The following is a 72,089-nucleotide window of genomic DNA, read 5'->3' on the forward strand; positions in this document are numbered from 1 at the left end:
TGGTGGAATTCTTTAAGCACATTCTGTTTTATGCTCTGCTTTTTACGCCCCTGCCTTCATTTAAGTACAAATAACTGCGTCTGTGTGGTTTGCTGCCAATGAATATTTGATTCACATTAAAAGTATAAAGTCATTCCAGCAGAATAATGTGGGAGTTTAGGTACATGTAGGAAAAAAAATGCAGTTTTGTACTTTTGATTCTGTTACATCTTGTCAAAGCCCTCCATATTGTCAAAATATTTTATGTGCTGCTATCTAGTGCAACCAGATCTTTATTGTGACATTGAGGAAGGGAAAAGGAGCTCTGCGTGTGCATGTCGAGCCCTTACATCTTAACAAGTGCATATAATGGACGCTAGCTCAGAAATCTTTCCTCCCTGTGATTAGTCGTTGACGATGTTCGGAGGGAGAGCAATGAGCTTGCAATGACAACATCAACGATACAAAAGTGATTGTACTAACAGGAAAGAGCAACCCTTTCATGCAGACATGAATTCCTTTTGCACAAGAAAGTACAGTTGTGTAAAATGTTACCATAACAATAGATGTCCTTGCCTTCATTGCTGCAGTATTCTTAACATATGGAATTCCCTGCCATGGAAGCCCAATGTCCAGCCAGTCTACCAAAGACTGCTGTTGCTTTAAAGGCACACAGAACATCACCCAAACACTCCTTGCATAATGTAATGCATAAAGCCAATGTTCAGGCCTACCACAGTCAGAACTGATTTCCCCGGTAGGATCAACAGTCTAAGAAACCCAAGATGTAATCTGTAAATCCAGGAAGGTAAAGGACTAGGGGGAAGGAGGGAAGGAGTGAATACTACAGCAGAAAAGGCAAGGATATCTACCATTCATGTAAGATTTTATACAACTGTAACATACTTCTCAACCGTACTGAATTCCTCAGTATCAATTTTGAGGGCAAAATAATGGGGTGCTACAAATTCCCAAGTGGCTCCTTTATTTCCCGATTTTTTCCTATCTTTTTTTAATACAACTTTAAACTTATGGCTGATGTCACCGCACATTGCTAGCGTATCCCGCAACATCATCAACGTGCAGAAGAGTGCGTGATGACATCAGTGTCGTGAGGCAGACTGCAGCCTATCAGAGTCGGACTCTGTTGATTGAAAATTACAGCAGGCAGCCACAGCAACGAGTAGAGCAGAGCTGCTGTGAACATAAACAATGTAATTAGCTTGTGTTCAACTTCTGCTGCAGCAGAGTCTGGCAGCCCACCCAGCACCCACCAGTCTCATGTCCAACGCACTCTTCAGTATCAGGAGGATGAGAAAATTTACTTTCTCTAGCTCCTCCAGCGGCTCAACCTCCAGGTAACTTAAACTAAGTAAAAAACAATTTTAAAAAATCACGTAGCATATGTATGCCATGCCAACCTAAAAGAAACTGCAGCAATTCCCAGCAAAGTAATCTTTATCTGACACTTCTTTTATTGTTAAAATAAAAATAATTACAATGGCGCTTTCATGTGAATGATGTGATGTGTGTGAGTGAGTTTGTGCCAGCAATTCCCAGTGAAGGAATCTTCATTTGACTTGCCTTTTATTGTTAAAATAAAAATAGTTATAGCGGTGCTTTCGTGTGAGTGATGTGATGTGTGTGACTGCGTGTGATCGGTAGCTGGACTGACTGGACTGCTCCAAGTGATTCATAATCGGTTTCCTAGCTCGAAACTGTAGAGCAGCAACTGAAGAGGATCAATGCAAGGGAAAGAACAATGGAGGCAGCTAAAAAGAGACAGTTGAAGTTAGGCTTGGAAAAATAATACTTCACAGATAGAGTGATAGGGCATTTAAACTTAAAATGCCAGATGCAGAGCACCAGGACTCATCAGAGGGGCTCACACCTGCTTATGGCACAATACAGAATGAATGAAAGGGGGAAAGAAAGGGTTGTTTGTACAGGGTCTGGCACCAAACTGGCCATAATAAACAATTTATTTTATTTATTTGACATTTGTTAACCGGGAAGGTCCGACTTGGAACGAGCCAATTTTCAGTCGAGGCCCGGGGAGAAATTTTCCAGACGTATGTCTTTGTAATAGGATGAGTAAGTTGTCTGCTGTTGCTAAGCTCACTTATATTGATCAATGTGCTGTGACTACAAGGTTACCATAATTGTGATGTAACATCATGTAGTAGGGTATGCCTGTTCTGTGGTATTATAAGTACAGTAAACTGTACATTAGTGAGACAACAACGATTTTCTAATCATTTTCATATAAACACTGCAAAAACCTCAGAGAATTTCAAAAGAAAAAAAATAAGAAATGCAAAGTAGGTAATAGGCATGCCTTAGCTTAGTCATGCATTTCAAAGAGGCAGATGCATAATATGCCTTGGATTTGATCCCAGTAGGTTCTTCTGCTATGCTCCGTACATCAGGTACCAAAAACATTTCATTCATTCAAGTGCTTAGGGCTACTCATGCAGTATAGTTCCATTTATAATTGTAAAACTGAAACAATTGAATGCAGAAAGATCAAAACTGAGAGGTTTGTATTGTCATATTGACAAAATAATTAATTAATAATCTAAAGTCTATGTATACATTTATTTTGTTGCCATGCTCTTCTCCCTAATTTTGTTTTATAATGGTATATGTGGTACTAGGTGTGGGTTGGGGAGCAGACAACCCCCATCATAAAGCTACAAGGTGCAAGCTAGTTTGTTCTTCTCAACATTTGGACATGATTTCAAATTTCTTCCAATACAATCTTCTTGGTTTGTATATTTTTTATGTTTTGTCTTCTCTATGTTTTAGAACTTGTGTTCATGTATATCATCTTCCCTCTCTTCAGAAGTTATCTGCTAGGACTAGTGATATGACTGAGGTATTACCTAGAAACGATTACCTAGAAACGATCCGTTTCTTGGATGGTGATTCGGGTGGAGAACATGCTGGTGAATGGTGTGTGCGTGTGTGTGTGTGTGTGTGTGTGTGTGTGTGTGTGTGTGTGTAGGAGTTCAAAAGATAGATATTAAAATTGCAGCTGCTCAGTTACCACAGTTGTACAACTTGACTTGCTTTCTTAAAATATTACTAAACAACATACAACTTGTTACTGGAAGCATTTTGTACAAGTCAATCGTATATACTCTAGCTCTATTAAAAAAATCTACTAAATTATACTTGCACTGCAGTTACATTTGCAGACCCTTGTCTTGAGACTAAGATAGCTACAGCACAAAGTGAAATTTTCACTGGCATTCTGAATTTAACTTTGCACAGTAAAATGTAAACACCTCAGTGCCTCACCCAAAGCCATTTTCATTGATCTGATTATATTTTGTGTTTAATATTTTGTCTGGTTTTCAATTTGCGTTTCAGTGTTGGTATCCCACAATTCCATTGGAGCTGGCAGGGCTACATAATTATGTATGCAAATTTTATATTATTCAGCATACATATTTTTGGCCAGTTGTATCTACTTTTTATGGGCCTTTGTCCAGATTTTGGATGCTTCCCAGGTTGAGAGGTATGAACTGTACTATGTCCTTACATTCACTGCTGCAGTATTCTTAATGTATGGGAGTGCCAAAGCTCAAGAGGAAACTAGGGGGGGAAGGAGCAGAAGAGTCCCCTAAAAAGCTACGAAGAACGGGGCTAGCAAAACCAGCCCTACCTCTAGAGATACCATCCAACTTGTAGTGCTTGGTAAAGGTATGCACAGAAGCTCAGGTAGCTGCTTCAAGAATGGAATTAATATTTAAGCCCTTGAAAAAATCACCAGAAGAAGTCAGAGCTCTAGTAAAATGAGCCTTGATTGAAGAGAGAAAGCTCTTGCCATGAAAAGTGTAACAAAAAGAAATAACCTTAGACATCCAAGAAGAAATAGTTTGCTTGGATATAAGCATAAAAGAAGGGTTAGTGTGCAAAGACACTCTGTCCTCATGAAAGATCAAAAAAGAAGGACAAGCCATAAGGGCCTGCAACTCAGGCATCTGTCTGGCAGAAGTAAGCACTCACAAAAGAACAGTCTTCCAGGTACAATGTTGCAAGGAAGCTGAAGCAGCAGGCTCAAAAGGAGCCTGAGTCAATTTCTCCAAAACAAAATTAAGATCCCAGAGAGGAGGAACAGTCTTTCTGGAGGTCTAATATTAATGATGACTTTAAGAAATTATTTCACCTCAAATCTAGAAGCTAAAGAAGGAGAAAAAGGCAGACAAGCGGATATAGCTGATAAGTGGGCCTTAACAGAAGAATTGACCAAATCAGCATTGAGCAACTCACACAAATAAGAGAGAACCAAGGGAACATATACAATAAGTGGGTCCAGGTTTTGAGAAAGGCACCAAATAGAAAACCTCTTCCATTTGGATAAGTAGGATTTCCTAGTAGTAGGTTCCCTGGCCTCCTGCAGGACTTGCAGCATGTCCTCAGGAAAAAAAGGTATCTATGAAAAATTAAAATTCTATCACACACAGTGTCAGTTGAAGTGTGCATAGGTGGTGTTGGATAAGAAATCCCTTGTCTTGTGAGAGTAGAACCACTCTGATGTTCCTGGCTAAATGCAGAAGAAGAGGAAACCAGTGCTGTCGTGGCCAAAAGGGAGTCACCAACAAGATTTTGGGAGCATCATGTTGAATTTTGAACAGGACTTTCAGAATGAGAGGAATGGGAGGGAATGCATTAAGAAAAATCCCCTTCCAAGCAAGTGAGAGGGCACCCACCTTCCACACCAGAAGACCTGGGACTCTGGCAAAAAAGAGAAGAATTTCTCTGTTCAGAGGGGAGACAAAAAGATCCACTAGAGGAGTACCCCACTGGTGGATAATGTCCAGAAACACATCCCTGTGAAGCATCCATTCATGGGACTTAGTTAAGGACCTGCTCAGAGTGTCTCCCACAGTGTTCTGACTGGAAAGGATATAAACTGCCTGAAGAGTCACTTGATACTTGACAGCAAGATCCCACACAGAAGTGCCAAGCAGCAAAGAAGATAAGATCTCATTCCTCCCTGTTTGTTGATATACCACATCACTGTGTATTGTCTGTGAAGACCTTGAGAGGCCCTGGAGAGAAAAGAGGATGAAAAACCTGAAGAGCCAGCAGGCGAGCTCTCATCTCGTTGACATTGATGTGCTCCTTTTGCTGACAAGGTGACCACATCCCCTGAAATTTTAGGGAGCCAGATGTCACCCCCATCACATATCTGAAGCATCTGTGAACAATTCCTGAGAGGAAAGAGGGGCATCCCTGGATTCAGAGACAACTGCTAAATCCACCAGTAAAGTTCTTGTCTGAGACAAGGAAGAAGAGGAGCTACAAAGTCTAGAGGATGCACATATTAAAGCCACACTGGCTTCAGAAACCACTGGAACTTTCTCACGAGAAGTTTGGCCAGAGGGAGCATCAGAATTGTGGATGCCATGAAACCCAGAGCTCTCAGAAACTCCTTGGCAGTAATGGAAGCCAGAGGATGAAGAGAGTGAAAAAGAGAAATGTGAGTTAAGGTCTTTTGAGGGGCAGAGAAGCCAGTACTGGCACCATCTGAATCCTGCAACCCAGAAAAACATGATCCTGAGAAGGAGTCAGAGAAGACTTTTTGAAATTTATAGTGAACTCCAGACTCTGAAGAGAGGAAATGGCAAAATGAAGATTTTGCAAAATGGTCTCTGGAGAGGATGCCTGAATCAACAGGTCATCCAAGAAAGGAAATATTTGGATCCCTTGAAGCCTGCAAAAAGCAATCACAGGAGCAAGGCATTTGGTGAACACCCTTGGGGAAGTAGAAAGGCCAAAGGGCAAAGCAGAGAACTGAAAATACCAGGAAGCAACAGAGAAATGTAAAAACTTCCTGAAAAGAGGATGGATCAGAATATGGAGATAGGCATCCTTGAGATCCAGAGATACCATATAGGCCTGAGGAAGCAAGAGAGGAAACAGAATTTGAAGGGACAACATCTGAAAGGAAGGCACTTTTAGAAAAGTGTTTAGATGAGAGAAGTCTAGAATTGGTCTCCAAGCACCCTCTTTTCTGGGCATTAGAAACAGTCTGGAGTAGAACTCTTTCCCCCTTTGGGACACAGGCACCTCTTGAATAGTACCCTGAATCAAGATATTTTGAAGAACCTCTGGGGAAAAGGAAAGTTATTCCGGAGTAGGCTGAAGAATGCCCATAAAAGTATAATTGAATTTCCACACCATAAAGAACTCCTGATGAATAATCGACAGAACCCAACAATCCTGAGTGATATAAAGCCAAACAGAAAGAAAGAGAAATGTGGCTAGGGAGGGACGGATAGTCACATGGCTTTTAAATCCCTAAAAACTGAGAAGCCTTAGCAGGAGGAGCCCATTAGTCACTCTTCCTACCTTTAGTAAAAGGGCGGGATTGCCTATGAACAAAGGCATGCTTAGCAGTGTATTGTCTCTGAAATTTAGGCACAGAAGAAACAAATACATGTTTAAGCTCCTTAAGGCCTTATCCTTATCCTGAAGGGATGTAAACAAACCATCAGCAGGCTTCTCAAACAAAAGTTTAGAATCCAGGGGAGCATCCATCAACATAGCCTTAATATCATCAGGTAGAGGTTGAAGCCTAAGACAAGAATACCTCCTCATCACTGAACCAAAAACAGCAGCTCTAGAAGAGGCATCTGCCATATCATAACTGCATTTAATAGAATGATGAACAACTTTAGAGGAAGTCCCTAGCAAGGAAATAACAGAAGTTTTACCCTCAGAGTCTGGAAAATCAGAAATAAGCTGATAGGCCTGAGAAAGAAGAGGCAACACATACCTAGACATATGGGTCTGATAATTAATAGCCCTAAAAGCTAGGGAAGCAGACATATAAACCTTCTTACGCAGTCTTACCATAGCTCTTGTCAGAAGGTAATAACTTGGGTGAAGGAAGCAATTAAGACGGCTTATCAGAGGCGACATACACTACAGAGGGGGCAGCAGCAGGACATTTATATAAAAAATAACAATCCTCATGCACCCTATAAAACCTGTCAGGTTTCTTGTAGCAGGAGGCAGAGAATCAGGTGGACAAGAGGCATTGGGAAAAGCATCCATCAAAGCAGCCAAAACAGGAGGAATAGCCGCAGGTTTAGGAGACTCCAACTCATAGTACTTGTTATGGACATCAGAGACCTGAGCACAATCCTACTTAAAAGAATCCATCATCCTAGAGATTGTATCCCCAAAGGAAATTTCCTCAAAAGGATCATCAGGACTAATATATCCCTCCTCCTCTGACCCATAGTTCAGAGGAGAAAGAGTCTGAGTAGAATAAGTCAGGGATTCATCATCAGAATCCGACTCATCATCAGAAGAATCCTGTTCTCTGGGCCTTTTAAGGGCAGTAGAGGGCCAAGGAGAAACAGGAACTGAAACCCTTTGAGGAGGCTTTAAGGGCATTAAAGCAGTATATAGCCACTATGTAAATGCCTGCCAATCACTTTGTGGACCCCTCGGTGGAGAAGAACCATGTTTAAGTTTTTGTTTCTTTTTTAAAGGAATGTCTCCTCCAAAAAACTGAAAAGACTCAGGCCCAAGATGAAAGTATCTGCAGCTGCAAAGTAGTCAGCAAACAGGTGTGTATAGTTGATGGAGAACAAAAACACATTCAACTGTCAGAAAATGGATGCAGGCAATCAGATTGATGGTGAAAAGATACATTCAGACTGGTGGCAAAGAAGTTCTGACTATGGTAGGCTTGAACATTACCTTTATGCCCTATGTTATGCAAGGAGCATTTGGCTGACATTCTGCATTCTTTTAAAGCAACAGGAGTCTTTGATAGACTGACCAGACTTTGGGCTTCAACAGCAGGGAATCCCATATGTTATGATGCAGCAGTGAATGTAAGAACATGTAAAAGTGTCATCTGTTCATCTACCCTAACAACACTAATATTATTCCTATGCCTTTGATATTAAAACTAATGTGTAGGTGATTTGTAAATGCAGCGGCTCACGTATGACATCATGTTTGCTTCCCTGTTACCTCACCCTGTTCCACACCCAAAGACCTACATGTCATTATATTAGGGTTACTCAGTTTCCCAGACACAGTGTAGGTCAGTACAAATACTGGTTGCCATCAGTTCCAGCTCTGCATGTCCAGTCTTTAAAAAGTTTCTGCCTAGTAATAGAAATGCACATGGTAAATACATTTTTAGTGCTCAAGCAGTACAGCAAGTATATTTATTTCAGTGAGCCTAACTGTGTATAGTTAATGAGTTAAAACCTGCCGTTTGACCAATGCACAACTTGACTGAAGAGTTTGCTTCAGGGCATCTGGTGATTCTCTTCACATTAGTTACATTTAAGGATGGTGGCCAACTTAAAAGTACTAAGGTTCCATCTAAGTCTTGACAGGAGAAAACTGAATAATGAAAGTGTGCCTGCCCTTGTTGTTACCCAGAAAAATTCTGGTATTTATGCTGTGCACCAGGGGTAGACCAGCAACATAGTGATTAGAACCCCTGCCAGGTGTAGCCCAGCAACATAGTGATTAGAACTCCTGCCAGTGGTGGCCCAGCAGCATAGTGATTAGAACCCCTGCCAGTGGTGGCCCAGCAGAATAGTGATTAGAACCCATTTCAGGAGTGGCCCAGCAGCATATTGACTAGAACCCCTGCCTCCCAATGCCTGGTTTTATAATTCCTGATGGGGTACTTTCTGTGAAGAGTTTGCAGGTCTTCCTTGTGGTCATTTCATCTTCTGCTAGGTGCTCTGTTTTCTTCCTACCACATCCAATGCTGATAAACCTGTATTTTTATGTAAATCCAGCCTCCTCTTATTCAGAAGATACATGTAACTCTGAAAAATTCCTTTTATAGGGTGAGAAGGAAGAAACTTGTGGTTTCGAATAAAGTATAATGTTCCAGTCTTTGATTTGCCAGTGCTAAGTTTTCTAAGGTTTGGAAATTTCGATTTATTGCTTCTAATGGCACAAATTTGGCATTGATTTGGCTCTTGCATGTGTGTGTGTGTGTGTGTGTGTGTACACAGATTGTGTGTGTGTGTGTGTGTATTTGTGTGTTTGCCTGTATGTGTACATGAGTGCATGTGCACAAGTGCATGCATGTATGTGTGTGCGTGTGCATTCATGTGTTTTATGTTTGATCCCATAATGAGCTTTCACCTTGGTCGGAATTAGTTTCGCTGTCTTGCATCCACTGAGTGACGAGATAAGACCCTGCTACCGCAAGACTATGAATTTCTTCAAACAACACTCGTTTCTATTTCCCTAATATGTCGCTCCTCTACTTTAAGTAGTTTTAAGCATATTGACCGTGGTAGAGGTGCTGCGGTAGCGTTGTCGCCTCACAGCAAGACGTTGTCCCGTTCAATTCTCAGCTACAGCATCTTCTGTGTGGAGGCATGCGTGAATGGGCGTGCCTTCGTTGAAGGTTGTGCGTCAGGGCTGGTAACTCGGCATGTAAAAATCCACTACCAAACATTAGCGGACCGGAGTTCCGCTGTGGCGACCCCTAACCGGGATAAGCCGAAAGACACAACAACAACAACAACAAAAAATCAGACTACAGCAGTTTCATTTCCTACCTGCTGCCATTTCATAATATCAGAGGCACTACAGTTTATCTAACCTGACAGTTTCTTCTCTCTTTATTTTTAAGTTATATTTTTTATCAGTTGGAATATTTAAGGGTGAATAATGGCAGAAGTAAAAGGAGATGTTGGAAGAGCAGACAGCGAAAATTAAGCCCAAGTATATTATTTAATATCACCATTCACTGAATCAATTTGTAGCAAAAGTGACACATTTTAAGACTATTTCTGATTTTTGTTCATAGATGCCAAAACTGGATGTAGTAGGTTTGGTTAGAAATTACTTTATCTAACAGCACACCGTTGTGACCAAACTTAGTTTGTAAAAATGCTTTTTTCAAAGTGTTTTTATGTACAGTGCAAAGCTCTGTATAGCTCCCTTGAAAGCAGATACCCTCTGAAACCTGTTGTTATTACAACAAATTCTGACAGCCACTGAACCTTAAGAAAAGGAATACAGCAACCTCAGAAACACAGTTCTAGCATGGTGTCTCTGCAGATAGTTTTCAAAGAAGCAGATAGCAGCCAAAAGACTGCATCTCAAATGAATAAATGTTTCATTGCAAAGCTTTGCAGGGGTTAGGTATTTGTAGTGTGAGAACTGTAACAGCAAGTCCTGCTAATGTGGAAGACAAAATGTGATTGCCAATGAAATACAGCAAATAGTAAAACTGACTATAATTCCGTTAAAGAGTTTTAAACCCCCTGTAGCTCCATATGTCCTCCATAACCTGATGATAGTTGTTATATTTGTAAAAGCCTAATACTGTAACATCATATTTAATATACATTTACTGAAGATTTACTGTCAATAATCACATCTCATTAGATCTAATTATAATTATTTGATACCAAAACATCAGAAACTTGATAATGTCACTAGACAAAACAGCAATACTTCCATGGTCCCAAAACACAACAAACATTTATGTTTTGTAGGAGGAAAGTTACCCTACATCCCCAACCCTGCAATGTGGGGGCATGCCACTTCACTATGGGTCTACCGGATATGGTCAACATTTCACAATGACGAAATTCATATCGCTGAGACCATATGATCGACATTCACAAGTAGAACATAAAAAACAAAAAAAAAAACCTTATCTTAATGCTGCTAGCTCCTGAGGGGGGCTCCGCTCCCCACACCCTCCGGAATTTAAATATACCAACTCCGAGATCGCACTACAGTGCAGAAGTGGAAATCTGTCCATTCCACACTGTAGGGAGAAGCCTGTTCCCCACAGCCATATGAATGTCAACATTGTGAAATGTCGACTATTCATAGGGGAGCCATAGATATATATATATATATATATATATATATATATATATATATATATATATATATATATATACATATATATACATATATCCTGGGACCTCTCCTGTTTGGTATCTACTTCTCTGAAGTACAGGCTAACACAGAAGGCCTCTGGCTAACGAAGTTTGCAGATGACTGCAAACTAGGAGCCATAGTCAAGTCCCCAAATGATGTGAACATCCTACAGAAGGGCCTCGCTGAGACAGATGCCTGGTGTCAGAGCCATGGCCTCAAGCTCAATGCCAAAAAGTGCAGTGTCATCCCCTTTGGTAAAAACTCTGTACCCATGAACTACCACATAGGCAGCAATCTACTTAACACTGAATGTGTGATAAGAGACCTTGGGACCAAGGTGGACAGTAGTCTCTCCTTTGATAGTCACATCATCACAGTAGTCAGGAAGTCCTTCTACGTGGCACACCTCACCATAAAAGGGTTCTCATCCAGGAAAAAAGAGGTAATTGTTCCCCTCTACTCGACACTCATTAGACCCATTATAGAGTACAAAGCCCCTTCTGGAATGTACCTCACAAGACATCTGCAGCAGCTGTAAAGGCCACAGAAATACCTCACAAAGAGGATTACTGGCCTCAAACAAATGCCCTACACTGACCACCTCAAAAAACTCCAGCTTTACTCCGTAGCATATCGCCTACTCTGAGGTGATCTCTGCCTAACATATAAAGCTATGTCAAACCCAGAGCTGTTGGACATGCTACACCTAAAGAAATCCCAATCCCTCCGAGCTTCACGCTCTAGGGACCTAAACCTTGTCACCACAATAAACAGAACATGCTAGAGGGATAGATTCCTATCCCGGAGACTTCCCATACTCTGGAACAAGCTACCCATCTATGTCAAGCAAAGTTCTTCATTAGCACTCTTCAAGAAAAATCTTGATGAGTGGATGGGAAAGAAGAAATACACCCCGGGGATCACTTCTGTGTCTCTGCTCGACAGTGGCACAGGAAAATAACTTTCTTGGGTGGCGTAAGTCAGGGAACCTTGTTGGCTAGGCTTACGTAGGCCCTTGGGCCGATAGCCTAGTACCTACCTATGAACCTATATATATAGCTAGATAGATATATACACATATTTATATACTGATATTACAGAAACAGAGAAAAGAGGGAGAAAGTGAAAAAAATGCAATATTCATCTACTTTCTCTTCTCCAAGGCTATCAGCCATGATGGTACCCTGGAAATCAACTCAGACTAGCATTCCCAGTGTTCTGAGTGTCAGTGAAGTATGCATTGACAAAGAGGAGGGCTCCAATTTACCGAAGAGCTGCAGCCCCCAAACTTTTATTAATAATCTCTTTGCAGTAATGGGCATCCAAAACAAGAACTTTGCTTCATGCATTTATTAGGCTAACAAGAAGTAGGTGAGTTTATCCAGTTAGCCAATGCCCTTTTTCCTTTTTATCTGTTCAGGCAGTGGTGTTCAAGCAAACAATAAGAAATTTACTGGATAAAGCCAAAGAACGATAAGTCTTTTTTTCCTCTATGAAACAAATAAGTATGGCTTTATGTAAACTTCTTACTTTTTTTAGATAGATATCCCTAATAGACCAAACATTTGTCTTTCTTGACTAGACAGGGTAAATGTTGTACTTTTTAAATAATACATACACTGCAGAGGTCATCCATTCAACCATCCACCCAAACAGCCATCCATCCCCCCATCCTTTGTTCCATCCATCCTCCCATCCATCCATTCATCCATCCAACCTCCATCCATCCATCCATCCACCCACCATACCCATCCATCCACACATCCTTCCTTCCTTCCTTCAATCCATCCATCGATCTGTCCAGCCATTCATCCATTCCAACTCCCATCCATCCATCCATCCATCCATCCATCCATCCATCCATCCATCCATCCATCCGTCCATATATTCATCCACCCATTCATCCATCCCTCCCTCCACCCATTTGTTCTACTACTTGTATTAATGAGAATCACAGTGGAACAAATTGAGCAGACCAGAGCAAACATATATATCCCCCAGGCTTGTCCTGGGTGATCTCCATGCATTCCCAAGCAAGAAGAAAGCTGTAACCTCTTTATTATCTCCTGGGTCTGTATTGGGGCCTCTTCCCAGGGTGTCATACCTGCTGCATATCCTTTGGGTGGCACCCATTCTAAGTAGGTGTCTAAATCATGATAGCTAACTACTCTAAGCCCATGGATGTTATTTTAACTTTGTCATGGAGATTGAGCCCAGCAGCCTTGACAAAGAGCCCTTATTTGTTTCACTTGTATCTGTGATCTCATATAATACCCAAAGTTTATGAAGATGAGCACAAAGTTCAAATGAATATTTAGGAGTGTCATCTTATGGCTCATTTTTTACTTCACCACTGCACTTCAGTACAATACTTGCAATATGGACATTGTACACTCATCTGTTGCTCAGTCTCTGGCTTCCCCTGTACTTCCACTTATGAATACGTTCCAAAATTGTTATGCTCCTCCATTTATGATGGCTAGTTCCTTCCCATGCACTCAGAGTGCAATACAGAGAAAACCATGATTTGTCATTTCAAAGTGCATCTTTTCATCTTGTCTATCTCACATTCAGGACTTAACCCTTGTAGAGCACACCAAAGATCTCTGTAACTCGAATCCAAGAATATCATCATCTGCACTGTTCATGTCCCCAACTGACTGCAATCCAAAATTCAACTGCATCACATATATTGTTTGTGAAGAATGAACAGGTGGACAGTCACAAAAATGCTTGCTAGAGTGCTAGACCCATTTTGAACATATCTAAGTTAACATCAAGAATGCAGACAGAACTCCAGTAAGTCCAGTAACAATGCGCTGTGTAGGTTTATATAAGGCACATCATTCCTCCCAGTCCTCTTTCTGTAGGTATCTTCATCATTCACCATGTGACTAATGAATCCTCACAGTAGAACTGCAGAGTTAGTATATGGTAGCCTATCAAGGACCACTTCTGTATTTCCACAAGGTAGAGTACCCTGAGTGACCCATAGGTGCATATGCACAAACACTTGAGTTTTCCAACAAATCACAGTCCCAAGGAGAAGAACATTTCATCTGTAAAATTTATGTTACTACACTGAAAGGTAGTCTGTACCATTACTCAATGAAAACAATTGAGCCGGTTCAATCTGATGTGAACATTCCTTTACTGCATACGAGGTAACATCTAGTATAACAATGAAAGATACACAGTATAACAAAAACCGTACTTCAGCTTTACAGCCTCAGCTGTAAAGATCAATGTCTGACATACAAAGAAGTCCAAACTTTATAGTCTCTTTCTAGCTTACATCAGCAGTTTAGGGAATATGCCAGAATCCCATGAAGCTGGTCAGCTGACAGTTTGTTGACAGTTAGTTTCCCATGTTTTCTGTTCCTGAAGAATAACTCCTCAGCTTTGCTCTTATCTTGCATGTCCTGTTGATAGAGACACAGTTGCATCATCTTGACCTGCTTGTAGATAAACTCAGCTTTGCTCTTATCCTGCATGCCCTGTTGATGAGACACAGATGCATACAAGAATTCATCTTGACCTGCTTGTAGATAATAAATTTCACAAACTGCATAGTTTATAAAGATAAAATATTTTACTTCTAATTTCTAAAACAATAAATGCCAGGCCATATGCCTTCTTGCCAAGAGTATAAACTATGTGTACTTGTACTACACCAAAAGCATAGTATTTATTTTAGATTTTCAGACAAATTCACTGCAAACCATTTTTAACTTGTTCACCGCTGAAAGCACAATATATCAAATCTCACAATTCTCTCTTTTCAATTAAAAGGCGGAAAATGATTGTTCATTTTCGACTGCAGTTGCACACTGAAATCTTTTTCAATTTATCCAATCATGATCTGTTGGATTCTGTAAGTTTTTTTTGCAAATGACAACTTAAATAGCAATTCCAGATAGTTAATATGACTATAATGCCTAAAACTAGTACTACAGGATGTATTAACCAATTCAACAAATTCTTTCCTGATGTGGACCAACCCGTAAAGATATCCCACCATTTGTGAGCAGTGTCTTTTTTGGTCTTTTCAGCCAAATTAAGTAATTTATCTTTTGCAATGATGCTCAATGCTTCATAATACAGAATACTTTTATTTCTTTTTGCAAATACTCTCTGAAACTCTTAGCATTGTTCATTATTTTCCTTAAATTATCCAAAGATACAGATATATTGGAAAGCTGTATTAAATCATAACTCCAATTTATGGAAGTATTCACTTCTATGGTTTTAGTAAACACATAGCTCTGATTATTCCATTTAAGAAAATCAACATGTGATAAACATCCTACAAAAGGTAATTTTAAATTATCAGAGTGCTGCAATAAGCATGGTTCATAGACAGGCGAATGCTGCCCACAAATTAACCCATTTTGAGTCTGTGTACAATACTCAGTTTTATGTGTTTTTTCCTTTCATATCTATATAATTACCTTTAAATTGTGACAACCAATATTCATATCCTTCTGGAACTAGAAATATCATATGTAATACTGTAAATTGACACATAACAGTGGTATCAGTAACATTATAATGTGAAAACTGTCCTGTGAAGTATTGTGGAGTACAATATGTTACTTCAGTATATGATTTAATCCAATCTGTATCAGATATCCATTTATGAAACAATTGTCGCCAAACATTTTCATTCTGTAACATCAATTATGTTTGTATTTTATTCTTTTGAATATCCACATACAAATATTGCAAAGTGCATTTTGTCCAATTTACAAAAGTAGTCATGTTACCATCAAATTTTAACTGCTGCAACTGCATAACATCATAATTGTCTAAAAATTGGTACTGGTAGTTTGTATTATGCAGATGTGCTTTCCATATCTCTGGATTCTAAGATGCTTGTAAATATACAATCTGAGCGATATCTTCCTCCACTGTTTTAAATGATTAGCTAGAATTTCAGTATTAGCTGCATTAATAACTCTAATGACTGTGCCTAGGCCTCCTAGTAGAGTATTTGCCTGTGTCTGGGAATATACTACAACCTTTTTATATTGTCTGTCTACCTTTTTACAGGTAGAAGGGATTTTAACCAAATGGTCTGTATGAACAGAGTAGGTTTACCTGTTAATATTGATAGAACATATGCCTAATATATGCTGTCTTTAATGACTGTGTTATTAATATACTTGTACCCACCTTTAGCTGAGGGTAATGTCAGTTTGGATGGCATACCAAGGTCCATCCACTGGAGTTACCTTTAGTAACTGCGGCTTTTTTCAATTGAGCATTAACCTGCAAACATATTAAGCATTCAGCATGCACTAAATCACAGATTTTCTTTAACTGTGAATGCCAATACTTGTTCTTTACAATAGGCCATAACTTTTGTGTGCCCAAATGTCCCATTACCTGATGACGAAACTTCACTAACTGTCATGTCTGTTGGCACGGTATATAAGGAAGACTAGAACCGTCTTCAAAACATTTTGCATAATATTGCCCTGGACTGTCTCCTACAAGAGTACATTTCTCTAATTTTTCCTTTAGTCTGGATCTGCAGCAAATCATGTTGCAAATTCTGAGCTGAAAATGTTTGTATGGCATGTACTGCAGTGGTTTTATCTGGTACACCAGAAAGGTGTTCTGTAGAATACAATTGCATTCTTTGCCTGGCTGCCTTTTTTGCCATCTGATCTGCTTAGTTATTTAGCTGAAAAATCTCATTTGTAGCTTTTTGATGAGCTTTTACCAATTTTAAATAGTCTGTAGCACAGAAGCATGCTTGAGCGATTTGCCCATATTATCAACAAACCCTCTTCTTGCCCATGTAGACATATGCAGCTGCAGAGAATTAACTACGTATGCATTGTCTGTAAAAAAAGATTTCTTCATATTCCATGAAGTTAAATAAGTAATACTTATCTCCTGCCTTTACTGTAATTTGCTTGACACTAAATAATGCCAACCATTTTGCAAAATACTGCTTGTCTGACGTCATGAATCAGTTTATATAACTGAGTCTCATTTACCAAAGCCTGCATAGCATAATGTGGTGTCTGTACTATAATGTCCTTTGAGAAAGCTGTTAAATACTCATTTTGTTTCAAACCCCAGTAAAATGGCCAAAAGTTGCTGAATACATGGGTGATATCCCTTCTCAACATGTCATTTTTTTACTGAAGAATGTAAAGTCTTTTTCATTTTAGCATCAGAGCCATGAGGCCACTCCTGTAAAAGCACAACAGAGAGTGTGTTAGGTCCAGCTGCTGCCTGCAACACAAACGGACGTGTTAAACTTGGAGCTACTAATTCTGTAGCCTTGGCCAATGCTGCCTTTAAATCACAAAAAGCTGTATTTTTCTTTGGTCTCCACTCCAGAAAGGATAATTCTTTCTGGCTAGAAAGCATATCATGACATGAATTGTACCTTTTTTTACTTTTAACCTTAAACCCTGCCTCCTGCAGTGTTTGAAGGACCTGTATCACTTTAGCTAAATGCTGTTTTTGTTTTGCTTCAGACACAGTTAGTGTATATTTGCCCTTTGGCTGTTCCCTACCCTCCCTTTTTGCAAAGGGTCCTGCATATTTTAACTGTATACCGTCGCCCATGTACTGACTGTACTCATAGTAGTATCTACTTGCAAACAGATTATTAATAAACATTAACTTGCTTAACTACACATACTATAGCTTTTCAATACTGTTTATGCTATCATACGATTACAAAATATTGTAAGTAACAAGAGATACATTTGCTGTTGTCTGCCTTTTGCTGCACTTTGAAAAGAAAATACATATGTCAGTCTTGTGACGCCATATCTTTACTGCGTTTAACTACTGTAGTAAATTATTTTTTTATTAGCGTAGTTAACTACTGTTGCTTTAACTCTTTAATAGCCAGATTATATTTGTCAGTATTCTGTTCTGCTGACTATAAAGGTCTTAATGCACTTCTGAAAAAGTGTTTACCTATGCTGTCTGAACTTTTTAAACCTCACTCTGACTATGTCTTAAAAGTTTATTAAATCTGTTTGTCAGTTTACCATGAACCTCGTCTCTGTTAATGTGCAGTGCTTTTATGCCATTTTTGCTTTATATAAGCCATGAAACGCTGAGGAATAAAATTCCAGAAGCAACGCTTAAATTGCATAAATGTAATCATGTTATTAAAAATACCCTTCTGTTCATCCCACTTAGGGAGCGCTTTTCTCTAATTGAGCTTGTAATCTGTTAGTCTCCTCCCCTGCAACAATTACATCATGCTGTGTGTCAGCCAGTTGCCTGTCATATGTTTATTGTAAACGGACAATTTTATTTAACTCTTCTATTATACAAATATCTTTACTGCCTTGTTGAATAACAGTTTATGTCTTAATTTTAGTCTGTGAGACTTTCAAAAACTGAGAAAATTCTTTGTACATTTAGCAGTGTCAGCATGCATTTTACCAGACGCATTGCATTTATCACAGTAAATCTGAAAGTGACCATGATGTCAAGATAAACTCCTGGAAATCAGACTATAAAGTACAAACTTTGACATCTACATCACCTTCTAATAAATCTTTAGGAACCATTGTCTGTGCTTCAAGCATTACTTTATCCTGGTTGTGTTCCAGGTTTTGTACAATACGTACGATATGTTTATGACAAGGCATGCAAAAAGCAACATTTAAATAAAACATTTCTGTACTTTCTGTGACATTTCTGCCCAATGTAGTAAAGACTTACAGGTGCTAACATGCTGATTATGCTATGTATTTAAATAATTCCATACATCTACATATGACTCAGATACATTAACAGTAAAATATGTAGTATTTTCATGAATTGCATCCATTGTTAAAAGAAAAACAGAAGAAAATATTTACCACAAATGTTCAGGACAAGGTGGCCAGTCTTGACACGAAGATCAGTTGTGGAAGAATTCTCTGCTGTTAGTCACTAGATGCTGGTGAAGTTGGGACTGGCAGTGGGACCCACTCCTCGTATCTCACCAACTGTCTGAAGAAGAATTACTGTACTGCCCTGTACTGCACCACAGTGGTTCCGTCCGCCAGGCAACGGATAAAGTAGTAAGAAAAAAGAAGAGTCGACTCAAAAGAAGAACTTTGCAGGAATGTCACACTGTGAGAGGCACCTCTGCAGGTCACACCTCCCTGTTTTGTATAGAAGAGTCGACTCAAAAGAAGAACTGTGTAGGAATGTCACACTGTGAGAGGCACCTCTTCAGGTCACACCTCCTTGATTTGTTCAAACTGGCCTGGTCTCACCACTGTAAAATGTATGTCACTACACTGAAAGGTAGTCTGTACCATTACTCAATGAAAACAGTTGAGCCAGTTCAATCTGATGTGAACATTCCTTTACTGCATACGAGTAACATCTAGTTTAACAATGAAAAATACACAGTATAACAAAAACCGTACATCAGCTTTACAGCCTCAACTGTAAAGATCAATGTCTGACATACAAAGAAGAAGTCCAAACTTTATAGGCTCTTTCTAGCTTACATCAGCAGTTTAGGGAATATGCCAGAATCTCATGAAGCTGGTCTGCTGACAGTTTGTTGACAGTTAGTTTCCCATGTTTTCCGTTCCTGAAGAATAACTCCTCAGCCTTGCTCTTATCTTGCATGTCTTGTTGATAGAGACACAGTTGCATCATCTTGACCTGCTTGTAGATAAACTCGGCCTTGCTTTTATCTTGCATGTCCTGTTGATAGAGACACAGTTGCATCATCTTGACCTGCTTTTAACCTCTAGTTCAAGTTCCGAATCATTCCCTGAGAGTTAGATGACATTCTTTTTATTGCAAGCTACTTACTGCTGCCAGGTTCAATCCACTGCAGTTTGTGTTGTTCTTGCCACCCTCATGAATGTCATCACATTTAACAGTCTCCCTTTAACTAGAGAGTAGTGAACAAAAACAGCAATTCCATTCAAGTGGGTTATTTAAATCTATCAGCCACTAGGACTTTCCTGGTAAAAAACACCTCCAGGACTAATCACTGTTTCAGGCAGGGTTCCATTTTAATTTGAATAAATCATCATATTGGGTAAATCTTATGGATCATATCAATATCATATGTCAGTCTCCTCCTGTTAGGTGATTCTATCAAGTCCATAAAGCACTTTATGAACTATATATAAGATCTTTAATTATTATTATTATATCACAGGCATTCTAGACCTATACAGTAGTCACATAATGTTATGTGCAGAGTACATATTCTACTCCTTTCTGACATTCATTAAAAGTGATTTATTCATTATATTTCCATGAAATTTAAATTCAGAGACCCAAGTAACTAGGTTTGCATCATTACTAGAATGGCAAACCATCTGAAAATGCATACGTTGGAAGGGTTAAAGAAAAAAAAAATCTATGAAGCCATTTTTATGCTGACACCTTCTCTACTGGTGAAATGTTTATTCTGGTGTGGCCAGTTGCAGTCTCTTTCATAGATCCATAGATTAATTCATAAGACATTCTAAGACCACTGAGTCTCACGACCAGTCTTGCCTTTCCAGTACCTCCCTCAGGCTGCATATCTTTTGTCAGGAGGGCCATACTAGTCAGTCCTGGAGAAATTTGTGGATACCCATCCAGCCAACTAGCTTATGTTTAAAGAAAGCTAGTGAGTCACACTGATTAACATGCAGGGAAAGTTTATTGCAGAGATTTGGGAGGTGCTGGATTATAAACTCGTCCCTCTGTGTTTTTTTTTATGTGTTGGTGAAAATTTAGGTCGCTGGTTCTAGTAGACCCTGAATAAATGGACAGAGTTTCTTACCTGTCCTGGTAGTTCAGTGACTTTAGGCCCATGATCTTTTTTGGCTAGGAACCTTTGGGGTCTTTCTAATTGTTAGATATATTTAGTTTGATGCATGCTGAGAGAGGCATTGTTCTCAATCATTGGCATGATCAATGTTGAGTATAAGGGAGTCATTACTTCTTAAGACCTTAATGATATTCCTTTGGTAACTTGACTGGCTAAATAAAATGATTTATTCTCAACCATCATCACATGATTAGCAAAGGAGAAGGAGCTATCAACCCAATTACCTCGATCCCTAACTAAATTTTCATTTTATAAATGTCTATTGTCTAGACAGGAATTGTCTATCAAAAATGATGATACTACACTTTTTAGCATTTAGCATTTAATTTGAACCCATTTTAGTACACTAAGAGTTTATCTGGGAGATTTCATTCCTGAGGGTTGGGGTGTCATGCGTAACAACAATACACAGTTTGCACTCATCTGCAAACTTTGTTAGTTAGTGGACTTATCTCTCTGCTTGGAGATTTGAGAAGTAAATGCAAAAAAGGAGAAGTCCCAGCACCGAGCCCTGGGGGGCACTGCAGGTCATTGTCATACTTTCTGATGAGTTGCTTGCAACTCACACTTTGTGGGTGCTGTCTTTTAGTCAGTTTATTATCTTACCACATATGGGTCGATTTTTAAAGCATTTAGCTTTTGTATGATGCCAGCATGAGGAATGGTGCTAAAGACTTTGGCCAGGTCAGGATATGCTGCATGACCGTCATCTATAGCCTCTGTGACCCTTTTGAAGAAATTTACCAGACTAAATAGACTAGGATCTAGCCTTCACATAACCAAACTTTTGGAGGTCAACAGGATTATTGATACCGCAGTTTAGGAGATCCGGTATAACACATTCCATGGCTGTGCAAATGAGGCTTCTGAGGCTGATAGGTCTGTAGTTATAGAGGTCAGTTGTAAGGCCACCCTTTTGGAGGGGTACTCCTAATGTTCTATGCCACTTATCAGCAACAAACCCAGTAGCTAAACTTAAGTTAAACAGTTTGAGGTATGTGTCTGCTAAGGCACATTTAACAATATTAATTAAGCAACTAGGTATACAGTCAGGTCTCATGGAGGTTGTTAGCACTTTAAATAAATGATCCTTAGAAGTGCTTGGAGGAATACAGGTTCAGATATTTTTGGGCCTTGAATAGAAGTCTCAGAGTGAAGTTAGTACTAAATTTGTTAGTAAGGATTTTGGCAATGTCAATTGGTTCAGAATGGGAGGCTCCATTTTGAGTAAGTTCTGAGCAATGCAGTGCATTTTTTTTAAGTTTTCCATGTCCAATAAAAAATGTATTATCTTTGGCTTCAAACACCAACTTAAGTTTGTGAGCTCTTTTAGTGGACCGGATAGCATTCTTCAGTCCTTGAAAATATGTTTTTTTAATCAATTACACAATTTAAGTAGTTTCTGTCTTTTGTTGTATAATTTATTTATTTGAATTTCCCATGATACTTGTTTTTTTTAGGGACTGCTAGTTCTATGTATTTTCCTAAATGGTTGTAGGTTTCTTAAGTGACACTCACTGCTGCACTAAGGTCGGGGGAGGTGCAGTCATAGGTAATTTTTTGATATTTTGTCACATAGTAGATTGAGTTTGGCATCTTTGTTTAAAGAAGAAGGTCGCAAGGGTATGGCCTGACCTCATTGTGGAAGTAGATACCAGAGGAGAAGTAGTGTAAGAGATGGCCATATTTGTAAGAATTAGGTCAAAAATGCTATGCCTTCTAGTAAGTTTATTTACCGGCTGTTGAAAATAATTTTTGTTTACTAAGTCAAGGAACTTTGGGTCATCTCTCACACTGGAGTTATATGTCTCAGTTTATTACAGGATAGTTAAAGTCACAAATAAGGGAATTTGTGCTAATAAAAAGATAATTTAGAATGCTTAAAAATCTTACACAGTCATCAGGAGACAAAGAGGGTTTACCGTAACAAGTTATTTGATAATTATTTATTATTTATTTATTTATCTGTCTTTCTTTACCAGGAAAGTCCAACTGGGTAATATCCATTTTCTTCAGAGGCCCAGGGAGAAAAGCTCCATTTCTTTAAATTGCATTATACTTAGTTCCAGTAAAACACAGAGTAGTTGCATTTCTATTTACATCGATACACATACAGTATTTACATTTATACATTCTAAAACTTTACAGAGATAGAAGTTATGAAAGAGAATGCATCCATGCAACCTAGTGGATTGTATAGGTAGCAGTTATGTATAAAGATTGCTTTGTCATTTCAGTGAGAGGTTGAGAATATTCTATTTAAGGAGAGTATTTGGAGAGTATCATACGGTGAACACAAAGTCTCAGCCTTGAAATGAGCATGTGCAGGACCAGGACTGGTTAAGATGTGGTTTAAAACTACTGAGTTTGTCAGAGAGTTTTATTTGTGTGGGAAGACTATTACAGAGTTCAGCAATGTATCGGGAGTAGAGTGAGCCTCCTGCAACATTATTTGACTTACTTGTGACTAGTAGAAATTTGGTACTAGAACAGAGATCCCTTGCTGGACAGTAGGGTAGTAATAAGTTTTGTAGTGCAGTGCATTTGTCTGGATGATGAATGAGTTTGTGTGCTGTAGTTAGTTGTGAATGTGTTAGGTAGTTGTGTAGTTCAAGTCAGTTTAATTGCTTTAAGTTATGACAACAGTGGGTCCTATAAGGGAGCTCTGTGGTAAATTTAGCTATTTTATTGTAACAGGAGGCAAGTTTCTTTGAGTATTGTTTAAGTTTGTTAGGACAGGAGCAGTGTATAAGAGAGTTGGCAGTAAGAAGGTGGTGGCTAGGGTTTTTCTTGCTGGATCTGTAAGGAATCCATTGATCCTATAAAGGGAGCCTAGTTTCTGGTGTGTAGATTTAATGGTGTGTAGTATATGCTGGTCATATCTGAAACTGTCATCTATTATAATTCCTAGAAGTGTACTGTAAGTTACAGTTTCAATGACAGTATTATTTGCTGACTTTATGGTAAAAGATTGCTTACGATTTTGGCAACATTTTGAGGTAAAAAGCATTAACGTATTGTTCTTGGGGTTGAGTAAGAGGTTTGATTCTTTGAGACAAATTTCTACATAGGAAAACATTTTTTGATAACATTTTGGAGCTTATTTATTGTTGAGGTTGCACATATTGATGTTGAGTCATCTGCGTACTGAACTAATCTAGCATGGTGAGTAGAGGTGTGGAGGTCATTAATAAGTATATTACATAGGAGAATACCCAGGATGGAGTCCTGAGGGACACCTGTAGTAACTGGTTGAAAGGATAAGTAGGTTTGCTGCCATTTAATGGCTTATTGCCTTCCAGATAGGTAACTAAGTAACCACAACAAGTTTTATGAAAGCCCTGTTGAGGAGAGTCAAACAAGCAGTTGGAGGTGTGAGAAGGTGTTAAATGCCTTTGACAAGACTAAGAACATGGTCCACATAAGCAGGCCATTATTTTTATGTTGGGTTATTATACTGGTAAAATGCAGCAGAGCAGTAGTGGTGCTGTGCTGGGGCCTAAAGCCGTGTTGTGTTTCTGAGTGCAGATTATTTGAGGTTAGGTATTGTATCAGCTGCATATGGATGCATTTCTATAATATTTTGGAGAGGGGGAGAGAATTGCTATCAGTCTGTAGTTACTAATCTCTGTAGATGTGCAGCCTTTTTGCAGTGGTATGATGTAGGACTTATTCCACAATGATGGGGTGTATCTTTCTGCTAGTGACCTTTTAATTAGCATGGACACAGGAAAGGATATGCCTTCTGTGGTCATTTTTAGGTAGTCTGATGGTAGTTGGTCTACAGCTACAGAGGTATTTTTTAGTTTACGTACCAAATTCCTTATGAGTGAGGTAGGTACTGGACTAAAATTGAAGAGATGTGGGTGGTTTTGGTTGGACATGGGTAGAGAGAGGTGGCAGATGTATTAGTGTCTAAGAGAGATAATATTGATTATATAAAGTAGGAATTAAACTATCTGGGGATACAGTCTTCATTTTACCTAGAGTGATCTGGCGTTCAATGAACTCAATTTGTGAATCCCCAGGGATGTGCTTGGAGGTAATATCTTCCTTACCAAATATGGAGACACTGACACAGTTGTCATTGGCCTGAAGGTTTGAAAAATGAAAAACTCTGGTACAGAGGAGTGCTCTCTTTACATTCAGACTAAGTTTCAGTAATCGCACACACACGTGGATATTTTCCAAATGCAGGAGTACTTCAAGATCAGATAATTTATTATTTAGACTTCAGGCATTAAGGAGAGTCACATAAATTTGAGCTGAATTTGGGACTGCTGTGTTATTGGCTATGTTGGAATGTTCATCAACTGAGCTCTGCATAAGAAACATACAATGGGAGTAACAAAGGCTTTTGCCAGTATGCAAAAGTCTTTTTCTGTTTTGCTCATTTTTTTTTCATAAAATTATTACAATAATTCAATACATTTTAATAATAAGTAAGACAAATAATAACATTATCTGAACAAAGACATAAAATATGTACATCATTTACAAAGGCCTGAAAATTTTATATAACAATCATATTTCTAGTGAAGAAAGAAACAGATAATAAACAGTAAAATTATATGTATGTTACAATTCCTAAAGTCATTCAAATTCTGGATTTGTCTGGTAGATGTCAATGAGAGAAATCACTTTACTCCGAGGGTTATTAGTAAATAATTTAGAGTGAATCTTATATTCCTTAACTTTTGTTTCTTTATGAGCAGTTTCCTTCAGGAATGATATTAAGCTTGGTGCAGAGGAAGATTTTCATTTCCTGGTGATATTTTTCCTTACAACCACAGGAATAGGCCATAATAAGGGGAGATTAACATTGTTTAGAATAAAACTATCATTAATATTAAATAAAATTAAGGATTTTGATAACAAGAATGAGTCAGTAAACAAAGCTTGTAAAACGTTACTTAGTTGACACCAGAACCCAGTCAGCATTACATTTCTGCAAACATCTTTTTTTGTTCTTTCCACACTTAGCTAACTTGTTTGGGGTTAGGAATGCTCTCTCTATATATACATTTCTATGTAAATATGCACCAATATTGTAACCAGGATGTGCTTTTAACAGAAGATAAAATTTGTGATTTACCTTCTAGGGATAAATGAGGGATATGACCCATGGTAATATGATTCCAATATTCGTCATACAATTGTGGCTTATTTCTTAGAATTACATATAATTTTGAAATTAACTTGTCAAAATTTAACTTACAATAAATAATTCATAGAGATAAAACAATAATGTGGAAATGTCTTTGCAAAAGGAGTTACTGAGGATTACAGAAAGATATTTAGAATATGATAATGTACTTTGCAGCAGTAGCCAATCATGTGGTCTTAAATCAAGTTCTAAAAGTTGATGAGCTTTTTTAACTTTGAGTTCTTGGAAGCATTGCCACCAATAAAAAAGTTTTTCAATTCCCATAAAGTAATAATGTTGTTATGGACTTTATATAAAATCTAATACTAAAAAGAGTTAAAGTTTCAAACCAAATTTTGTTATCCAGATTTGAAAGAATACATTTTTTTGATGTTTACTGAATATAGAATTTATAAAACTAGAATTTGTAGGCAAAGAAATGTTATATTGTATGATGAAACAAAGAAAGCACCAAAAATGTTAGTATGATTATTTAAAGATAAATATCTTGGAAGGTTATCATTTTGTATAATTGCTAGATGTAAAGATTTTCAATTAGAAGTGTAATTTGTATCAGCCCAATTCAAGATCATTTTAAAGACTGAGGCTTTAATGTATGTATCACTATCAGGAAAACTGATTCCTTCTTGATCCGAAGGTCTGATATGATGTTGATAAGCTATTCTATTTTTATTGGGGAAACCATATGCATTTTAATAGAAATTTATTTCTATTACTAATTATATTATTTTCTGGTAGAAAAGATAAAGCTTGAATTATATATAAAATTTTGGGAAGAAGAATAATTTTTTATTAACTGAAGCTTATCTTTAAAGGAAATAAATAATTTATTCCATTTATTGGTAAGATTTGAAATTATTTTTAAAATGCTATTATAATTAGCTGATATTGCTTATTTTGTAGAGTTATATAGTACACAACCTAAGTAATCAAGAGATGTGGATAATTTCCAATAATATGATCTTTATGAATTTGAACTTTCTTTTTTGTTTAATATTAAATATTTAGATTTTGATTGGTTAAAGTGAAGACCAGATACAATTTGGAATTAATTTATAGTAAATTAAAATTCTGTGAGAGTTGCTCTTGAGTTAGGTAAGGGTAGTAAAATATTGTTAGCAAATAACAATATTGATTATATACATCAAGATCACTGATATTTGGGTTGTTTCAGATTAGAATAGCAAATATTTCAATAGCAAGAGCAAATAGTATTGGGGACAGAGGACAGCCTTGTTTAGTGCCTCTAGTTAAAGGAATGGATTCTGAGATAAAAGGGCATAGTTCATATAAGCTAAGTTATTATTATAAATGCTCATTAAGATAGAGAAAAAAGAAGAGAGGGAATCAAATAGGTTTAAAACTGTAAATAAATAAATAATGGCAATCTAATGAGTCAAAAGCTTTTTCAATATCTAAACTTATTATCAGAGCTTTTTCATTTACTTTATTTAAAAAATCTACGAGGGATACACTACATATAATGTTATGTTGAGTACATCTTTTATATACAAATTCTGCTTGATCATAGTTAATTAAGTTAACTAAAGATTTTTTAATTCAATCAGTAATAATAGACCTAAAAATCTTATAATCATTATTTAACAGGGAGATAGGTCTATAAGAGGAACAAAGTAAATGGTTTTTATTCTCTTTTAGAATAGGATTGATTAATGAATATTTCTAAGAAGGAGAAATCATATTTTGGTAATGTATTTCATTCAAAGTTTTATGTAAAAAAGTAATAGTTGAGAGTGGGAAAAGCTTATATATCTCGGCTATTATGTCATACATGCCTGGGGTTTTATTGGTTTTTATTTTTTAATTTTATCAGTAATTTCTTTAAGAGAGATGCCAGATTGTAATTTAGATTTTAATTCTTCTGAAATGTTATTAACATTTAGCGGTTCTAAATCTAAATGTATGGTTTTAGTGTCTATATTATCTATCTTATTAAGAATTGAGAAATTATATCTAAAAGCATCCAGAAAATAACCAATATCAGAGAATTTTTTTAGAACCGTCATGTTTTATTTTAACAATATTATTTATTTTGAATGGATTTTAATTTTCATAGAAAGATTATGCATATGTTTAGGAGCTAAAGAATAGGAATTTATTCTCAGCCTTTCTATTGTTGAATTAATTTTATGAGATAAGATATCACAATACTTATTATTTAACTCTTCTATGACTTTTGTATTAGCATTAACTTCTTTATTACATTTTGATTTAGCTATTGATAATTGAGATTAGATGCTTTGTAGTTCCAAATCCCATTATTTCACTTTGTTCTTACACCAAGTTAAGATCTTACCATAGACATATGCTTTAAGAGAATCCCAAATCATAAGGATGTTAACATCTGAAGATAAATTCACTTCAAGAAAAAAGTTTAATTCAGAAATCAACCATGGTTTAAAGTCATTGATTTAGTTATATAATCTGGAATTCTGGTTAAAAAGAGAGATTTTTTAAAGTTGGATTGGTTCTTTGTAATAAGGGCTTCATGGACAGAGATGGAACATGGGGTTATATTAAAATTTGAGATGTTGAAACTTAAATCTTGAGAAATCAAAACTCTAGCAATTCTAGTTTGCATACCATATTTGTAGTTTTAATGATAATATAATAAGGATTTAGAGTCTTTATATAAATATAGCAATTAAATTAAGAGTAGATCCATTTATAAAAAAGTTTTGCAGTTGAAGAAAGTCTTAAGGTTCTACTGCTAGTAGTGTCAGACTTTTCCAAAATACATTTGAAATCTCCTCCTAAGATTAAATTACCTTTGTAATTATTCAAAATAAAATGTAAATGTTTTTTAGCAATATTTTTCCCCATGCCAGAAAACCAATAAAGATTAACCAGAGTCCATATGCTATTATTAAACTTTAGAATGGCAGGAGTAAAAAGGTCATCCTAATCTTCATGTTTAGAAATTATTTGTGGAATAATAGTATTTTTTTTCCATAAAATCTTAACCCCTCTTCTTTTAGATTTGTAAGAAGAATATGAAAGGACTGGAAAATTACCAGGATTCCAGATGTTCATAGTTTAGTACTAAGCTAACTGCCCTTGCGAGCCATTTTAAGCTTAGCCAATCATCCCTTGTGAGACTCAAACCCTGCACCTTGTGTTTGTAAGGCAAACAACTTAGCCATTAAGCCACCCTCCCAACACCCGAATATTCCTCTCAGTTGATTTCAAGTCGAATCTTGAAGGAAGACTACCTGAATTTTATTATTATTCAGGTATTTTATTAAAATTGAACTCTTCCTTGGATGATTTAAACCATTAGCATTTAAGGATAACAACGTTATATCCCTTTATATGTATATAAGATTTTAACAATCTGCATATTATTATTGACATCCCATGGCTCTTTTTTTGGAAGTTTAGAAATAATTATTCAGGCCTACTAAAGAAAAAATAACAAGAATAAAAGTGAATAAGATATTATTATAAACAAAAATTAAATATTTAACATCAATCATGGAATTAGCAAAATTCCTAACTCAATAGATAAACAAAAGATCCATCAGACTAGCCCACTTAACTAACAAACCATGTGGAGTTAAGCTCTATAGACCAGATTGTAATTAATGGAGACTATATTATATGCATAAATTAAATTTATAATAATTTTTCCTCTATAAAACAGAAATTATTTTTATCAATTATTAATGAGAGACTATAAAATTATTTAAATATAAAAAACTAAAGTTGTTAAGATAAATATAATTAAAAAGCACAGAAAAAGAGTCTATTCAAAATAGGTATATAGAAGGTAAATCAAGAAAAATAGCGATAAGTAAGATTGCCAAAACCTTCTTAATTTATTGGTATGCCTCCTGACCTTCATTATCCCAAAGCAGAGGGTACATTAAAATCTCCAAGAATGAAAAATACATTAGTCTATAAATTATTATTAATTCATTATTTTATCATATTAAAACCATGAATCTCTTAAGGTTAGTAAACAAAGATGTAGAGATGTGGTACTTATTTATTTATTTAAGTATGAAGTTGTAATGATGTAATTGTGATTACAAATAGTCTTTTTGGTTGTATAATAGGCTGAAGGTTGTTATGTTTTACTGTACCACAATGGAGTCCAAGATTAGTTTAAATGTAAAACCATTTTCCAGACCAGTCAGTGTATTTATTTAGATATATCCCATCAACAAGAATCAACCAAACAAAACAGAAAAACAAGATCTTTATCTTAAGATTTTGGAAAGAGAAGCAAAAGGAACAATACATGATAGTATTTCCAAAACATGTCTTTTCTTGCTAAACAGGAAATGATTTCCACAACAATACCTATAAAAGGCAAGATATTTCAAATGACAGGGTCTGCTATATGTTTCTAAATGGGATGCTACAGAAAGAAATTCTGCGTGCCCAACAGTAAAACATGTGTTACTTCTGTAACAATGAAAAAGCAAGACTATGTCAATACATTGTGATTGAGATTACTGTCATGAAGGGGACTCGGATGCTATGCAAATCTCTCATCTCACATCATTTGCAATGTATCACAGCAACCATGTCATTTATTACTTTAAATGCAACAACACTTGTCTTTAGGGGAAAGGAAGTGACTCAATCCATTCAAACAGGAAGAAACAAGCAGTCAAGAGCACAAAAGCTGGCACTGAAGTGCCATCGAATAAAACAGCCCATGCAAATGTGCACTGAAAACAGACGTTCACTGAGGCAGATAAAGCTCACAGAGACATCATGAGGTAAATTATTTGAATCTTCTCTGGGTAACAGAATTCTAAACAAGCATTTTTCATCAATAATAAATATTAACTGACAAGTGCGAAAAAAATGAAGCAGCATAAATCTACATGTTATTTACATGTATCTTTCCTGTTTAGTGGACAATTAAGTTCATCGCTAGTCACAAGAGAAAATAAGTAACACATAGGTCATACTTATCATCTCAAAGCCCAGTTATACCATTTAACATAACCAAAGCAAACATTATGAAACCAGGATCCCAGATCATAAATCATCACAGAGTGAATAGTGACCACAAAAAACACATTCATAACATCCATCATTAGTCCAACATAAGTTTACTTGTTAGTAATAAGTTAGCTCATTGTAAAGAAGAGTTTATAACCGAATTTCTAAGTAAATAATTATATTATTCATTAAAGACAGTAGTAGAAAAAGTTACCTGTATGTTCAATAAGAATCTATTGAGGTAAATTATCTGCTTTTTGAATTTAAATAAATACAAGATGAATAATTTATAGGCTATAAAGGGAAGATATTTGTTGCATCTTGTTTTACTCATGATGGATTTTGATGAGTGATGCTTGAGGTCAATGAAATTATTGAATATTATAGAAGCAAAACAGGAAAATGTCACTTAGAAGTTGAAGCTTTTGCACTTTTACTGTTACTTATAGAACAGAGATCTGTCTTTTGTTTCTTTTTCTTTAAATCGGTCCAGGTACTTTTTTTCTTAGGTTATTTTCAAGAAAGGAGCTAACCAGTCCATATCTTCTCAATTAGGAATAATAATAATATTATTACTGGTGAATGACAGAGCTTCTTCTACGTTATTGAAGGTTTTAATTTCATTCTGAAGATGGATTTTGATTTTAGTTGGGTATATTATTTGAGACTTTATATTATTTTGTTTAAGAGTTTTGACAAGAGGCCAGCATTTTCTCCTCATATCCATCACTTTGGCTGAATAATCATTATCAGATCTGAGCATGTTATGCTTATACATTAAAGGGGCTTTCCTCCAGGCAGTTTTAAGAGCTAAATCTTTATCCATGAATGGTGGAGAAGAAGCAGATGGAATAGGTTAACCGACTGCTATGTGGGCTTTTTGAATGCCAAATGATAGTCCCCCTTGTAAATTTAAGATCTCAGGAATCCAGGAGTTTAAAAAAGAAAGTATATCATCGCCTTCAGATTTTTCAGGAGTCCAAAGATTCTGATGTTATTTCTTCTTTCTCTATTCTCTAGATCATTCAGCTTCTTAAGAAAATATGCATTTTGCTTGAGTAGAAAGTCTGTTTAGGTTTCCTCTTCCTTTAATCTGCCATCCATATCACTCAGGGCAGTTTTCATATCAGAACTTTTAAGTTGTTAAATAAGTTCCTTAAGAATGTCTGTTTGCTTATACGAAGTCTCTCTTTGATTTTCTAAATTTTGTTGGAATCCATCCATTTTCAGAGATAATTCTTGTAATGTAGAAGTCACTTGTTGCAGGTCTTTCCTCGGGACAGTATCAAAGTGTGAGTGTTTAGAGATATTCATTTTCTTTTGCTAGAATTATCTCCAGTTAAAATGACAAGAACTTTTTTGACTATTTCTTCCAAAGTTGAAGGTAATGAATAGAGTAGTAGTATTATTTATAACTTATGAAAAACATTACTAGAAAAAGTACAAATTTCCTGATTTTTTTATATATTTCTACAGAGCTCTGAAAATGTGCTGCCTTCTCTTGGCCATCGTGGCTCTGTCCCCAGTATGTAAAAGTCCTGAAACGAGAGGGGTAGACCATCCTTACAGAAGAAACATGGACTGTCAGGCATCTTGTTTCGCATAGTGGATCTCTGGAATGACAGCAGCTACTTAATCAATGATTGAATTATTATTTCCTATGTCCAGTTTATATCTGGTACTTCAAATGATTGATTTTATTTCATTTTATTTGTTTGTTTGTCTGTCTGTTTATTTGTTTGAGTTCTACAACATGTAATGTTTGCAATGACGTTGAGTCAGTGCTTTACAGACATGACTTAGAAGATGCTTGAGATGACGCTGCAAAAAAGTCAGTCCTGTTGTTTGGGCTACTCGAAGGAATCATCATTCAATGTTATCTCTACATGATGACTGCATAATTAAAATTTTAACATAATCATATAAGCAAGTGATCATGTGATAACTCATAAGTTGCATATAAGTCTCAAAATAAATAGCTCACTGTTTGGAATACAGTAGGACAAAAAGGTCATTTTATCTTTGGATCAAACTAAAAAGTCCTTGTCACTTTTTTTAACTAAAATTTAATTAAGCTTTTCAATTACCATAAGCATTGTAATATGGAAGGAAAGGACATAACAAAAACACAAAGCATGAGATGCAAACAAAAAAAGCATTTCCCATGAAAATCATCCTTAATTATTATAATAAGACTATTAAGACAGACAGTACTTCATTATTATTTAGATATTAAAATATTTGGTAGCAGAGAAGGATGGGTGACAGACAGTGACAAAAAGTGAAAACCTGGCAGGGATTCATAGAGATGTGCTGCTTTGTGAAGGTTTGTAAAACTTGATGGCACTATGTGGCAATGATGACACTAATTACATACTCAAAGTGAAAAAGACAGCACTTCTGTGAAGGTGTCTGTGCTCCACGCTCCATAAATAAGCAGCACAGTAAATACACAACTGTACATATCTGTGTACTGAAACACATGTACAGAAGCACAGGGGAGAGACCATGGAAGATCTGTACCACTCCTTGTGTGAATCTTGTGAGAAATGAAAATATGAATTCAGAGATTTCTGCATCTCAGAATAAAGCAGTACATATAGAGGTTATATTGCCATATTATCACATCCATCAGTGGAATGGCACAAGTGAATCATAAAGGTATATAGTGATCCAATATTTGCAACTGCAGCACTATAATATCCACATATGTGGATACCTGTCAGATGCATGAACGGGAAAGAAAGAGATGTATAGAAAAGTAAGAAAATGGTGAAGTAGCGAGTGAAGAGACATGGTGAGGGATCACATGTAGAACTGGGAGAAGGTTGGACTTTGCTTTTTTTGGTGATAGGCCCCTATGGAAGAGGGAAGGTATGAAAGGGAGAAAGGAGGAGGGGAAATGGTCAGGACAGAGGGCATATACTGACACATATACATCGGCACAGGAAGGAACCAGATGTACGTACACACACTAGGCAGCAGAGACATGGGATGAACATAGAAATGGTGATAGGGAGGTTAGCAGACTGCACAAGGTATGGGGAATGATGCAAGAGGAAGGGCTCACACCAGGATGGGAATAGGCTGAGGTATGAGCAACAATGTTCCATCTGCCACTCCATCTCATAGAGACATTATTATGTTACTGATCAGGGTGACCAGTGGTAAAGGCCACATCATCCCCTGGTAGCCCAATGTTGAGGGTAGGCCTCTTGAAAATATTGACAATCCACTCCATTAGTTTTCTGTCTGTCTGTGCTATGTATTTCCCAGTGTTCTGTCTGCTTCAACCTCCACCACTTCCTCCAGTTGCAGCTGGGTCACTTGGTCAAAGGTACTGGCCTACCAATGGTAATAGGCTGGTACTCTACTTCAGCAAGGCACTTCCACCCCCATTGCCATCAGTCTCCTCAGCTATGGCCTTAGCAGGAATTGGGCAGCAATGGATCTGTCAGCTGAGCATGCATATCATGGGGAACTGCAGGTAGGAGACACATGAAGTTTGTCACAAGTGAATCTGTCTTGCCAATAGACTGAACATATTTAAAAAAACAAACCAGTATTAGTTAATAGATCTAATTCTACCTGGCCAGTAATCTCTACTGCCTCCTGCGGGAGGAACCATGATTCATACCTTGTTCTGTTCATGCTGAAAGAGAAAGGGCTAAATCAGAGAACTCTGACAGGTGTAAAAACAGGATGATAAAATAACAAAGACAACTTACATTTCTTTATGTATGTTACACTGGCTGCATTCCAGGTATCTGGTAGGTGCCTGTCTCCTGTCCATATGTTAAGGTATTCACACAAAAACATGGTCTTGGCAGAAACAGGTAACACAAGCTACAGTGCAGACACCCTAACATGTTATAGCATAACCCCATCATGTAACAGATCCCAATAGAAATGACAACAAATTTAATTGGCAGTTTACACTACATCACAACAATACCTCCACCCAGAGACATACCTAGGGTAGTGCAACTTGAGTGGCTGCCACAGGCACAAGGTGCTAGGAAGTACAATCATCAGATGTCATTCAGTCAGCATTGCACTACCAGCATTCAAAATTAATGCCGAAAGTGCATTTGTGGTCAAGGCTGAAGCATTTCAGAACATTTTGTATGGTATAAGAAGTAGCATGGCTTTTGCTACATTTTGCATAATGGGGAACTTTTCCCTCTGTCCTCATATACAAGGACTTTATTATTTATTTGTTCCATGGCTTAGATTTGAAGGGCACCAGATTAGAGAACAGCACTAAGAGTTACATCAGCAGGCTATGGATCTGACGCCACACTGTAGCCAACACACTTGTAGTATGGTGAATGAGGCAAAGACTTGCCTGTGTGAAGAACAGTTCACCACACTTACCTAAAACAAAACAAAAGAATCCAGTCCAATTATATTAACATTTGGGGCATAATTGCCTAACCTTCACCTCCCCAATATGGAGACCATCAGGGTGATGGCATTGCAGGCCATCATATTGATGCCTGCACTGTTCCTCTATCCTAATTATTCCCATAGTTGAGGTCATACCAGGCATCAGCTTTGTAGAATGGACCATCAAAAGGGTACAGCAACTGTTTCCTTAAACAGCATGTTGTGCCATGCAAGCACTGTTCATTGGGCACTTGCAGAGGTAGCCATTGTGCAAATGTTTATAAAAAATGGTGGTACGTTTGAGAGGAGTAACATGGTAGCTGTAAATCAAACATACAGTGTGCTTTTTGAGCAGCATGCAGCACTGCTTGAAACTGCTCAAAAGCATGATGCACATGTTTGTACAAGCCTCCTTCATGAATGCATGGCCCTATTCTATCTCAGGTAGAGGTATTTGTGTAATGTAGTGTCAGAGGCAAGCCCAAGCACCAAGCAACACTTCATGCCAAGTGCAGAGTAACAACATAAAGTGAGTCAGCAGCATTTATCACACATGGCTTCATTTGCATATATTCTGTGCAGACGGGAATAAAACTGCATAGTTAGAAAATGTGTTTCCATTTTCTCTACTAACTTGTGCACATCTTGAAAACAGTTTGAGAAAAGCAGGCAGTGGTGTTTGAGGAACAGAAACACTTTTATCATTTATAGGCAGCTCTGAGAAGAGACAGTGCTCTGCAAATGCATGGTAAATCTGTCTTTGTCTGCCTTCTGAAGGATAAGCATTCTTTTAAAAGTAGTCATAGATTCATAGGTTCATAGGTAGGTACAAGGCTATCAGCCCAAGGGTCTATGTAAGCCTAGCCAACAAGGTTCCCTGGCTTACGCCATCCAAGAAAGTTATTTTCCTGTGCCACTGTCGAGCAGAGACACAGAAGTGTTTATTTCCTATTTCCCATCCACTCATCAAGATTTTTCTTGAAGAGTGCTAATGAAGAACTTTACTTGACATAGATGGGTAGCGTGTTCCAGAGTATGAGAAGTCTCTGGGGCAGGAATCTATCCCTCCAGCATGTCCTGTTTATTGTGGTGACAAGGTTTAGGCCCTTAGAGCGTGTAGCTTGGAGGGATTGGGATTTCTTTAGGTGTAGCATGTCCAACAACTCTGGGTTTGACATAGCTTTATATGTTAGGCAGAGATCACCTCGGAGTAGGCAATATGCTACTGAGTAAAGCTGGAGTTTTTTGAGGCGGTCAGTTTAGGGCATTTGTTTGAGGCCAGTAATCCTCTTTGTGAGGTACTTCTGTGGCCTTTCCAGCTGCTGCAGATGTCTTGTGAGGTGCATTCCAAAAGGGGCGTTGTACTCTATAATGGGTCTAATGAGTATCGAGCAGAGGGGAACAATGACCTCTTTTTTCCTGGATGAGAACCCTTTTATGATGAGGTGTGCCACGTAGAAGGACTTCCTGACTACTGTGGTGATGTGACTATCAAAGGAGAGACTACTGTCCACCTGAGTCCCAAAGTCAGTTTACATAATCCTGGTAATAAGATTTCTACCTGTTTGTGTCATGTGTGCTGACATTGTTCTGGCAATAAGGTGATTCCAGTTTAAGTTCAAGGTTAACGGTGGTATTCATAGCCATTGCAATTAGGTATAATGAGTTTTTGGGATGGCTGCACTTTACACAGCTCAGGCACAATTCATAGCCATTGGCTGTACTTAGGTGCAACAAATTAAGTATTTTTAGGAAGAACTTACACAAATGAGATTGTAATAATATGTAAATGAGGACTGACTGAAAATTCTGTGACTATCTTAAGTTAGTAAGGCAACTTTCTTGCCTCTCTGTGATTCATAGTCACTCTTTATGCACAGTGACGCCATGTACAGAAGCCTTATGAAAGGAAAGTCACACTTTTCCTATCTACTTTGCAACCCATGAAGATGGTGCAGTTACTGCTACCTTGGCTATTTCTTATTGTGAGCTGTGAGTCTCAGTGTCTCAGCTGTGCGTGGGCCACTGTTGCTGAGTGGTGCCCACTGGCTGAGAATGGACAGATATAGGAAAAGAATGAGTCATTTTAACTTTGCTGATCCAGAAATGTTTGGATAAATTTACAGTGGACAGGGATATAGTATGAGATTTAGTGAGCATGTATGGCCCGTCAAAAGGACTGGGGGGGTATGTGGTCATTCTATACCTGTAAATATCTGGGTATGTATAGCCCTCACTATGCTTGCCAAAGTAGTCTTTCAGAAACAAATTGGAGATACATTGAATGTTTCACAGGCTTTTGCCTCAAGGACACTTCAGCAGTTCCTCAACATACTCTTGGCTTATGTAGATCAGTACAATTATCTGCCACTATTACCTCAGGAACAAGCCAGAACCATGACTGCCTCTATGGAATAGCAAGATTTCCTGAGGTGCTTAGTGTTATACATTGCACCCATGTTACCATTTCAACTCTTATCTGGACCACAGGAAGCACAGTATCAGTACAGGAATGGCTTCCATGCCATCAGTTGCTATGTAGTGTGTGATGCATAGGGGTGCATCATTAATTTGTTAGACCAGAATCATGGCAGTGCCCATGATTCTCACATCTAGCACAACCCCCCCCCCCCCTTACTGCCACTTCGTGGTGGTCACCCATGGTCATATTATTGGTAAGTGTAAACTGTTCCTACTTTTATTTGTAGGCAGTATTTTACAAAATGCATTGCTTATTAGTGAATCTCCTTTTACTCTTATGTGCCCCCTCCCTTATAGGTTCATAGGTTGGTACTAGGCTATTGGCCCTAGAGCAGATACAAGCCTAGCCATAACAATTCCCTGGCTATTTCTTCCCAAAATATTTACTTCCCTGGACCCCTGTCTAGCAGGGTGACTGATGTGATCACCGGGGTGAATTTTTTATCTCCCATTCAATCGTCAAGGTTCCTTTTGAAGAGGGCCAAAGAGGCGCTCTGCTTGACATGTATAGGCAGTCTATTCCAGAGTCTTGGGAGTCTCTGGGTCAGGAGCTTATCCCTCCAGCATGTTTTGTTCATTGTGATGACAAGGTTTAGATCCCTGGAGCGTGTGGCTCTGAAAGATTTGGATTTCTTTAAGTAGCATGTCCAACAGCTCTGGGTTTGACATGGCCTTGTATGTTAAGCAGCGATCACCTCTGAGTAGACAATATGTGACAGAGTATAGCTGGAGTTTTTTTAGATGGTCAGCATAGGGCATCTGCTTTAGGCCTGTGATTCTTTTAGTGAGGTATTTCTGTGGCTTTTCCAGTTGTTGCAGATGTCTTGAGAGGTACATACCAAACGGGCCATTGTATTCTATAATGGGTCTAATGAGGGATGAATACAGTGGGACAATGACCTCCTTTTTTCTGGATGAAAAGCCCTTAGTGATGAGGTGTGGCACATTGAAGGATTTCCTGACTGTTGTGGTGATGTGGTTATCGAAGGTGAGACCACTGTCCACCTGTGTCCCTAAGCCTCTTATCACACTTTCGGTGTTTAGTGTACTGCCACCTATGTGGTAATTCCTGGGTACATGTTTTTTTCCCAAAGGGGATAACTATGCATTTCTTGGCATTGAGCTTGAGCCCATGGCTCTGGCACCAAGAATCTGTTTCTGTAAGGCCCTTTTGTAGAATATCCACATCATTTGGAGATTCAATAATGGCTCCCAGTTTGCAGTCATCTGCAAACTTTGTTAGCCAGAGTTCTTTAGTGCTGGCCTGTACTTCAGAGAAGTAGATGCCAAACAAGAGTGGTCCCAGGATTGAACCCTGAGGTACTCCACCTGTCACTTGTCTGGAGCTGGATTTGGAGTTGGCTACTTTTTCAGTGTGGGTTCTGTCAGTAAGCCAGTTGGCAACCCATCGGGTGATGTAGGGATTAATGCCCAGCTTAGTAAGTTTATCTATGATTCCAGCATGGGGTATGGTGCCAAAGGCCTTGGCGAGGTCCAGATAGGCTGTGTGGACTGCCTTACCCTTGTCCACAGTTGTAGAGACTGAGTGATAGAAGTCAATCAGGTTCAGGAGACAAGATCGGCCCTTCACGAACCCAAACTGGGTGGGGTCCAGTGTTTGAAGGTTGCCAATGTCTTTGTTTATAAGTTCCATGATAATACATTCCATGGCCTTGCAGAGCACTTCTTTGTTTTGCAGGTGATGCAGACTAACAACTTGAACTGTAGCTAATGATGTCAGTCTGTAATCCTAGGGGAGTTGCTGAGGAGGACTTCAGCACCACCCTGTTCCGGACACAGATTTTCACTGAGTGACTAATTGTCCTGATGAAATCCCATTGCCATTGCCTGGATAAGTCTGGGAGGTCCCTTCAGTATGACCCAGCCATTGCACCACATGTACCATTCTGGTGAACAACTGCCCTATGGCAATGAAGCTTTTGCTGTTATTCCTAACACCAGTGTAAATAGTGATGGTGGCCAGTGGGCAGCAGTAGTACAGGACCACATGGCTGTCCTACCTGTCTTCTGACTAGGCAGTGTTGAAGGATGGTGACTGTGGAATTCCCAGAGGGAGTGAGCTACTGAATCTGTGAGGGCATGTCATTGTAAGAATGAGTTACGATGTCTTGAATTTGCAGTGAAATGGTTAGTGTGTTGCATAGCTGAGTTGGCATATTGCAGGAAGACACAGCTATTTCTCAAATGATTTTGTCACGCTCAGTTAAAACACAAGTTACAATTTGAATTAGTTTGCACAGATATTTGTACATTGTTAATGCTCTTTTGGTCTTTATTATAATGTTCTTCTGAGTTTTGTATAATTTGTTTTTGCATGCAAGTTCTTTAAGCTTATATTTATCTCATATGCTACTTCTTACTTGTTCATAAGATTGCTGGGGCATGCTGTGTATGTGTGAAGTGCCCAATCTGTTTACATTCTGTAACTGAAGGGCCCAAGAATAATTGGTCAGAGGAGTAAAACCTGGATGCTGACTACCAGTTACATGGCTGGGGGGACTTCATAAGGATGTGTTAGGGGTCAAATGGCAACGGGTGCTAAATTGGGACCATTTTGCAAATTATTAATTTATCTAGTTACATCTTTTACCTGATGTTTGGCTTGCTAGCATTATATTTTAAACTTCTTACAATACATTTTTTCATAATTTTTACTTTCTTCCTGCCAGTCATCAAAAGCTGCCCATGAGACACATCCCTTGTTTCCATTTTTTTAGTTGTTTTTTTAAGCTGATCCAAGACATCCTTGATAAATGATCCTCCTGCATGAAATGTAAGTGCACTATCATTTTTAGTGAGCTCAGACCAAAGTGCGCAGACATGTCTTGCTGGAGTTCCTTTCTCTAGTTCTTTTATACTTCACACATTCACACTCTTACTTCATGTTCATTCACTAGACACATTTCACATTAAGACTGAATCTACAATTATAAGGTGTCAGTATAATCTCACTACCACACTTTAAAGAAAAAGGGAAAATAAATATATCTTTAATGTAAAACTCACTTTCAAAAAAAAAACATAGTAATCTGATACTTACATGGAGAAATTCCAAATTTCGCACTGTGTTGAAACTGAGGGTTGGTGCCTGCAGGACATACTGACGCAGGGAAAAACACCAGACAAAAGTCTATCCTTTGGGCCCAAAAGGTAGCTCCTACTGCAGCAATTCATCATGTTGCAGAATCCAAGTACAAGGCAATAGATGACAAGGAAAAAGACAAAATTTAGATTTCAGCCAATCAATAAATATTTTATATAAGAACACAGTCTTGGGAGACCAAGAGAAATAATCCTGTGTCTTCCACACTAAGGGAGGGCTCTTATTTTGTAGTAAAATCCACACAGCATAAATGAAACAATTATTATTTAATTTTAGTTGACTGACCAGAAAGAACAATGCATGTTTCTGCACGATCCTCCTGATGGTAGATCCTTGTGATTGCTTGCTTGAAGATAGTAGCTCTAGTACATTTTCACTGCCGTCCTAAATAATTGCCTGTATACTTCTCCAATTTCTACTTTCCTTTATCCATGTCTGTGACCATTTCTATTATTAACATTTCACATTGTGGCCTCTGGTGACTCCCTATATAGTGTCCATTTGGCAAAGATTTGGAACACTATTCCTCTACCCATTAGAAATGAATTCTTTGAACAAACAAAAGGACATCTCTTCTCTAAATGGACATGCCGATGTATCTCCTAACTCCAATTATGTAACACTTCGCACCGATAACTACTTTTCCCACTCCAAAACCATACCTCTATTCTATATATATATATATATATATATATATATATATATATATATATATATATATATATATATATATATAGATATATATATATATAGAGGGTCCCCTTGGAAGGACTGAAATTTCACATCAAACACCTCTGATCATCAAAGACCAGAGGATCGAAGTTGTAAAATATCGAACCGTAAAAAAAAAAAAAAAAAAAAATCTAACAAGTGAAAACTTATTTCACATTTTTGCAGGAGAGCAAGCCCTCCAGCACCCCCTACACCCCCTGCTACTTAAATATACCAACTCCAAGATCATTCCACAGTGAAGAGAATGGAAAATTTGCAGTGATCTCCATTCACAAGGTTCGATATTTCACAACTTCGATCATCTGGTCTTCATAGATCAGTGATTCGATGTTATGAAATTTCAATCCTTTGAAGGGGACCCATACATATATATATATATATATATATATATATATATATATATATATATATATATATATATAAAGAGAGAGAGAAAGAGAGAGTGAGTGAGAGAGAGGGAGAGAGCGAGATACATAGATACAGTATATATGTGTATGTATATATCTATACCTATATATATATATATATATATATATATATATATATATATATATATATATATAGGTCCACTTCTAAATCTTGAATGCTCATAATTTTGAAATTCAAAATACTGAAGCCAAAATCTTGAAAGTTCAAAATACTGATAACTCAGAATAATGAATTTCATAATATTGAAAATAACTACAGGATACTAACACTTACTATACTCCAGCAGAAATACATAGAGAAACAAATAAAAGACAAGGCATATTAGTTTACTCCAACTATTAGCAGGAGGGAACCCCCCCCTGCACCCCCTACTACTTGAATATATCAGCTCAGAGATCGCACTTTACTACACTAAGATGAGTTATGTTGTAGTATAGCACATTAAGAGAGAACATGAGAACATGGCTAAGGTTACAACAGGCAGTCATGAAGCACGGTACGGTATCTTTGCCATTCTCTTCTGTGGAATGCGATCTCGGAGTTGATATACTTAAGTAGCAGTGGGTGTGGGAGGCACAGCCCCCCTGCTTATAGTTGGAGAAGAGTAATATGTTTTGTTATGTCGTTGTGTTGGAATATTGTAAGTGGTGGTGTACTCTGTTTTTTCAATATTATGAAATTCAGTATTTTGAGTTTTCAGTATTTTGAACTTTCTGGATTTTGGCTTCAGTATTTTGAATTTCAAGATTATGAGTGTTCAAGATTTAGAAGTGGACCCACACACATATATATATATATATATATATATATATATATATACACACATATCCCTGTACTGCATTGTATCTCTTCCCTTTTCCCCTCCTTATACCATTTAATCTATAACAGCTCCAGTCCATCTCTTTTTTAGACTAAGCTTACTTCTACTTTGACTTTTCTTACATTTCACTCCTTCTAATGCCCTTTCTACCCCCTTACTTTTTCTCTCTTCACTTCAGCTCCATTTTACTAACTCTTCTCTAATTATTTGTGCAATTATTCATGAAACCCTGCTATCTGAACTTAATGGATTAATGAACCTAATGCTACACTTGCCTCAGGATTCAATAAAAGCAGTGTAGGCTCCGTGTAGAGCCTACACGGAATGTATTCATATACATGGCCACGGTTCCTCCTCGGCAGTGCACCATACATATTAATTATGGCACACTGCCGAGGGAGATCATGGTAACACAGATATTAAATCCATGTAAGCAAGAGTGTACAGGCTGTCCTGTACTTGTCATCTGTCCAGAAAACTCCTGGACAGATGGTAAGCCATCAGACAATAATCTGTCTAATGTACTGTGCTGTGGTTGAAATATTTATATTTATTCTTTTTTTTTGTTTGTTTTACTGTGCCTGCTTGTGCAGATTGGTGTTTAGTGATGCTGAGCTGACTTATACATGCATACCAGACACCTGCCATCATTCTAAAAATAGAAACCAGATGTAATCAATTGTTGTGTGTGTTTTATATATATATATATATATATATATATATATATATATATATATATATATATATATATATATATATATATATATATATATATATATATATATATATATATATATATATATATATATATATATATATATATATATTTCTGCCTGTTTGCATGGCATGGTGTTAATAATGCCCACAGGCACCTTAGTAGTATATGTTAAGATAGGCCAGCGGTCTGTACTATCCAAGTGGCTATATAGGTTGAGTCATGGCCTAGAGTGGAGTAGGTCTAGGGTTTGAGTCTGGCAGTCGTATCTTTTACATTTAGTGATGTGAAAATCTGGGGTGACTGAAACGTCAGTTTAACTCAAAATACAAAAATTGTTACAGTTAATTAAGCTGAGCCACGCTAAGCACTGCTTAAACATGGTCAATGTTTTTTCTGTTTGTGTGTTGCTAAGCTCTACTTAAACATGGTTGTGCGAGCTTGTGCAATGCTAAGCAAAGCGGTACTTTTTTTCAAAGTTACAGCATGACATGTAAGGGAGGGAATGCAGCCTATATTAAGGCCAATAAGCATGACTTTCACACCATTCATTGGACTTCTCCCTTGGCTGCTGATATGCCTGGTGGTGTTAGTGAGGGAGCATGCTTTCTGGTGCAGAAGTAGGGTGTGTAGGAGTCTAGAGTGTTTGTTGGACTCCAGGTCAGACACTATGAACCCTGGCTGCTGCAGGGCAAGTACCAGTGCTCAGAATGTAAGTCTGAGGCCTGGGATCGATTGGCCAGGGAACTTACCAGTGCTACTGGTATCCCCCACACTGGTGACCAGCGTCATCACCACTATGACAACCTGAAGCGTAGAAAGAGGGGGACCTTGAACACCTGGGTCCAAGAAGCTCGGGCTGGATATACCCCACAGATATGTAAGTATATTTGGCTTCACTGTGGAAATGTTCAAGCTGAATCTGTGCAGAACTAGTATGCATAATGGTTTGTTTCTCTTACAACAGCTGCAGAAAAGTGAACTTGCAATGTCCAGTCCTATGGAAGGTGGCTGGCCAGGATGAGACATGAGTGTGGTAAGTAAGAAAATTTGGAAGTAATAACCTAAGGCATAATATACTGTCAAAATAAATTATTTATAGAGTTTGCAGTCGTAACGGTCAAGTATGACATACCTGGGAAATGTAATATGTGTAGGAATGAGTCACAGTTTAGCTGAAATGCTAAAGCAAGATAAATAAACAAAATATGCAGTACTGTGTAGTATAGTATCTAAACAACAGTTGATCATGGGGTATACACAGATTAACAGTTGGCCACTATTCTGCTCTGCTCATTGTGTGACATATGCTGTAGGTTGCACTCAAGTAATGACAAGGTATACGGGTTATTTCTTATAGGTCTGACACAGCTATCCATGTTGTACATGCCAGACTTGGAGCAACAGTAATCAATACATTTTAAAGGTGGATGGTGCTTTAAAATTTACATTTTTCAGACAAATAGGTGCACACAACTCTGTTATTCACTGCATGTGCGTTCTAACCTGCTTCCAGTCAATTGTAGAAGGGACATAAATAAAGAATGCAGAAAAACTGCCTGAAAAATGTAGTGCACTACCTACAGTAAGGTTCAAGACTGTGTTCTGGCCATTTTGTGAAAAATAATGCTCTGTATTCCACCCACTCAAGGAACAAGGTATATGGGGAAGGTTGCTGCAGTTCAGTCAGATATCCATTTGTATAAATGCTAGATTTGAAGGTATATTAGCAATAAAGTTTAAAGCAGGACTGTGCTTTGATAAGGATTCTTTCAAATAACTGTGCAGTATGCCTTTAGTCACTAGATGTGCATTCTAATCTGACAGTAGTCAATTGTGAAATTCAATACACATTTTCCCTGGAGTCATAGCTTGTGGGTTCTAATCCCTTAGCAGACAACTAAGTATTCAACGGCTGTCTACTCTACATAGGGTACACGAAGATACCTCTCAACTGTCACAATTTCAGAATGTAATGAGTAATGCCCCATATGTCTGGTCCTTGGTTAGCAGACAAATGACATTTCCTGGAAAGCAATTCAGTGGCAAATGTGTTATCAGAACACCTTGCTACTATTCTATGAGCACACTATGTTCAACTGTACCCAGTAGGAGTGCCTCCACCCCACCATGTGTTACAGCTTGGCCCATACTGTCCTATGCTAACAGGTTGAGAGCTATGTACATGCAGCATCATCTATACAGTAGTTGCATTCACTGTACTCCCAACTGACATTGTACATATGTAGAGGTATGTAATAGTAGCCTGTGTAGCAATATTACCTGCAAAGTTACTAATGCTATTTTTCTCTTTCTAATCCCAACCCTTCTCTTCTTTAATTTATTAATGTTATTTATTATTATGATTTCATATTAATATACATTTTTGTAACAACCTGTAATGTTGGCCTTATGTATAATTTCATATTGGTTTGCCATTAAAATAATTGTACTAATGTTACTTACTGTTGTTATCCTTATTATAATCCTGTATATTTCATTTGATTACTCATTATTATGTTCTATAATGTTAATACTAACATCTGTTTGGTTACATTTATTCTAACCATATGTTTATATTTATTTTCTACAGCATGACAAGGTATGCTGGTTCATGGTGATCCCCCTACCTTGGTTCCTCTGGCTGTGGCACCAGGGCCCAGCACATCTGGGCCACAGTTTGACAGTGCCCCCTCTGCTGCCCCTGCACTACCTGCAACATCAGGTAGATCTGCCCCACAGGCTGGGGTTGGGCCCCCCTCTGAAGGTGGAGTGGTTGATTTTGTCACCTGTAAAGAACTGCCAGGTATGGTGCATGGGTTGCTGTGCCAAACTCTTGGTGCATGCCTACATTGGATAGAGAGCATGCTGTCCATCCTGGAGGCGAAGCCCTGCCTCAGACGCTGGTGTTCACCACTGCCACCACAGGGGAAATGAAGTAGCAGTGCTGACAGTCCCATGGGTGAGGACTTGAGTTGCACTGCTGCAGTGTGTGATGCTCAAGGGACTGGGATTCACAACACCCTCCCCAACCAAGGTGTTTATCCCTCTCTTGTGTCCCACACTGACCCTATCTGCTGTCTTGTCTGTCTTGTCTATCTGCAAATGCTTCCTCAACCTCCCAACGTACATCCACCACACATACATATGTCCTGTCACCAACATTCCACTCTCATCTTAAAAAAAGAAATGGGCACCTGTCCCAAAAAAAAATATTGTCCCATACATAGCTCTCCATTTCACACATGTCCACTAGACACACTGAGTTTGGTCCAATTGGCTTGGTAATGCACTTATGTTGTCCTCACCCCTCTGTGAGTGACAGTCCAAAATCATCTACAAATTCTGTTAAAATGAGCAGTTGCTGCTGTACAAGAAATGGATAGCTATGGTTCTTTCCTACACCCTTCCTGCCTTTTACTATGATTTCCCCTGCTAGCACCCCATTTCACCACTGTCCTATTTGTCCATTTTTTTCTTTTCTTTAAAGATATTTTGCACAATGTGGCACATTGTGCAGTGTCACTAAGATCAGTTAAATGGTGCTAAATTGACATATGTCTGTGAAATAATAGTAATCACATGCAAAATGTGCACCTGCACCCTGTCTCAAACCCAGGACCATTCCACCTGCAGACCAGTGCATCAACCCACCAAGCTATACAGCTGTTATTTAAAAGCAGTGGTTTAAGTAAAACATAGCAATTGACAAGTAAACATAATTTGCCGCACATCACACCACATTGCTCAAATTTCCTTAAGGAGTAATGGAAAAACTGGGAGTGTAACTTGGAGTCTGGTACAGGAATACAATACTAGAAAGCCTCTAACAGCAAGTAAATGTGCACTTCTATCAGCAACATATAAAAATACACCTGCTAATACAGTAATGGCAAATATATGTTTAACTTAGACTCTGGTGGAGAAATGTATCCTATCAGACCCATGCACATAATAATGGATGTAAATGAGGTATGTCACAGCTTGTAAGTGTGCACTCATATCTTGAAAAATAGACTTGCTTTAATGGTGACTCAGTAGCTCAGTCTGTTAAATGCTTTGTAAACAGTACTTTTTGGCACATGCGGTCCTGGGTTCAAATCCAGAGGGGTGTAGCATTTAAAATACATTTATTTATTTCAGTTTGGTTACCGGGGAAGTCCACTGGGCCCAAGTGTGCCCGTTTTCAGTGGAGACCTGGGGAGAAAAGCTCCATAAAACATAAAACAGTAAGGTTACAAAAATATAAAAGTTACAGAATAAAGTACAGTTTACAGATATGTACATTCAGTATCAGGCTTGATCAGCAAAGTTAATTGTGATATATCTGATGGCTGTACTGTACAGATTCATTTGAAATATACATTCATTACATTTGAAGTGTATGCTATTTACAATATTTATAAAGTTGAAATTGTGTATTGAGTAGCTATGGGAGTTGCAAAGAGTTTGAGTCAACTCTAGGAAATAGTTATTGGAGTAATAAAGAGATTATTATGAATCCAGCAATGACTGTCTGTGTCATCAACTATTTATCCACCCAATGGATTTCAAGTGGAATGTCTGCTGTTAAATGATGGATGGTAAAGGCCTGCAGATAGGAACACAGGTGACATAGCCCTATAGCAACACTACAAAGTGCATAGAGTGTGAGGTTATACATTAATATGCATTCAAATGAATTTTTAACTTAGGTAATGCAAAGGATGACCTCTAATATTAGACTGCAGCACACCATTTGCTAATGATATTACAGATTAGCACAGCTGTACACCTAACATACACATATGGAGGTCCTGCTAGCAACAAGGACTGCCAGAACACATGTTCCAAATGACTACCATAATGCACCACATGACCTGGCAGTTGCCCAAATGGCTGACATAATTGTATTTTTGCCCCCTATGTTGTTCAAGCACACAACAAACATTTTGCCTATTACTCTGTTACTGATACCTTTGGTTAACATACTTACCTTAAACACATACCTCAATAACCTGTGGGATGGGTTCCCCAATCAGCCTCTGGCTGTACACCAGAGCTGCCAGTGGTCACACCTTTATTCATAGGTGTTGTCCTCCACATTCTGTGGCCTCTCTCCCTATGCTTCATGCCTGCAGCAGTAGCATCAGCTGCAGCCTGTAGCACACACATAACTGTATGTAAGAAATATGTACTACAAACATTCACTCTGTGCTGATGTAGTATTTATACCCAGAATTTCCAGCCCATCATATGAGAAGGGGGTGGATTCTACACTGAGGCCTTAAATCACCTGCAATAGTTGCCAGAGATTGGCTGATTACACTGAAAATCTCCTGTGTATACTTCACTTAGCAGTACTCAACTACAGATTGGTTCTGAGGTAATCTCCTGCTAATGAGGACCAACTTGAAATGGAAAACTGCTAACTAGGGAAACCATTGAGTATGACAGTTACTTTCTATGAACTCATTGGCACAAGACATATATATCAATTTTTTTCAAAACAGGTATATTGTACTCCATCAAGTATGTAATTCTTTTGTCTCTAACATGATGCATATGGTAGAATATAGTTATGGGGAATGGGATTAGTCAGTAAGCCTGTCATAGAACTGGTAACATGTCATTGAGCCCCAGATGTGTTTCAACTACAGAGGAACTAGAGTACAGCGAGGGTAGGATGCATTTGTGTTACATAGGACTTCTGAGTCTGTACAGAGCACTGCCAAACACTGGAGGGGAAACTAATGTGTACACCATGTACAGTTAAGGATGGAGTATATAGGCAGTTATTTTGAAGTTAGACACTAATCAAGCAGTGCCTACTGAAAACAAAAACTTACCTCATGCCGACTGATGAAAAGTGGGGCGTCACCAGAGCTGCTGATGCCTGGCTACTACTAATACTGCTCTCATCGCAGCCACACACTGCTGGGGTACAAATCTCCCGTTCGCTTTCTCTCACATGAAACAAAACATTAGCACCAAGCTCAAGATATGAAGCAGGCCACACAATGTTTGTTGATCCACACACTTGTCCCAGATGATGCAAGACTGTGTAAGCATCTTGTAGCCTTTTCTGGTAGATGCCTTGATTAATAGCTAGATCAGGCAATTGACATATGTCTTATGCCGTGGGTTCTGAGGCCCAGAGGGCTTCACTAGGGTGCTGATCTGATGGTGATAAGGAGCACAGCTGCTGCATGACAATATAATGGTGAATGGCAGGTGACATAGATGCCCAAGTTTGCTGTTGCAAACTCCACAGAGCCAGTGATCCATGTTAGGTACGAGTTTCACAGCAAATCATGCAGCTTGCCCTTAAGGAGCATTATGGTGGTGATTTGGGTGACATGGCTGTGAGGCCTACTGCAAAGGAGTGGCCACCGTTGGGCAATGTTGCTGTTCTTTCCACATGCCCTAGTACTGTCATACTGTACATTTATGTTCCCGGAACACAACACTGTGTTCCCACATCATGTCGCACATCATCCAGTTGCTGTCTGGTTGTTTGACAGGCATTTTAGATGTGCAAGTGCAAAATAATGACTGCAAAGTTGTACACATTCCCAGTGTATACAAGGACATCCACATCTTCACTGCAAACATATGATACATCAAACAATGACCAGGTTGCCAACATGCACACCTAACCTCCCACTTCCTCCAAAACCACAGCACACATACTTACATATGAAGAGCTCCTTTCCATTAACATACACGCACACCAGACACCTTATAAACAAAAACATAAGCATGCTACATATAACACTACCTCTGTAGAATAGTACACATAATAGTTCACACACCACTGTCTTACCCCTCAAGCCCTTAAGGCAAAAAACGATATCAAACTTAGCCATAGGTGACTACATCATGACACACACTGATGTCCCTCCCAACAGGCTACATAAGTGAAAGGTCATAGTCAGCTGTCTGTGACGTGCCCTGATACTGCATATCACACATGCACTCAAGTCTGTGAACAACAGATACTGTTATGACTACATCATAGTTATTGTTGTGTTGTATGATGTGAGACATACCTCTCCGGACTGTATGAAGAGAGACATGACAGAGCTCTTAAGACTAAGTGTCTCAAGCAGGGATGCCCTTGGCCTTCGTCTTGTTATTACCTTCACCTGGGATGATGCATCAGTACAAAATGAAAATGATTGACTTCAATACTTGACTTAGCACCTGGTGTCATTTGAAGGGGATCCACTATCTGTCGGCTGGGTCTGACATCCTCAACACACCTCAATGCCTTCACTTAGATGGTCATCATCTGTCACCCATGGGATTTTGACTACTGGCCAAGGCTCTTGGCACCCCCATAGTGCCCTTTTTAGGTGATGTCCCAGATACAAAATACCAATGTAAAAAACCTGTCTATAAACAACCTCAAGATTAATCTGCTACATGCTAGGAGTGTCAACACGAAACTCCACATAATGGAAGTTGACCTCACCTTGGATGACACAGACATTTGTGCAGTCACAGACACCTGGGTCAAGGGTGTGGAGAGCAACCCAGTCATACCAGTGTACAACTCCTTACACATGTGCAAACCTCAAACTGATGGCATGCAAGGTAACAGAGGCAATGTATAAATATTCATTAAGGATACATGCACATCCAGATTGTTATACAGTATGATGCCTTGCAGACAATTTGGGTAGTTTTGACTGTTTGTAGGCACCTATTCAAGTAATTGCCTGATACAGGAGTCCCTCCATGAATCAGGACACCTACTCTGCTTATTTGCATCTACTTGAGTCTATCACGATACAGCCTAACATCACTGTGTTGTATGACTGTGACTACCCACCGACTGTGTATATTAGTCATGCTCAGAGTCACTTGCATAAAGATATCTCAACCTCATTAACTACAATACCCTGGACCAGCTGGTTGACACCCCCATAAGGGGACCCTACATACTGGATGGTGTGCTTACCTATGTGGGGACCACTGTAGCACCCCCACTGTGTGCTCCTCCCTGGTAAGCTCTGACAGCTAATTGGTCTCATTCAGTGTAAGTATCAGGCCTGACACCTCCCTGCAAAGGATAAAGTCATAAACACCAACAAAGCAGATTATAACCTCTTATAGAATGGTATCAATAGTTTCACTGCACCTCCCCCCTCACAAGAAACTACAACTATGCTGAGCTCTACAGCAATGCCTTATGCAAACAGCTGTATAACTGCATTGCATCGGCTGTACCTGATAGATGCATATCAAGCTTATCATGGAAGCGCAACCATGCCAGGTGGACAACTGCCATTAACAGGATTTACAGTAAGAGGGAGAAATTGCACCCTAAGAGTAGGAGGGAGGGAGACCCCTGAACTAGCAACACTACCTCAGCAGCATGATTAAGCAGATAAGATGTGATGCAAAGTCCTCCAAAACAAAGTATGGGCCCAAATTAGTTTCCTCCACAAAGGACAACCACAAGGCATTTTACAGTTATGTCTGTAACCTAAAAGGAAAGGACCTGATTAGTGCTAAACTCATCTGTCATGATACCACATATACTGGTGCTGTAGACATATCTGACCCTTTCGCCGACAGGCTCTGCAAAACATCACTCCCTTGTCCCCAACACATGTACTGCATGTCATCCCTACCACCTGTCACCTACATTATATATCTGCACAGCATGTCATAACTAGTCTCTCTAAGGACAGCAATGCAGCATCTATGGGACCTCATGGCATCCCAGGCTGGTCCTACATGGGCTCCAACATGGACTTGTAACAGCCTTAAGAGCTTTTCGAATTCATAATGTAATCACCGACTTTGTCCCAGGAGACTGGAAAGCAGCCACTGTTATCCCATTGCACAGAGGTGGTGCATCCACTGACTATGGAAACTAAATGCCTATCATCCTCATTAGCCATATCTTCAAGGTCATGGGAAAGACCATCATGGACATTATCATCATTATCAAAAAGAATGTAGGTAATGTTCAATTAGTTTACCCTACTCATCATGGATTTGTCAAAGTGAGATCATGCCTGTTAATCCCTGTGGACATCTTTGAGACAGTCACCAAGAACCTGGTTGATGGGAAAGCTGTGCAGACAAACTACTTGCACTTAGAAAAGGCATTTAACACTCTCTCCCCCACTCTGGCATCATCCACAACCCCACCCAACTAGACTTCAACCCTTATATCATTTGAGGGGTTGTTAACTGGCTCACTGATAGAAGTCATATAGTCAAAATAGGGGTATCCACCTCCAATAGCAGATCTGTAACCACTGTTGTCCCACGGAGATCGGTCCTGTGTCCTCTACTGTTTGGAATCCATTTTTCCAAAGTACAGGCACATCATAAATGTCTGCGGCTGACAATGTTTCATGATGCCTTTCTAACTGTGAGTGGTCATAGAATCTTCACATCATGGTATCATCCTACATGATGGTATTACATGAACAGATGATTATGCCACACATATGGTTGTAAAGTCAATGCAAATGTATGTATCGTCACACCTTTCGGTAACAGTGTTGTTCCTGCTGAGTACCGCAGTAATTAGTAGTTTAGTGCTTTTTATTTTCTGATCTTCCTTACGCCCAGCTTATTTTCATAACCAATCCTTCAGTTACCCAACTTATGTAAGGCCATTATATCTAATAGGGTTACTGTGGTGTAATCCAGGTTGATATATTGCCACTATCTTCTTTAAACTGTATATAGTCAGCACCTATCCAGCTGAACTATAAATAGCCTGATAACTGTACTTAAACCTCTCAGGGACCCTTCAGGGCTAGTTGTAAAGCCGATACTACAGCTGAAATGGAACTTTGCTTCACTTATTAAACCTAATATATGGAGTGCACTGGCAGTTTTGACTATAAGTGTACAGCACAACTTTTAGTGGGAGGAATAGTTCTTGAAGCCGTCACACGCATCTTGCTTATCATTCTTGTTGACATAATGTCAGATTGTTTTACAATGTTGCCATGTATCTAATAAGTACCTGAGCTTGGTTTATTTGTTATTGCCACCTCGCTCTCTGTTTAATAATACTAACATATTGTCTCAGCCTTTCCTGACTGATTAAGTGTGGCACTGGGTCCTAGCTGCATTTACGGCTCTATTCTTGATATTTTAAATGTTTTTTTAGTTATTCCAGCATTCATATTAGTGCCCCAGAGTTGCTCTGTAGTTATTCACCTGTGTATTTTGGGAGTGTGCTGTAAATTGATGTTAATATAGATATTACTCTGCAGGTTTTAGGTCAATATACTGGATATTGTGTTTTTTCTCCTATTTATGGCAAAGCATGATTAGTTTAACAACTAGCCTACCTGTAGAAGCATTCCTGTTGAAACCTGTTAGCTAACTTGGAATGTGTATGTGCTCTATATGCTTTTTATTAATGAAATAACTGTGTCTCATCAAAGTTGTTAATGAGTGAACCTGGCATTACCTGCTGTCTTACCACTGAAATTGTTATTTATTCTCTGTCTAACCTACGTAGCTTTCAACCTCCATTCCTGCATAAAGACTTTGGAATCCTTCCTGCCTGCTCAATAAAGACCCCTTACTCTTAGTCTCAGCCAGCTCATCTACAGCCCAAAGGAACCTACCATCCTATTTTAAATTCCCTGTTACCAAAGGAAATAAGGAAGTACATTTTTACCGTAGAACTACTCTTAAGCTGTACTGTTCTCTATAACCTAGTGATGCATGTAACCATGCCACCGAGGCAGGTACCCAGCAGCCATACCTCTCCCTACCCAATAGGTAACTACTCTTCTCTCAGTAGGATCTATTACTTGAGTCATCTGTTCTAGCTATTTCTATATCACAGGTATTTTCTGTACTATACCTATTGCCCACTAGGTGGCACCCTAATCTAGGCCTGTGTGGTCATCCATTATCCCTACTCTCCTGTATTGGATTCCAGACTACCTTTCAATTAACTTGCTGTACTTGACTGCTCCTAAAGTTGTCCCTCTCTACTTACCTACTATCCTCCTATTCCTCTCTACTATCCCTTAACAATCAAACAGCTGAGCTATCACACCCCACTCACCTGGAACTATCAAGGGCTCCTCAGGAATCTGCTTCTCACTGATTGTCTCTGGAATTTCGTCCTTTACCTGCTCTAACCTGCTCCGTTCACCCTGTGGGCTCACTCCGCTCCCCTACCCTACCCCCAATTCCCACACACCCCAGTACACCTACCTTTATACTTCTCAGACCACACCCCTTCACAACTCATCCAATAGCATAGTGTTACTCATTACACAGTAAATACTTACACTCCTACTTTCCAACTGCTACTCGTTAGAACAACCATGCTAACACTATCCCTCTCCTATCTCACTATCAACCCCTATCTCCCAAATATATTATATCTTTTTCCTCACTATGTCTCTTCATTATATACTAAAACATGTAAAACCACCACTCATACTAGCAGTAATACCCATTCTAACTATACCTTACATCTTTACCTTCTATGAACACCTACACTACACTGGATCTCACCATCCCTTAAAACAAACTTCACTACTAACTCGGCTAGCCTCACAAAGCCATACTAACATACCATCCTCTTCATCCGATCTTTTACCAAAGTATCACTGAATAGCCCACATTACTTATCTCCAAGCCAGGAAGTTACAAAACATTTTCTGTAAACTCCTAAAACTCACACACAGTCTTCAGGAACACCTTCTACTACATGGTGATATTCATCCCAACTCAGGCCCAAACAACAAGGTCCCAACAATCCCCCAACTATCACATCCCTCCACCCCACACACCCCCTCTACAACCCATAATACTCTCGTTATAACACGTATCAACTTACATAGCTTAAAAAATAAAGTTAGTCAGCTGCATGCTCTGTTAGACATACATTCATTTGACATACTATGTTTAACAGAAACATAGCTAAAACCAGTAACCCAGGACAATGAAATCATCCCACCTGGTTATAATATTTTGAGATCAGACTGTATAACTAAAAAGGGTGGAGGGGTAGCAATTCTGTACAAATCAGAGTTACAGGTTACTGCACTAAATGTACAACTACCTTTTGATAGCAATGCTGAAATCCTTATTTCTAAGCTTCAGATCAATGCTATCAAATCCATATACATAATATACTCCTACCTACCTCCTGGCAGCAACATCAACACCCTTGAAAGTATCCTCAGTTGGCTTTCTACATCCTTCCCTCAAGAAACCATTGTACTTGGTGATTTTAATATAGATTGGAATAGCTGTACTTCTGTCAACCCTACTACCCACATAAACCTATATGGCTTCTCCCAAACAATCACCACCCACACCAGAATCCATAAGCCTAGTAACAAAGAAAGCACCCTGGACTGGATATTAGTAAATAGTCATCCTCTCTCATGTAATGCAGGTACCCTTCCAGATGACATTAGTGACCACTCACTTACTTACATAATCAGACAAAAGACTTTTATTCCCAACCAAACCATCTTCAAAAACACATGTAACAGAAAAAATGTCATCCTGGTAAACTTCCAAGCAGAGCTTAAGGCTTGTGACTGGTCACCCCTAAAACTCCTCCCTCTGGAGGAAGAAGTATCATATTTCAACTCTAAATTCTTACAAATCCTGGAATACCATGCCCCCACTCGTTCTATTAGAACTAGAAATAAACCTGCTCCTTGGCTCACAAAAGAGACTAGGCATAAAATCTTACTGAAAAACAAAATCTGGTCCAAATGGAGAGCTGCTAAAAACCCAACTGATCATCGAAACTTTAAACAGCTGTGAAATGCCACTAAAAATTCAATACTTCTTGACAAAAAAAACTTTTACTTTAAACTCCAGCGAAACCATCAACAAATCCCACAAAGTTTCTGGTCAGGTATTAATAAACTACTACACCCAGAGCACTCCAAGACACCAACCTCAGCAGGCCTCACCCATAACACTCCCAACCACATTGCTGATGCTTTCAATAGCTTTTTTACTGAAACTGTCCAATCTCTAGCAAACTCCTTACCACCTATTAGCACAAGTCTGTCTGCCTCCTCAACTAGCTTACCTTCTACCTTTCACTTACAACCTGTTCCAGCATCCCTAATCTACATCTTACTTCACAAACTTAAACCTTGCACACCCTCAGCTTATCTGCTACCAGCTGAATAACTGCAAATTGCAGCAAAAGTACTGGCCTATCCAATCTCCATCCTTATAAATAGAACCACAGTGGTGGTGCTGTGGTAGCGTTGTCACCTCATAGCAAGACGTTGTCCCATTCAATTCTCAGCTAGAGCGCCTTCTGTGTGGAGGCATACATGAATGGGGCGTGCCTTCGTTGAAGGTTGTGCGTCAGGGCTGGTAACCCGGTACGTTAAAATCCACTACCAATCATTAGCGGACCGGAGTTCCGCTGTGGCGACCCCTAACTGGGAAAATCCGAAAGACACAAACAAACAAACCGAAGGTTCCATCCCATCTCTATGGAAAATCTCCCACATAATTCCTCTACATAAGGGTGGTAATTCAACCGAAATCTCAAACTTTTGCCCCATAGCCTTACTCTCTCCTTTAGCCAAAATCATGGAAAAATGCATCCACCAGCAGCTACTCAATCACCTGCTCCAAAATAACTTACTAGCTGACTGTCAGCATGGCTTTAGGCCATTCCATATTACAACTACTGCTCTCTTATCCTTTTCAGACAGCATCAATAAAAATCGTAATAACAACATGCTCTCCTCTGCACTCTTTATTGACCTCTCTAAAGCCTTCGATATGGTTAACCATCATTTACTCATAAACATACTCAAACCTCTCTCACTAGACACACAAGCTTTACAATGGTTCAAGTCATACTTAGAAAACAGGCAACAAGATCTCCTTTAGGACAATAACCTATCCACACATCTCCCTATTACCCTTGAAGTCCCTCAAGGCTCTATTCTGGGATCTCTCCTGTTCTCCATATTCATTAATGATCTAAATGTGAATCTTCCTCATGCTACCTGCATACAATATGCAGATGACTCCACATTAATTTGTACTGCCTCTTCCTCATCTGAACTCCAATCCATCATCCAAAAAGTATTTAACTTGTAGAAAATTGGTTCCTTCGATGCTGCCTCCTCCTAAACCCCCAAAAAACTAAACTTTTGCTATTTACCCCAACATTAAAGTCCTCCCCACTAGATCTCACAGTGTTATCCAGTAATGGAACTGTCATATAATCTGACCCAACCACCAAACTCTCAGGTTCTCTCTACAGAATGAAACCTTTCCTTCCCCCTGTAGCCAGAACTATGATTGCCCACATCCATTTGATCTCCACCCTCCTCTATGCCTCCCGCATCTAAACTAATCTATCCAAAAGCAACATTAACAAACTGGTAACTTCCTATAACAACACCGCCAGATTTGCCACTAGCACCCCATTTCGAACTCATCATTTTCAAAATCTCAAACAGCTTGGATGGTTGGAACTGCAAAACCAGCTTCAATTTCAGCAACTTTCTATCACCCATAAAATAATGTATCAACCCAGTAATACTCCAATCCTCTGTAGCCTTGTCACCACTTACAAATATCTTACAACCCTTCGCTCAGCAGATAAACTACTAGTAACCATCCATAAATCCTACAAAAAAGCAGGTGACTCACTTTTTTCTAACACTGTGGGAAAAACCTGGAACAGGCTTCCCAGCAATCTAGCATTACTTCCCTCAATACCACTTTTCAAAAAGCAACTAAAAACACTCATTAAAACACAATGGCTATGCCCTTGTATTAACCCAGACTAACACTGTCCATTCTCTACACCTCCTCACCACTCTCTCTTGTCACATCTCCCTAAACCTTACTCCCATACCTCTTATAGCAGGATTGTTAAGCTTCCTTAATTTCCTGACTCTAGCCTTGTCTTTCTTATATCTACCTCTGAGTCCTAACTGTAGAACAATCATTCTACTGTGAGCACAAGTTTCCTCTATGTATATATTAGACACTTGTTTTACTCTGAATGTATAATGATCAAGAAAACCTTACAATGAGTTTGAACTTTTAGCCTTCATCATAATGAATCTCAAACACTCTACTCTGTAACTATATATATATATATATATATATATATATATATATATATATATATATAATAGTAGTGTACTTTTTTCTAACTTGTAGTCATGTTATTTTGCTAATTATCCATGTATTTTGTATTAGCTTAATGGAGCTTTTCTCCCTGGGCCTCTGCTGAAAATGGGCATGTATCCATTTGGATTAGTCCAGTCAACAAATGTAAAATAAATAAATAAATAATAGTGACACCATACATATGTATTCAGGGGTGAGAGACCTGGTGACACATGTTGACAACTACTTTAACTTGGATCGCCATGTCTACACAGTGGAGAGTAGGGCATTCTATGTTGTTCATGTAATATGTGACAGCATTTTCTCTGGTAAAAGAATATATAACCTCCATATAATCTTCCCTCATCTGGCCAATATTTGAGTGTAATGGTCCATTTGTTATTGTACCTTTCCAAACAGCTGTGGCAACTGGGGAGACCACAAAGGGTCCTCACAAAAGGGATTCAAGTCTTCAGCATCTGTTCCATGGGGATTGCCTGAAATCTCTGCCAATGTACTGTGTGTCATACAGACTACTCAGAGGTGATCTCTGCCTTGCATAGCAGGCAATCTCTGACCCTGCTTTATTGGAAATGCTGCACAAGCATAACATAACTGGACAACAAATTTACTCACAGTTAAGAACTTAACCTGGAATGTAACATTACCAACACCTGCTGGAGGGAGTTAATTGTCTACCAGAGGTTAACACAACTTTGAAACAGACTTCCACTTCATGTCAAACAGAGCACCCCATTGGCCCTTTACAGATACAGTCTGAACAATTGGATAGGTGACCCTTATTACACCACAGTGGTTCCACCTGTGTACCTCCTGGACAGGGACAATAGCTGCTGATCATGTTAATAAGGGAGAACTTTGTCTAGGATTATAAGAGCCCTAGGACCATTAGCCTAGTAGATTACAATGATAGTATGATACCATAGGCTGATGTAAAACACTAGCCAACATCCACACACACCAACATGGATGAACGTAGAACGTTAACACTACCTATGCATGTGGACAGTCCACACACCATGTGAGTGGGAGTGAGATTAGAACCCCTACCTACCTAGTGTTACACACTACAGATCACAGTAGGTATTGCACATGCCACGGCTTAAGTCTGACAGTGAGATGGCATCAGGTGCTGTTATGGTAGATGACATCAGCAGGCCTTGTGGAAGACAAGAGGTTGAAGGCCTGCATCACCTACTAGGCTAAAAACACTGCAAAATCCACTGGGTGTTTAAGTCATTGTGGGACTCACACTTTGCTTGTAAGGATATGCACATACACACACCCAGTGAGTTGGAGTGAGAGTAGAACTTTACCTATCTAATTATACACACTACAGATCATAGTATCTATTGCATGTGCCACAGCTTAAGTCTAACAGTGACATGGCATCAGGTATTCTTATAGTGGATGATATCATCAGGCCTTGTGGAAGACAAGAGGTTGATGGCCTGCATCAAGTGCAAAGGCCATATAAATTCAGAACCATTGCAGTTTTGCCTTCATATTTGTTTTGTGGGGAGATGAAAATAAACACACACACACACACACACACACACACACACACACACACACACACACACACACACACACACACACACACACACACACCAAGTGGGCTGGAGAGAGATTAGAACCCCTACTTATTTAGTTTTACACACTACAGAACACTGCACTTATCGCATGTGATGCAGCTTACATCTCATTTTGTAAATGACTGCAGGTGAAGTTATCCTACAGAACATAAACAAGCCTTATGTTTAACAGGTTTTCAAACCTGCACAGTCACACAACTTCCTACTGTCAACTGTAACAAGTAGCCTAGCAGTCAGAGAAGTGTTTTGTAGCTTAGTTATGTGTCAACAATATATGTGTTGGGCATATCTGTCTGTCTGCATTTGTATGGGTAGGTCTGTGGCAAAAGTACATTTACCCTGTGAGTGAGTGGACACACAAAATAATGTATTACACCAATTGTTCTGTTGTTGATGTGTGCTTTATGATATCAAGCAGACACAGGGCTGTAGTGAATGTGGGCATTGTTACTGGTGTAGATACATACATATGACTTTACAATATATGTACGTATTCATGTACCATGACATAGATTTCCAAGGGTCCCACATGTTCTGTTAGGGAGACGTGGTTTGACTCTCCACCATCCAGTTGTTTGCAAGTACACAGGTGTGACTCTTGGTTATGTGTGTTTCACAATACATTGTGTTCTGCTGTCAAATGTGGTATCATTTACACATGACGGGTGAAGACTGCCATGACTGTGAACTTCAGATATCCCAGTAGTCCTAAGATTGTAATACATGCTACTCTATGCAGTTGCAAGTTTCTGTAAGTGCATTATATAATGTTGAGCCTTTCCTTGTGGTCCTTCATCCAACCATATAAGTGTCATAGTGCAGCTTTACTATTTCTGATCTGTGCAGGTAGGGCAATGCAGACATACACACACACACATGTGTATAATACATAATACATACATACATACACACTATATATATATATATATATATATATATATATATATATGTGTGTGTGTGTGTGTGTGTGTGTGTGTGTGTGTGTGTGTGTGTGTTTATAAATATACAAATATTTACGGCAGTAACATGGGGACAGTGCTGTTTTGGGGGTGAATGGGTAACACCCATGTTCTGCTAGGACCCACAGTCCAACCATCATTTAACCTCCCTGCCCAACATGTCCCTTAAATGATGTACCAGTAATCGGTAATCTATTGCAGTAGGACTGCATGAATATTCCATGCATGAGGCCTACCGCATACAAATGGCAACATGTTAGTGGAATGGGTGTTAGCAGTCCCATGTGGATGTACTCTCTGTCCAAACAGGCTAGTAGAAGAGCCTGCATATTGTACCCAGTCCATAGCTACGATGACCTAACATAACAATCTGCTATAATACTGTGTAGGTTATTGACTTACCTTGCAAGTGCATCAGTTGACAGGACTGTATTTCAGGGCCAACTCTGATGCAAGCAGTACACAGCTAATACATGGATAGGTACAGGATGTGGGCATTGACTGGCATGACTGTTACTATCTGTATGTGTGTAGGAGTGAGGTGTTATTCCCTAGGTCTTTAGGTTGTCAGTGAATGTGCTATTCCTTGTCTCTTACCCAAAGCCAGGGTGTACTGGGCATCCCTACGTATGCCTACAGGGACATCAGCAGGGGGTTCCTCCTCCAAGTCCTCCTGTGACTGTGGCTGTGTTGACCTAGTTACTGGTGGAGGGCTGTGTATCCCTCCCCTTTGCCAGTCCTGCTGCAGCAGTTTCCACAGGATCAGATGTGTAGCATAGCACATACTGTGAATATCTGTGCACATGTGGCTGGGTTATACTGCAAAGCTCTTCCAGATATATCAAGGCACCAGAACCGTGTCTTTAGAAGTCCAAACATACACTCTATGATGTTTCTAGTTTGTGCATGTGCCTCATTATGGTGTTCTTTGGTGGCTGTGTGTGCATTTCTGATGGATGTCATCATCCATGGTTCCAGGGTGTAGCTGGCATCCCCCAGTAGATGGCCATGTTGGATGTCCCCTCTAGCAAACATCTGGTAAAGCTGTAATGTGTGCCAGATATGGGAGTCCTGATAACTGCCAGGGTTGTCAGCACGCACACACAAACACACACACACACACACACACACACACACACACACACACACACACACACACACACACACTCATGATAATCCACTGGGTATTGCATACGAATTGGCAGAGTGAATTACAAAATGCATTGATACATATATTATATACAAAGTTACTATCATAGCAGGCTTGAAGGTGTAAAGGTAACAGATAAATGATATTACATACAACAATTGAGAAAGCACAGTATTCATTATATACAGAGATAAAATCAGAGGTGACATGCTGAAAGAATCACATTCAAAAGAAGAGTCATTACAACGTATGTAGAGGGAAGAAGGGAATGAATAGGGTAAGGCGTTTGCCCAGAAAGATAGTACTTGCATTTTCCTTGAGTCTTAAAATGTGCGTTTATATGTGATTGGTGAATAGGGTAAGAGAAATGATCTTTAAAGAATGAAGAGAGAGATTCTCAGGGTTTGGGACCCATGACACTGAAAGTTTGCTCTGTGCAGTGAAGCCTAGTCTGGGGGATTAGAGGAGAGGACCTGAGTAGCTAAGGTGTCTAAGGCTATATGCTGGTGTATCTCTGAATATTCTGGAGGTTAGTGGGGAGAAGGTGTCATACCTGAAAATTTTAAATAGTTTTGAGACAAGTACAAAGTCAGCTTGCTGTTTCACAGGTAAGCAGTTAGGTTTTTCAATGGTTTTGCAGTAGTGGTCATTTCTTTGGAAGAGAAAGATGAATCTGCAAATGGCATTTAAATGGTGGACACATTTCCTTTAGAGGTCGCAGCCATTAGAGGTACACAATATTTTAACTGAACCATTAAGGTACCATTACCTATACCTTTTCTGTAGAGTTTGAATAGAAAATTCACAACTGAATGTTACTACTTCCTGTCACATTGATCTGACTGCATATTTATAACACTTCTAAGTATTAACAATCTACTTTTGAACTTAAATAATTACAAACACACACATTATTTTCTACTTAGAATTTTAAGTTGTATTGGCAGATTGATTTAGATAGCAATAATTTTTATTCTATATTAAATACTTAATCACATGAATGTTATACCCCTCTTGTATTCTATGAATTAGAAAGTAAAGAAAAAGTGGCACTAACATCATTAGTCCAGAAGAAATAATCTCTGAAAATAGTAAAACTGTAAAGCTGATTAACTGAAATAAGGAAATAAACAAGAATAACATTTGATTTCATTAAGTGGTGTAGAAAGTATATCTATAATCAATCATTTACACAGTATATAATTATTTTCAGAAGATAAGATTTTATCCTCTCGCTTTGCATATGTATTTTAGTTTATATCATTGGAAGAATAGTAATATAGGATATACAGGGTTCCTATCATATAGTTGAAATTGCACAAGTTCGAACCTTATAAGGTCGAGATCATAAGTTCGAACTTGTACAAGTTCAAGCGTTTCAACGGAATTCTCCATAAGGGGAGTTTTCCATTCTGTTGAATGAGGTGCGATCTCGGAGTTGGTATATTTAAGTAGCGAGAGGTGTGGAAGCTGCAGGGGGGCTTGCCCCCTGCTTACAACAGTTTATTTTGTTTTTCCTTCTTTTTTTTTTTTTATTCATAGTTGAAGTTTTGTAACTTCGAATGGAATGGTTAATACAGTTCATGCTTGAAGTTATAAAACTTTGACTGTGTGATATAGATCTGGATATACGTGCATACATATACTTATGGCATAGTGGATAGCATCGTTGCCTTACAGCAAGAGGTTCTACAGTTTATCAGCTGGGGTGCCTTCTGTACAGACTCTTCATGTCCTCCGTGTGTTTGTGTGGATTTCCTCCAGGTGCTCCTGTCTCTTCCCGCATTCCAAAGACATGCAGTAGGAAGATTATACTCTTTAAATTGGCCACAGGTATGAGTGTGCGTGTGAGTGTGTGGTATGGAACAACAGCCATACAAGGGTTGGCCACCTGAAGGTGTTAACCTTGCCTCTAAATGATTGTCACTATTGAAGTGCCACCCTGACCCCCATGTGCAAAAATGGGAAAAGGGGTTGTGGATGGATGGATATGCTTATATGACTTCATAATAAGATAATACAAGAAACTTGGTTAGAATGTGTTTTATGATACAGGTAAAAGGGATGCATTATAAAAAGATTTGAAATGATATCATTGGTAATACAATATGAAGGAATTTGTCAACACATTAAGAAGAACAACTCAAAGACATTTATAAATAAGCTTCAGTGGTTCTGCATTGTTAGGCTTGGGTTAGAGATAGTAACTGGTAACTGTAATTCTAAACAAGATAAAATCTAAGGAGTAGTTTGATCATGCTGTTCTAATCGAGCTAGGAATTTTATCAAATTCCATGGATATTTTGCATATAGTTTTAGTGTGGTTTTCCTTATTTTACTGTTTATTGTGTGTGTTATTGGGTTCTGTATTAATGCTTGAGACTAAGTATAAATATTTGATAAATATGGCAGATTCAATCATATAAAGTCTGGAAACTGAAATGAAAGATGAGGAGATATAATTACACAGAAAGACCTATTTCAGAGTTATTCCAAAAATATAATAACTTCAAACTGGGAAAATAAAATGAATGGATATTAACTTCATGTCAATAAATGGAAATGGCTCGAATAGTATCATTAAAATAGAAAGGTTATATAAATGTATAAATAGCATAAGGCAAGTAACATATCTACAAGAGATCCATTTGAGTAACTTAAATAAAGAGAAACATAAATTATTAGAATATAAAGTTTTGGTCCATACTAATTATAAGAATAAAAGAAGAGTTTCAATGTTGTGGAAGAAAGGTCCATTAATGCTAAAATTATTATTAAAATAATAGCAGCAAGATGGCATTATTGCAATAATAATTACAAAATTCAATAACAAAATATGGCCATAGTTAGTTTATACTGCTTTGGTTGTTGTTTTTTTATGCTTTTGTTTTTTTTTTTTTTTTTGGATTGGTACCAAAATAGTTGAAAATAATTTAAATTTAATACTTAGTGATATGAAAGGAAGTGGTATTATAGGAAGAGACCTTAATTGCATTTCTGAGAAATTACAATCATTTGCTAACTCAAAATAATAACTTCAGCAAAAGTACTTAACTGGACAGATTTACTAAACTTAAAAATTGGTTTAAAGTAATGTTTGTGCAATGTTCCCTAAGATAATGAATAATTTTGCAAAAAAAAGTCACATTGAAGAAATCACAAGAGAATTAAGGATAAAAACTTAATGACAGAAATTGGGAAAATATTAGAATTTAGAAATTATTACAGCAAGCAAAATATAAATATAGAAGTTAATAATACAGATGTTCTTTTTTCAAGAATTTTGTCAGTGTTGTGGGTCTACTAAGGATTACAAAATTGGAAAGCATGATCTTCTTGAAAATATTTAAATAAATAAAGATATCAGTAAAATAAAAGATTGTAACAACAACACGTTTTCCATCCTAGATGGTATTATACCACAGTTGTATAAAAATGTTCCCATGAATGTAATTCTTCTCCTACATAATATTTAACAGATATACAAACAGCCCAACTTGGAACTACTCATTGATTAATCTGATACAAAAAGGAAATAAACATCCTTCCGATTGCTTGGCATGCAGAGCAGTTTCATTGTTAAAAGTGGATTATAAAATCTTTATGTCAATTTTAAGAGACAGAATGAAAGATTTTATCTCTAAGTTAGTAAATGATGATCAAACCGATTTGATAAATAAAAGAAGGACCTAAGATAATATGAACACATTCTAATGTTAATAGAATAGCATATTTAAATAAAAAAGAAACTGCTTCAAAAGTTTGGATATGTAAACAGCTTTTGATTCCATTAACTGGGACTGGATTATTTATTCAAATTATTCAACCTTTACAATATACCAAAAATATATTTCTCTGATTAAAAACATACATTATAACAATAAAGTTTCTGTTAAATTAGGAGCTTATTTAATCTGACCCCTTAAAAATAAAAACAAGTTCTCAAACTAGGATGTTCCCTTTCCCATACTTTGTTTGCTTTTGCTGTAAAAGCCTTAGTACAAGCAATATTTATTTATTTATTTATTTATTTTTCTTATTTATTTATTTATTTATTTATTTATTTATTTATTAAGTGGCATTTGATTACTGGAGGTCACTGGGCTAGTTGTTGTGTCTTTCGGCTTTTCCCGGTTAGGGGTCGCCACAGCAAAACTCCGGTCCACTAATGATTGGTAGTAGATTTTTACGTGCCGAGTTGCCAGCTCTGCTGCACAACCTTCAACGAAGGTACGCCCATTCACACATGTCTCCACACAGAAGACGCTCTAGCTGAGAATCGAACAGGACAGCGTCTTACTGTGAAGCGACAACGCTACCACAGCACCACCACCGCAGTCATCACTGGGCTAGTAAAAGCCCATTTTCAGTGGAGGCCTGGGGAGAAAAGCTCCAGGATTTAAAAAAAGAATGAATCATGCATTACAAATAAACATTTCAAGAAAATGAGAGTCAAAGTCATGCATCACAAATAAAAATGTCAAGAGAAAGAGGGATGATACAATAACAAAACATAAAAATGTAATTTGCTACAATAACAAAACAATAGTACAGAATAAAAAATATGAATTACTTAAGTATTATACATTGTAAGTAAAGGAGAATTTGATACTTCAGCAATGATTGAGGTTAAGTACAGGCCAAAAGATCAATTATCAGTGCTAGCCAGGTCCCAGTTTTAATGTGAATTACAGATAGTAAGCTATTAGGGTAAGCATGCAGACCAAGAGATGAGTGTAGTGAGGAAGGTTATATTGTGTGTATAGCTGGATGGGGTAGAGATGCTGTTTAAGATGGGGTGAAAGGGAAGTAGTAGTTGTTTTATAGGATTCCATAGGAAGATGAAGGATTGATATAGAGACTTCAGATGGAAAGATAGGAAAAGAAGTAGGTCACGTAATATCAGAAGAAGGTGTTGAACAGTTGCAGGTTCAGTTAGAGAGAAGATGGTTTTGAAAGGCTGTTTTAAAATTGCTGAGGTTTTGTATTAGGCAGATATTTGTAGGCCATTTTTAGCTATGATCCATAAGTATAGTAACTGTCCAGCAGGTAATTTAGGTTTAAGAACTTGGAGTAGCTGTTGTTGTTCAGATTGCAGGGACCTTAAAGGGATATAAGGGGTGAGAAGAGAGTTGAGCACAGGACAATCTTGTGGTTTATAGATAAGTTTGTGAGCAGTTGAAAGCTTGAGGAGTGCTAGATAGTTGGAAAGTTCTAGCCAGTGCAGTTTTTTCAGGGCAATGCAGTGATTAGTGCTATGGTGGCTTTTTGTTGTGAATTTAGCTGTCTTATTATAGCAAGTTTCTAATTTAGATTGCAGGAACATTGTAAGTTGTTAAGTAGAGGTGCACCATAAGTTAGAGATGGGAGTAGGTATGATATTGCAATCATTTTGTTCAGTATGGAGGGAGAGGAACTTATTGTTTCTATAGAGTAACCCTAACTTTTTATGGGTCTTACTAATATTGTTTTGGATATGCAGATCAAATTTTAGGTTTTCATCAATTATTACTCCTAACAGTTTGGTGTAGGTTACTAGACCAATTTTTGTGGAGTTAAGGGAGAAGATGTTGAATTCGGCTTTGTTTATAGTGGATTGTCTCTTGGGTGTGAAAATCATGAGGTTTTTTTTTTCAGATTTAAAAAAAGGTGTTATTGTGAAGCCATATTTCCACAGATGAAAAAGCTGCTTGGGTGTTTTTCTGAAGTGTATGTAAGGTGGGTGCAATACAGACTGTGGTGGAGTTGTCTGCATATTGGACTATGAAGCCTTGTCTTGGTTTAGGTTATTAATAAAGATATTGAAAAGAAGGGAGCCTAAAATTGAACCTGTTGGAAATTGGAGGACACCTGTCTAATTATGAAGGAAAGGGGAAATGAAATTTTGTCATTTAACTGCGTGCCCTCTGTTGGAGAGATAGTTTTTATACCAACTGAGAGATTGGGGAGATAGTCCTATTCTGTTGAGCTGAGAGAGAAGGATTGAATGAGAGATTATATCAAATGCCTTAGACAGACCTAAGAAGAGAGCAGACTCTAAGTAACCTGAGTTTCGAGCTTTGTTAACTGTGTCTAAGAAGGAGATTAGTTTAGTAGAGGTAGTATATCCTGGGTGGAAGCCATATTGAGTTGGGGAGAGGATGTTGTTTTTTAAGAGATAGCCTAATAGTTGTTTTTGTACACATTTTTCAAGAATTTTAGAGATAGTGGAAAGTATAGTAATTGGTCAAAAGTTAGAGATGTTGGTTGAGGGGCCACCTTTCTGAAGAGGAAGAATGATTGCTTTTTTCCATAGACTAGAGACACAGGATTCCTGGATTAATCTGTTAATCAGAATGCTGATGGGATCAGAATGCTGATGGGGTAGGCCATTGCATCAGCAGTGATTTTAAGAAATTTAGCTGGGATTTTATCGGCTGAGTTGGAGTAAGGTTTTAGTTTTAGAAGGAGTTTTTTTTTATAAGAAACAATACGTATACAAAATGAATAACATTAAAAAATCAACACAAGTCTTAACTAAAGTTATTTGCAGATAGCTTATTGCTGACAATAACTGAGATAAATGTCCTTCAGAAGTAAAGTATTTATACTTATACTATTAAAAATGTTCTAGTACCAATGCTCTTAGTAAATGGAGAAAATTATGTTCTAACATTGAAACAATTCTACTTTTAGTATTAAAATCTGATACTGGATGTGAGTATGGCAATTGGGAGACATTTCTCAAATATCAAGACTTGCGTTAGCAACTTTTCCTTGATGCCAATAGTGCACCAGATTATATGATTTTTTTAAGAATTTCTAGTGTCTAAAAATTCAGAAGAGCAAGGATTTGCTCAAGTCTCTTGGATGCTTTATTTGTTTTAAGAACACTTTATGCACACATTTATGTGGAAAAGAATAACAAATTTAACTTAATTTTCTTTATTTGATTTTCGACTGTTACCTTAGTGGTTTAATTGTAATTAGTCTGGTTAATCTTTTAATGTATTTTTATCGAATTGGTGTGTTCCTTAGATGGTCTTATTCATGGTAGAGTATATATTTATTCATTTATTTATGAACCAGTACCATTCTGTTTTATTCTGAAGAGGCCCTGCATTCAAATGAGGTGAAATTGCTAAATAAAGAACAATTTAATGTTGCAGGTTTTTTTGTGAATGTGTTTTTCTTTGTCATTATTTTATTTGCCTTTTAACATTTCTGACTGCCTAGTTGTGCTTTTTTGGTTACAAGAAAGAAATACATTAAGTTTTTTTAGCCCCAGTGAGTTATTATTCCAAATTCCTCCCTAAATTTGCTAACTTAGCCACCCCAGAGGAAAAGCTCAATGGATACTTAAAGCCAAACAAGCCTTTAGGAAACTGAAACATCTGCTGTGTTTTTAATCTATTTTGATAGCTCACAACCTCTCCAAATAATTCTTGGTATACAATAATGCCTCTGAAATGGACATCGGTACACTATTGTCTCAGAGGACAGAAGCAGAGGAACATCTGCTATGTTACATCAAAAGAAAACTCAAAAACATGGAGAAACATAATTTGAAAATCAAAAGGAGATGTTTGGTGATATAATGGGACCTCATCATCATCAAAATTGCTGGGAATAGAGTTTGTATTTGTTACTGACCATACCCTTCTTCAGTAGCTTTACAGACAGAGGGACAATAACTCTAAGCCATCTCATTGGGAGGCAATCTTCCAGCCTACAACATTAGAACTGAACATTGCCAGGCCACCATAACTTTCAACCGCTTAGCACAAGAAATCTGGACAAAGGCAAAATAATGGGGCAAAGGCCCATAAATAGGGACATATTTTAAATATTGCTCTTATAAGCTAAAATGTTACTAGAATAACTGGTTTTGCATTAACATGCATTTTATGAAGGATATGAAGTCTGAAACCCAAATGTCTGTTATTATTTAGTGACATCAACCCTTAATGATTTACCAGAGTACCACAAATTTTATGAGGATTAGACCAAAAATATGAAGCAAAAATCTGGACATTTTGAAAAAATCTGGACAGTTAAGAGGTATGCGGGCCACAGACACTTTAATGCAGATGTACTGTGTTAAAAGTACATCCCATCTTCTGGGACTCAAATCATCAGTTTTACAGTTGGGTGTGTCATGTGGTATAACATTGGTTGATGATGCTAGAGAGAAATGTACCTTTAAGTTTAAGATAGACAAGGAAAGAGGAGTATGGCAGGAAAGTAATGGGATTCATCTGCAGGAAGAGGCATTTCAAGCCTAGTACCCTTCTAAGAGGTAGATTTCCTGATCTATTAGTGAAGGCAGTAAGACAGGGAGTGAGAAGGATGAATGATGAGTCTAGAACCATATCTCTGAAGCCAAAAGGAATGAAGAATGACGTCTGCATGTTAAACCTCGTAGAACTGTTTTTTGTTGAACTGATGGAAATACCTGTTGGAATTTGGTAAAAACTTTGAACCCATGAGTGACCACATAGGTGGTAGTCTACTGAACACTGAAAATGTGATAAGAGACCTTGGGACACAGGTGGACAGTAGTCTCTCCTTTGATAATAACATCACCACAGTAGTCAGAAAAATCCTTCTACGTGGCACACCTCATCACAAAAGGTTTCTCATCCAGGAAAAACAAGGTCATTGTTCCCCTCTACTCGTCACTCATTAGACAGATAGAGTACAATGCCCCTATTGGTATGTACATCACAAGACATCTACAACAACTGGAAAGGCTGCAGAAATACCTCACAAAGAGGATTACCAGCCTCAAACAGATGCCCTATAAAGACCGTCTCAAAAAACTCCAGCTTTACTCCGCCACATATCGCCTACTCAGAGGCGATCTCTGCCTAACATACAAAGCTATGTCAAACCCAGAGCTGTTGGACATGCTCCACTTAAAGAAATCCCAATCCCTCTGAGCTACACGCTCTAGGGACCTAAACCTTGTCACCAAAATAAACAGAACATTGATGATTGGATGTGAGATTGGAAATTCACCCCGGGATCGCCTCTGTGGCTCTGCTTGACAGGGACACAGGAAAATAATTTTCTTGGGTGGCGAAAGCCAGGGTACCTTTTTGGCCAGGTTTATATTGGCCCCAGGGTCAATAGCCTAGTACCTACCTATGAACCTATGAATGGATAACAAGACTGGAAGATTTGTAAGTGATATTTTGGTTGGGATTATGAAAAAAAAATGTTAAATACTTATTTTGTTTTGTCATTACCCATATTTTTGTTTTTAAGTAGCTGATTTTTTTATATATTATCTGTAATAAAACCTGTTTTATCTAAAGAACCACTTAAGAATGGTTCCTTTGAATACTTGAACATGCTATACACACACACACATACACACACACACACACACACACACACACACACACACACACACACACACACACACACACACACAAATACATATATCTATATATGTCTATCCATATATGTATATATGTAGATATATGGGTCTACTTCACTTGACCTAAAACTCATTTGACTGACACCCAAATGACCTAAACTTCATTTGACCTAAAACTCATTTGACTGATTCCCATTTCACTGACAGCTTACAATGCTAAATTTCAACATACTAAATCTTACAAGATAGACAACAAACACTTAAAACACCAGTAACTAACCATTTCCAGAACTTAAAAACTACTTACTAACCCTCTTAACATAAACAGGACAATATACAACCAAACTA

Source organism: Protopterus annectens, chromosome 3.part0, assembly GCF_019279795.1.
Source record: "Protopterus annectens isolate FY-2018-M chromosome 3.part0, PAN1.0, whole genome shotgun sequence".
Taxonomy (NCBI): Eukaryota; Metazoa; Chordata; order Ceratodontiformes; family Protopteridae; genus Protopterus; species Protopterus annectens.